At 43.4% G+C, this 60,948-nt stretch overlaps 1 long non-coding RNA gene across 1 annotated transcript; it reads left to right on the top strand.

The window, feature by feature from the left end:
* Positions 1-1,575: 1,575 nt before the first annotated feature.
* On the top strand, positions 1,576-14,740 carry LOC136148705 (uncharacterized). The gene is made up of 3 exons (XR_010659552.1): positions 1,576-1,686; positions 13,452-13,504; positions 14,163-14,740. It is a non-coding gene; the product is annotated as an uncharacterized lncRNA (long non-coding RNA).
* Positions 14,741-60,948: the final 46,208 nt, after the last annotated feature.

The following is a 60,948-nucleotide window of genomic DNA, read 5'->3' as shown; positions in this document are numbered from 1 at the left end:
TCTAACAACAGTGAACAGGAGATTTTCTCTTTATTTAAAAGTGTATCTCTGTGTTAATGACTACTTGGAGAACCACCCTGGGAGATGTGGGCCCAGAGTGCTGATCTTCACAAGAGCTCAAAATACTGTCATTTAGAACTTTGGTCATATAATTTTTCACTTGTGGGGGTACATGGCTTGCATGGGTGTTATTGTGGTGAAAGTGAAGTGAAAGTGTTAGTTGCTCAGTCGTGTCCTACTCTTTGCAATCCCATGGATTATAACCTGCCAGGCTCCTCTGTCATGGGATTCTCCAGGCAAGAATACTGGAGTGGATTGCCATTCCCATTTCCAAGGGATCTTCCCGACCCAGGGATTGAACCTGGGTTTCCCTCATTTCGGGCAGAATCTTTACCATCTGAGCTGCTAGGCCTGTATGTAAACTGAGAGTGAAGTATGGCATTCTTGTAGTTATTAATCAGGGACAATGCTAAATAGATCTTTTTGCAGAAAAAAAAATATTGTCTTTTAGATCAGTTCAGTTCAGTTCAGTCGCTCATTCGTGTCCGACTCTTTGTGACCCCATGGACTGCAGCACGGCCAGGCTTCTCTGTCCATCACCAACTCCCGGAACTTACTCAAACTCACGTCCATCAAGTTGGTGATGCCATCCAACCATCTCATCTGCCATCTTCTCCCACCTTCAATCTTTTCCAGCATCAGGGTCTTTTCCAATGAGTTGGTTCTTCACATCAGGTGGCCAAAGTATTGGAGTTTCAGCTTCAGCATCAGTCCTTCCAGTGAATATTCAGGACTCATTTCCTTTAGGATTGACTGGTTAGATCTCCTTGCAGTCCAAGGGACTCTCAAGAGTCTTTTCCAACACCACAGTTCAAAAGCATCAATTCTTTGGCGATCAGCTTTCTTTATAGTCCAACTCTCACATCCATACATGACTACTGGAAAAACCATAACTTTGACTAGACGGACCTTTGTTGGCAAAGTAATGAATCTGATTTTTAATGTGCTATCTAGGTTGGTTGTAGCTTTTCTTCTAAGGAACAAGTGTCTTTTAATTTCATGATTGCAGTCACCATCTGCAGTATTCTGGAACCCCCCAAAATAAATGCTGTCTCTGTTTCCATTGTTTCCCCATCTATTTGCCATGAAGTGATGGGACTGGATGCCATGATCTTGGTTTTCTGAATGTTGAGATTTAAGCCAGCTTTTTCACTCTCCTCTTTCACTTTCATCAAGAGGCTTTTTAGTTCTTCTTCACTTTCTCCCATAAGGGTGGTGTCATCTGTATATCTGAGGTTATTGATATTTCTCCCAGCAATCTTGATTCCAGCTTGTGCTTCATCCAGTCCGGCATTTCACATGATGTCTTTTAGATAATTGTATCTTTTGACATATTGCAAGGAGTTCTGAAATTTGAATTTGAATTCCACTTCTTGGGGGTGGGGTGAATGGTCTTTGAGAACTTAGTCTTAGGAATGGCTTCCATTTCTGAAACTATGTAAAAAAGATTTTTAACAAACTAAATCACTTTTTATGGTCTTTTATTGTATATTTATAGCTATTTCTATTCATTCGACAGTTTTTGGAGCCTCTACCATGTGCTTGGCATTCTTCTAGACTATGGGATACATCAGTAAACCAGAGGAGCAGATACCCTAGTGGTCATGGTGTCGGACAATAAACAAGGTATATAAATTGTTGCATATTGCTTTCAAACACTGGTATATCACTTAAGTGCCAAGTATTATCTTAAGAGTGTATAAGAATAACTCATTAGTTAAGTGGTATGTGTGTGTATGTGTGCTCAGTCATGTCTAACTCTTTGTGACTTCATGGACTATAGCCCACCAGGCTCCTCTATCCATGGGATTCTCCAGGCAAGAATACTGGAGTGAGTAGCCATTCCCTTTTCCAGGGGATCTTCCTGAGCCAGGAATTGAACCTGCATCTCTTGTGTCTCCTGCATTGGCAGGCACAACCAATGCACCTTTACTAACTGTCCCACCTGTTAAGTGGTACAGTAGAAGATAAAATGCTGTGGAAAGAGATGAAGGGAAATGGGATTTGAAATGTGGACAGGAGTGAGGGAAGTTTTCAGTTTTAAAGAGTCTGAGACAGTCTCATTGAGGAGATAATATCTGGACAAGACCTGAAGGGCTGAGGGCTGAGGGAAAAAGACAGTGGATGCCTGAGTGGAGGTGACTTCAGGCTGAAAGGGCAATCGGTTACAGAGACCCTGAGGCAAGAACATTCCTGCTTGTTTTGGAAAAAGCAAGGAAGGAAAGAGAGCTTTGGCTGAGAAAGTGAGAGAGAGCATTAGGATCTAAGTGACGACTGTGGCTTTAGTCTAGAGTGAGATGGGGGGCCCTCAACAGTGCCAAGGGGTGGCCTGGCCTAACCCATATCCATATGGAATCACAGTATCTGTTTCTGGGATTGGTAAGGGAAGGAACGGAAACTCAACATTCAAAAAACTAAGATCACGGCATCCGGTCCCATCACTTCATGGCAAATAGAAGGGGAAAAAATGGAAATAGTGGCAGATTTTCTTTTCTTGGGTTCCAAAATCACTTCAGATGGTGACTGTTATGAAATTAAAAGATGCTTGCTCCTGGGAAGAAAAGCTATGACAAACTTAGCATATTAAAAAGCAGAGCCATCACTTTTCCAACAAAGGTCTCTATAGTCTAGGCTATGGTTTTTCTAGCAGTCATGTATAGATGTGAGAGTTGGACCATAAACAAGGCTGAGCACCGAAGACTTGATGCTTTCAAACTGTGGTGCTAGAGAAGACTCTTGAGAGTCCCTTAGACTGCAGGGAGATCAAACCAGTCCATCATTAAGGAAATCAGTCCTGAATATTCATTGGAAGGACTAATGCTGATGCTGAAGCTGCTATTTTGACTACCTGTTGTAAAGAGCTGACTCATTGAAAAAGATCTTGATGCTGGGAAAGATTGAAGGCAGGAGGAGAAGGGGGTAGCAGAGGATGCGACGGTTGGATGGCATGACTGACTCAATGGACATGAGTTGGAGCAAACGCCACGAGATAGTGAAGGACAGGGAAGCCTGGCGTGTTGCACTTCATGGGGTCACAAAGAATTGGACATGACTTAGCAGCTGAACAACAACCACAACAAGGAAAGGAACAAAGATAAAAGCAAGGACCAGTTAGGTAAGGCTAATTTAAAGATCCAGACAGGGGCTTATGGTAGCCTCATGGACGAGAATTCCGATTGTGGAGGTGGTTAGAATAGGTCAGATTATGAATGTATTTTGATTATTCTTCAGCTATTATGGTTCCAAATCATTGAAGTCGTGCTGCTTCCAGGCTCTCTGTAAGTAGTTAAATTAATAACCTGTAAAACAAACTCTTTAAAGGCTCTGGCAGCACCCATTATTTAAAGGAACTCTGTAAGCCATTTTTCGGCAGTCTGGTTTAGGTTTTCATATGTCCGGTATGGCTTCAAGCAGGACTACCTGTGCTTGGAGATAGAATCTCCCACATAACAATGGCAGTTTAGGTGCAGGGCCAAATGAGCTGATGAAAACAATTGAAAATACCATGTGGAATACCTTTACTATCTTTCTATAAATGTGTCCATGGGTAACAAGAAAATCAAGAATCCTAAGGTCAAATACTGAGCACACATGTTAAGCTGAGGGGAGAAACCAGCTTTTGCCTTAGGGCTTTAACCAAAACCTAAGGTGCCTGAGTGGGTTTCCCAGGTAACTCATTGGTAAAGAATCTGCAGGAGATGCAGGAGACACAGGTTAGATTCCTGGGTCAGGAAGATCCCCTGGAAGAGGAAACCCTATCCAGTATCTTTGCCTCAGAAATCCCAAGGACAGAGGAGTCTGGAGGGCTGCAGTCCATGGGGTCGCAAAAGAGTCGGACATGACTGAGTGACTGAACTAAACACACACATAGTACATATATTATTGCTTTAATGTTTTTCATTAAAATGGTATACTTTTATGAAGTTAAGCTTAGCTTTGTACAAAACAATGATACCAGTAATATCACAGGACTGTGGTATTACTTTTTCTAAACTTACTAAGAGTAATACGTAATGATTGGAATTAAAAAATTCATGTTCTACTTAGTTATCTCTTTTATCCCCAATTTTACTACACTTTAGAAATAACTGACTTATTATATGCCATATTTGTCTAGTTAATGTTTTAAGTTTAAGCTTCTGTGAACAATATGGGTTTTGTTCATCTGATAGAGTATCTAGTTTTATGAATTGTGATCTAATTTTGTGATTTATGTTCATAAATAGCTGAACATAAAGTGAATGTTTGATAGGCACTATATATAAGTTAATTTATTTTTATTTTATTTATTGGAAAACTTTTACTGGGGTTAACTTATTTTTTTAATGATTTGTTCTAAAACAGTGAATACTCCTTCCTCACACCCATCCCATTGATGGAATCGCACTGATATGACATAAAATGTTCATACGGCAAAACAAAATAAGTTAGTTAATATATGGGAAATTTTTTTTAAGACTGGAATTTTTTTGGTTTACAAGTATCTTACCTGAGTAAAATACAGAGATAGCTACTGTCTTGAGGTGATATTAATAATTCTATTGCCAGAGATGATAAGTGACAACAAAAACTGGCCCTTAATTTCACACTTTGGATGCAGATTTCTTTTTGAATGATAAAATATACAAACTTTGGGTTTTGTGGACTCAAATAAAAATACGGAGAGAATTGTAAAATCTACATCTGGGGAAATTCTCAGAATAGAGACCTATTTGGGATGATTTATGTGTTGTCTGAAAGCAAAGGTGTGGTTTCTTGGTTGTTCATGGCTTTGTGGCTATTAAGTCTTTTTAAAGAGCTAAGTGTTAAGAGGTGGAAACTAGGAAGACGGGGTGAAGTCAGCAAAATAAAACTGAGGTCCATAGCCAAGGGGATGACATAATAGGCTCCATTAGATAGGTTAAGGTAAAAAATCCACAAGATTTTCTTTTCCTGCATTTTAAAAACAAACACTTTGGCCACCTGATATGAAGAGCTGACTCCTTGGAAAATACTCTGATGCTGGGAAAGACTGAGGGCAGGAGGAGAAGGAGATGGCAGGGGATGAGATGGTTGGATGGCATCATTGACTCAATGGACATGAGTTTGAGCAAATTGCAGGAGATAGTGAAGAACAGGGAAGCCTGGCATGCTGCAGTCCCAAAGAGCGACTGAACAACAAACAACAACAGAAAGAAAACAGAAATCTTTAGCACAAATCCTATCTACAGAGACTGGGCAGTTTTGAGGACAGGAGCTGACTGATGAACACTCACACTCATGGTGGGGCGCGGACTCGGAATAAGCCCTTTCCTGAGTACCTACAACCACAGACACATTGGCTGAGCTGTGTGTCATTCTTACCAATTAGATGTGACTGAGCTTCCATTACCTGTATTGTCCCATCATGAGATTTAGCCATCAGGTAGATTTTAATTATTGAACCAAGACGTGAGTAATTAGAAAGGAGGGAGCCTAAGAAGAAACACCAGTTCTTCTGCATTGACCTACAGGTCAGGAGCTGGGAGGTGCTTTTAATTTGTTGTTGTTGTTGTTTGACATCAAAAAAGAAATATTCTTGGAACTTCCCTGGTGGTCCAGTGGCTCAGACTCTGAGTTCCCAATGCACGGGGCCTGGGTTCAATCCTTGGTTGGAGAACTAAGGTCCCACATGCTGCAACTAAGACCCGGCGCAGCCAAATAAATAAATAAAAAGAAATATTCTTACATCTACAAGATAAACAGCAAGAAGATCAAGGAATGAAATACCTCTGATCAAGAGCCTGTAGTCAGTGTCCCTCATGCTTGAGCCCTAACCCCACCATTGGGGGCTCCAGTGACCCTGTCTCCTGTCCTCTGAGAGTATCTCATCTTTCCTGTTCTCAGGGTATGATTTAAACAGCCTGTTTCACATGTTACTCTAAATCACCTCGTCTTTTTGGAAATTGGATCCAAATGATCAATAATAAATGGTGACTTTGGCCTCACTTTTGACTGACTTCATTAGGCTTTAGATGGGAATCACAGGGACCCATAAATGTACATTTCAGTTGTCCTGGCGCCGAGCGATAATGGCTGGAGTTCATAAATAAAATAAGAGCAACGATTTTGTCTTGCGTGCACTCTGGGGAAACAGCAGACAGACGCCCACTCTGGTTGGGAGCTGGAGGACTCAGGGCAGGCAGGGCAGCCCTGGAGGCAGAGTTGCTGGACAGTCCTCGTCCTGCCCTGATGGAAAACTGCTGTTTGATGGTTGGTCTTGGCAACCATGTTGCATGCTTAACAGTCATCTTCAAGGGACCAAGGAATCTCTGCTCTATGTATTATAGTACAAGAGTCTCTGTGCAAACTGTTAAAATAAGTTATTTTACCTTCTTTGTTAGAAGACCGGAACCAAGGTCAAAGTAATTGACCTGAGAACACCGTGTGCGTGCATGCTCAGCCACTCAGTCGTGTCCAGCTCTTTTGTGACCCCATGGACTGTAGCCCACCAGGGTCCTCTGTCCATGGGATTTCCCAGGTAAGAATACTGGAGTGGGTTGCCATTTCCTTCTCCAGGACATCTTCCTGACCCCGGGATCAAACCTGAGTCTCTTGCATTAACAGGCGGATTCTTTACCACTGAGCCACCTGGGAAGCCCAACCTAAGAAAACAGCACACGGGAAATAGGATTTGAACCCATTTCTACAAACGCCCTGTCTAGCATTTCATTTTCTTCGAGGCAGCTCCTATGTCACGCTGAAGACTTGATTCGTTTGTTCCATTTAATGACGTCATTGTAAACTGAGTGCAGGTGCTGGAGACACAGGCCTGGGCAAGATGGAAAATCCCCAGCTTCCACAGAGCTTGGAGGCCCCGAGGGGAGGTGGACAGTCAGTTATGTGATGTGTGTTATCGTGAGACACAGTTCAGGTTCAGGGCATGATGCAGTGGAGGCACCTCACACTGCCTAGTCCAGGGGCTCACAGAGGGCCTCCTGGAAGAAGTGGCCCTGGAGAGAAGGCTGAGACCGACGGAGCAGTCACAGAGGTGGGTGAGGGGGATGAACGCACAGACTGAAGTCCCTACGGCTGGTGTGAGTGGTCCCCATTGGGCAATGGCTAAACTGAGGATTTCAGAAATAATCTTTCTTTTTTTTTTTTTTAATGTGGGACCATTTTCAAAGTCTCCATTGAATTTGTTACAATATTGCTTCTATTTTGTTTGAGTTTTTTGGTTGTGTGGCATTTGGGATCTTAGCTCCCCGACCAGGGATCGAACCTGCACCCCAGCACTGGAAGGTGAAGTTGTAAGTACTGGAACACCAGGGAAGCCCCTAGAGATAATCTTACAGGCGGCAGGAGAGAGAGGAAAACAGACTCTACAGAGTGAGGACCAAGAGCCACAGAGAGCCCAGAGTCCACAAGGTTTAGCTGAGAGCCCCTCCCCTTCTGTTACTACATAATGTTGTTCAGTCAACAAGTCTTGTCCGACTCTTGGCAACCCCATGGAATGCAGCACGCCAGGCTTCCCTGTCCCTCACCATCTCCTGGAGTTTGCCCAAGTTCATATCCATTGAATTGGTAATGCCATCCAACTATCTCATCCTCTGTTGCCCTCTTCTCCTCCTGCCTTCAGTCTTTCCCAGCATCAGGGTCTTTTCCAGTGAGCTGGCTCTTCACACCAGGTGACCAAAGTATTGGAGCTTCAGCTTCAGCATCAGTTCTTCCAGTGAGTATTCAGGGTTGATTTCCTTTAGGATTGACTGGTTTGATCTCCTTGGTACCCAAGGGACTCTCAAGAGTCTTCTCTAGCACCACAATTCGAAAGCATCTAGTCTTCAGTGCTCTGCCTTCTTTATGGTCCAGCCCTCACATCTGTGCATGACTACTGGAAAAACCATAGCTTTGACTATATGGACCTTTGTCAGCAAAGTGATGTCTTTGCTTTTTAATACACTGTCTAGGTTTGTCATAGCTTTCCTGCCAAGAAGCAATCGTCTTCTTAGATAATGTTAAGAACGCACATATGTTTATTTTCCTAAAAGTAGACTAAAGGAAGAGCAGCCAACTTTCTCCTTCAGTTTAGTCAGCTTATGTCCCTCGGATTGCGGCCTCACTCACGGGTGTGTGACGCCGGTGCTCAGTGCTACTGCAGACTCGGTGGCAAGTAAATGTATCCTGGTGTCTGCTTACCCACGAGCTCACGGACAGCATCTGACCGGGAGCCAGGACAGAGCGCACGGCAGCAGCCGGGCCTGTCTGCAGACAGCTATTAGGTGGACTGTTTAAAGTTTTGACAAATAACCAAGTTGATCTCAGGATTACCTCTGAGAGTAAGGGGGTTTGGGTTTTTTATTTCTTTTTTTAAGATTAAGAGCACATTTTATTTTTATGCCACCAAGTTACTTTTTGCTTAAAAATTGGGGCACATACCATATGCCAGACATTACACTAGGGACTCGAATTAAGGACCTTGCCCCTGGCCTCTGGGGATCTGCAGTCCAGGGGGTGGAGCTGAAGACGTTGGAACAGAGTGTCACCGTGGGTTGTGCTCCAGAAAAGGGGCTACAGTAACAGGGGTGACTTTGTGAACCTGTGGGGGTGACCCCTCACAGGGCAAATGAGACCTTGCCTTTCCCACACTGTTCTGTTGACACAGTTCTAAATAAGATGGTTGAAATCCAACACATTTCTGTTTCTTTTGAAAATTTTCCGAATCAGAAAAGGAGCAGGTAGCAAATTGACTCCAGAAATGAAACTGCTTTCATCACAAGGAGACATTTTCCAAGTGATTAAACACTTTTCCATCAGCACCGGTCAGAGAACATCAACCAGTGGACTAGGCTCTGGAAACCTTGATAAGAATGTCCGGTTTGCTTTCTTTGAAAAAAGAAAAAAAGAAAATCTATTCACAGTATTAAAAACGTTTATATAACTTTCTTCTTACATGCTATGCACAGATTTTCAGATCTCAACATGGAAAAGATTGTGGTTGTATTTGAAACATGAAGGTGAAGTCACTCAGTCGTGTCCGACTCTTTGCAACCCCATGTGCTGTAGTCTACCAGGCTTCTCCGTCCATGGGGTTTTCCAGGCAAGAGTACTGGAGTGGGTTGCCATTTCCTTCTCCAGGAGGGATTCCTGACCCAGGGATTGAACCCCGGTCTCCCGCTGTAGGCAGATGCTTTACCATCTGAACCACCAGGGAAGTCATTTGAAACATGTGAGGGCATAATAAACCTCACCACTCACATTGATTTCATCAATTTATTCATGCAACACGTGTTGAGTGATTGTGCCGAACCAGAGACACAGAGTCCTACAATTGCAGAACTGATAGGTCCTGCTTTTCTAGGAGCTTACAGCCTAGAAAATCCTAATGGAATGGTTAATTGTTACAGAAAGTGTTTCTTTTCCTTGGCTGTTCTTCTCACTACTACCTTTAATTAAAAATTTAAGATTCTATTTTATAACTATTTTCAAATATTCCCTTTTCCTTTTAGAGTTGTGTGAAAGCACTCTTTTGGGGGGTACCTGTCATTTTCTTTATGCCATACATATTGTCTGACATTATGAACATGTCAACAGATCAAGAGATTCACTGCCTTGATTCACCCTAGTTGATGCCTTCTGTTCAAAAGGAAAGGAACAGAGGAAAGAAGGAAAGAAGATGCTAATGAGCACAGCTATCCATGAAGCTCCTTATGAATACTATATGATAAAAAAAAAATTGAAGCAGAAAATTGAAGGAGCAGAAATTTGGGAGCACAGGAAGGGGGACAAGTAATAGGTAGAATTATACACCAAATCAGAGTTATTTTCAATCAGTTGAGAAAACAGGAGGTTAATAATCCATCATTTCAGTCTAAGGGAAATCCTCAATTACCTACACCAAGGACTGAGAAAGTCTTAAATCAGATATGTTAGCAAGAGGAAGTAACTTAATACAATTCCTGAATTCAACATTACATAAAATTTCAGCCACCAATTGCTCTTGTGAAATCTACCAAATGACTTGAACTATGTCTCTGGCCTAGAAAGGAACCAATTTAATAAATTATTGCAAAGGAATGATGTTTGAAATCATGAGTCATTGGAAGCTTAATAACAAAAGCAAGTCAGTCAAGCTGAAGTCTGTTGAATCTGAGGTTTTAACTTTTATTTTGCTGCTTTAATTTTGAAATTTCAGCATTAGAAATCATAATTTTTCATTTCCTTTCTCTGTTCTTCAGTCTCAAGAGACAGTTTATTGAATTCATTGTATTATATATGAACATTTTAAAGTGCAGATTGTTTTACTTTATAGGTTTTTAAAAATGTTGATTGCACTGAAAAAGTGCTGTGAATAAGAATTTGCACCTGCATACAAGCAGGCATTTATTTAGTTAGTTAATTTATTTAGTTTACTTTACAATATCGTATTGTTTTGGCCATACATTGACTTGAATCTGCTATGAGTGTACATGTATCCTCCATCCTGAACCCCCCTCCCTCCTCCCTCCCCATCCCATCCCTCTGGGTCATCCCAGTGCACCAGCCCCGAGCACCCTGTCTCATGCATCGAACCTGGACTGGTGATCTGTTTCACACATGACAACATACACGTTCAATGCCACTCTCCCACATCACCCCACCCTCGCCCTCTCCCACAGAGTCCAAAAGACTGTTCAATACATCTGTGTCTCTTTTGCTGTCTCGCATACAGGGTTATTGTTACCTTCTTTCTAAATTCCATATATATGCATTAGTATACTGTATTGGTGTTTTTCTTTCTGACTTACTCTTTCTTACTTCACTCCGTATAATAGGCTCCAGTTTCATCCATTTCATCAGAACTGATTCAAATGTATTCTTTTTAATGGCTGAGTAATATTCCATTGTGTATATGTACCACAGCATTCTTATCCATTCATCTGCTGATGGGCATCTAGGTTGCTTCCATGTCCTGGCTATTATAAACAGTGCTGTGATGAATATTGGGGTATATGTGTCTCTTTCGATTCTGGTTTCCTCAGTGTGTATGCCCAGCAGTGGGATTGCTGAGTCATATGGCAGTTCTATTTCCAGTTTTTTAAGGAATCTCCATACTGTTCTCCATAGTGGCTGTACTAGTTTTCATTCCCACCAACAGTGTAAGAGGGTTCCCTTTTCTCCACACCCTCTCCAGCATTTATTGACAAGCAGGCATTTAAAACAACTATCCATCATTTTAAATATGTTGGGCTTCCCTGATAGCTCAGTTGGTAATGAATCCACCTCCAATACAGGAGACTCCGGTTTGATTCCTGGGTTGGGAATAACCCCTGGAGAAGAGAAAAGCTACCCACTCCAGTATTCTGGCCTGGAGAATTCCATGGACTGTATAGTCCATGGGATCACAAAGAGTTGGACATGACTGAGTGACTTTCACTTTCTCATACTTTAGGATCAGCTAGTTAAAAGAGGAACTTTTACCACTTAAGTAAATGTGCATTTACTGATCCCCAGGAGTGTGAGCGCTGCCATTTAAGAGCAGCACAGCCTCATGCAGCTACTCACAACAGCTCCAGACTAGTCCTCAGTCTGCATTTAGACCTACCATCTGGCGTTCAGTTCAGAGCTCATTGGGTAGTAAAGTCCCTTCTCATTTCTATCAATTCAAAGAATAGCTGTTTCAAAGCATAAAGTACATAAAGCACAACTGCACTCATCTCACACGCTCGCAAAGCAATGCTCAAAATTCTCCAAGCCAGGTCTCAACAGTACTTGAACCGTGAACTTCCAGATGTTCAAGCTGATTTATAAAAGGCAGAGGAACCAGAGATCAAATTGCCAATATCTACTGGATCATTGAAAAAGCAAGAGTGTTCCAGGAAAACATCTACTTCTGCTTTATTGACTACACCAAAGCCTTTGACTGTGTAGATCACAACAAACTGGAGAATTCTTCAAGAGATGGGAATACCAGACCACCTTACCTGGCTCCTGAAAAATCTGTATGCAGGTCAAGAGGCAACAGTTAGAACTGGACGTGAAACAACTGACTAGTTCCATATCCAGAAAGGAGTAAGTCAAGGCTGTATACTGTCACCCTGCTTATTTAACTTATATGCAGAGTGCATCATGAGAAACGCTGGACTGGATGAAGCACAAGCTGGAAACAAGATTGCCGGGAGGAATATCAATATCCTCAGATATACAGATGACACCACCCTTATGGCAGAAAGTGAAGACGAACTAAAGAGCCTCTTGAAAATGAAAGAGGAGAGTGAAAATGTTAGCTTAAAACTCAGCATTCAGAAAACTAATATCATGGCGTCCAATATCATCACTTCATGGCAGATAGATCGGGAAACAATGGAAACAGTGGCAGACTTTATTTTTGGGGGCTCCTAAATCACTGCAGATGGTGAGTGCAGCCATGAAATTAAAACACACTTGCTCCTTGGAAGAAAAGCTATGACCAACTTAGACAGCATATTAAAAATCAGAGATATTAATTTGCCAACAAAGGTCCATCTAGTCAAAGCCATGGTTTTTCCAGTAGTCATGTATGGATGTGAATTGGACTATAAAGAAAGCAGAGTGCAGAAGAATTGATGCTTCTGAATTGTGGTGTTGGAGAAGACTCTTGAGAGTCCCTTGGACTGCAAGGAGATCCAACCAGTCCATCCTAAAGGAAATCAGTCCTGAATATTCATTGGAAGGACTGATGCTGAAGCTGCAGCTCCAGTACTTTGGCCACCTGATGCAAAGAACTGACTCATTGGAAAAGACCCTGATGCTGGGAAAGATTGAAGGAGGGAGGAGAAGGGGTCGACAGAAGATGAGATGATTGGATGGCATCACTGACGCCATGGGCATGAGTTTGAGTAGGCTCTGGGTGTTGGTGATGGATAGGGAAGCCTGGCGGGCTGCAGTCCATGGGGTTGCAAAGAGTCCGACACGACTGAGCGACTGAACTGAACTGACGAATAGCTGTTTCAAAGCATAAAGTACATGAGGACTTACCTGATGGTCCAGTGGTTAAGAATCGCAGTTAAGAATCTGCGAATCCACTACACAGGGCACAGGTTTGATCTCTGGCCAGGGACCTAAAATCCTGCATGCCCTGCATGGTACAGCCAAAAACTAAATAAAAAGCATGAAGTACAAGACAATGATAGATTGGAGGACTGAACGCTAGAGTTTTGCACAAGGGGTTTCAACAGAACACCCATCCTCATGCCCCAGGAGAGCCTTGGGCTGCTTCGCCGGAACCATAGGGTGTTCACCAAACTCCGCCCCCTTCTTCCTGGAAACACAACCTTAGTACATTTTCTGCTTGCGCCTCCTTGGGTCATGTGACTGAGTTCCGGCCAATAGAAGTTGCAGTACACCACTTGGAGGCGTGACTGCTAGTCCTCCTGGTGCCCAGTTCTCCAGACTCTGCCTTTTCCTTTGACCCACAGATGCACAGAATTCAGGGAATCTGGAGTCCAGGGATGGAAGAGACCCTCTGAGGGCAAATGCGGAAGACTTCCCCCCTTCCCCGCCCGCCCCCTCCACCTGCACCGTGACCCGAGCAAGAGCTTAGGCTCTGTTGCATTACACGCCTGAGGTTGGGGTCGTCATAGGAGTTAATCCGTGGTGAATAATACAGGTGTAAAGGGAGACGGTGGGCAGGAGAAAGAGAAACCAAATATCCCTGCTTTGCATTTGGGCACCGTTGCCACGTTACTCTGTGTGGACGGGAATATAGCAAAAATCAGAACCACACGACATAAAAAATTTACTAAGCCGTTATATGAAGGTTCAAATATTACTGAATACCTTGCAACCCTCCACTATTTATTACCAGCAAGTTCTGCAAATCTGCGTCACCTTTCCCCAGACGTGGAGCTGCTGCCTTGCCCTTGGGAACCAGTTGTTCACCTCTGCCCTCCGCATTTCCCCTATGATTGTATAGCTTCATTAGCCTTCATTCCTTTTCCAAGTTGTTAAAATTATTTTTTATTTTTCATAAGTTGTTGATAGCCACCTCTTTGAAATTAATGTTTGCATGGGGAGGAAGATAGACTCAATTATTTCAGCATGAATATAAAAGCCAGTTTTTTTTAATTGAATTTTGTTCTTGTTAAAAATTAATATTTTCTCTTGTGTTTTATTTTTTTTTCTACCAGATATTGCAGTGTGTTATAATGGTCTAGTCAAAACCAGAACAGTGATGATGCCGCAACAGAACAATGGCTTGAAATAGAAGACCCCAAAGCATGTCAGAAGCGTAACAGAAAACCCAAAAGTCTGTGTAAAAGCCGCTCTTCTGTGTACTGTTTTCACATATTTGGGGATATTTCTGAAACTTTGAGTCAGCATCTTCTGTTCCCTATATTTGTGTTTTTCTTTCCCCGTCTTTTCTATATTCTTTTTGAAAAATAATATAGTGTGACAGCAGAGCCTCTGGAACGGCTTCCAGTCTTTCCTGCTCCCTAGTTCTCTTCCCCTGCTAACCACCCCGTCCCCCGTCCCCTCCCACTCTGTACCAGGGCCGGTCACTGTGGCCTTAGAACACAGCAGGAGTGATGGCATGTCCTTGAGTTTTAGTCCGAGACATGGTTTCCATCTCAGGGGCTCACGCATTTTACCTTCTTGGCTCCCTCCCTCCCGGGAAGCGGGCCATTGCAGTCCCATGAGAGGACACTCAGGAGGGGCCCCTGGGACGAGGAATGAAGCCCGCAGCCAGCGAGAACCCACCGCTGCCGACAAACAGGTAAGCAGACTGGGGAGGGGGTCTTCCCACAGCTGAGACTTCAAGTGACGGCTGAGCCAGGACCCCGGGGTGCCACCCAGAGTCCTGAGTCTCAGAAACCGTGTGAGATGACGAACGTTTGTTGTTTCATACTACCCTGGTAAGTTTTGGGGCAATTTGTTCCAGGGGTCCCCAGCCTCCAGGATCTAATGCCTGATGATCTGAGGTAGAGCTGCTGCTGCTGCTAAGTCGCTTCAATCATGTCCGACTCTGATGTGATAATAATAGAAATAAAGTGCATAATAAATGTAATGCGCTTGAATCATCCCAAAATTATTCTCCCCACCTGAGACTGTCAAAAAACTGTCTTTCACAAAACTGAACCCTGGTGCTAAAAAGATTGGGCACTGCTGTTACACAATAGGTAAGAAAAAGACATAGCACATAAAATCAATAAAACCAGTACGGTAGATGATGAGTAAAAGATAGGATTTGGCAAGTTTTGACACTTCTGTTTCATCTTAATTGTCTTCCTTGAAATTAATTCCTTTGAGTAAACATGTGGTTACCAACAGGACATTAGAAAAATTAACATTTAGCTTTGGGAAGTAAAATGTAACTAAAGGATTATTTTCCATTTTATTAATCTCATTAAACAGTATTGCAGAGCATTTGTTTCTGTTAAAAAACATGATACCACTCTTTGGGAAAAAAGCTACTTCAAATTAGTCTTACAACTGTTGCTTCTTTTTAGCAACGTGTAGTAACATAATGATGGCTTAGTAGAAATTCCTAGGAGATGGTCTGACTTAAGCATATATTAACAAGTTCTTCTGCAGTCCTTGAAGAGAGTATATTTCCTGCGCACATTCTCCTTTATACGCCTAAGATTGTTTGCCATCTCTTTTATTATTCTGGTAAAGTTAAACTTGAACAGAGTAACCGAACGGTAACAATGTCTGAATCAGTGAAGCCCCAAATGAGTAAGCTTTGTTCTGTGTGATGGTGCTGGAAAGGTTAAAAGCCCAAGTTCTGAGTCGAGGCAATAGTTTTGAGCTGCCCAAGTCCCCGCCAGGATTCCAGCTCAGCATTCTCCACGCTTCACTGAGGCTGGAATCCGGATTTTGAAACTGAATTGTCTCAATCTGGCCACAGTGGTCATTTCACTTTCCCACTAATTTTCCTTAAACCAGACTCATGTGTGCTCAGTCGTGTCTGACTCTTTGCAGCTCCAGGGACTGTAGCTGGCCAGGTTCCTGTGTCCATGGGATTTCCAAGGCAAGAATACTGGAGTGGGAGAATACTGGAGTGCGTTTCCATTTCCTCCTCCAGGAGATCTTCTCGACCTAGGGATAGAACCTGAGCCTCGTGCATTGGCAGGAGGCTTCTTTACCGCCAAGTCACTAGGGAAGCCCCAGCTAGAATGACTAGGAACAGCTGAGTTTTCCATGTAGAAAAAGAATAAAAGTGAATCTCTTTCACAACATTAAAAAAACAAAAAAACTGAATCAAGGGCTTATGTATGAAAGGCAGAACTTTTAAGCATTTTAGAAGCAGACGTAGAGAGATTCTTCTCATGACCTTGGAAGAATTTCTTCATCGAAATACAAAAATAGCAAAGCACAAAGGAAAAGATCAGAAAAATCTGACTACACTGTGAACTTCTCTCTCTCCTTTTCTTTTAAGTATTATATAACGGATAATGACTTTTAAGGGGAGTAGTGTGATTTAATAAGCTTCATTATTTTTGCAATTTTGCTGCAGATTTAGTAATACAGAGTCAGAGATCTGGCTCCAAGATCACTTGTGTGTGTGTGTGTGTGTGATTCTTGGTTTTAATGGCTGTCACAGCCTTAATTTTTTATTCATATTTTTCTTACATCCTTAATTTTTTCAATTACAGTTTTCTTTTTGTACTGTAGTATCTTTGTAAGTTGCATCAAACCTAAGGGAAGAGGGAATAAATAAGTTGAGCAAACCATTAGATTCAGTTTATGCTGCCAACATTTAAGTATTTCTAACTCAAGCCTTCAAAAATTATAAAAATTTTATAGTAAACAATAGATAATTTATGGAGACTTTCTGGCAATAATGAATGCAAATGTAGGTAAGTCTACAACTAACTCAGATTTGGAACATCTAAACACCCTATAATCTCAGAAACAGAACACCAAGCCTATCAGCTAGATAGTACTTACTAGTCATCTAAAGATTCAGGTTGTGGAATCACCTCGTTAATTTTTATCAGGTTGGGTCTTGCATCGTATTTGCTAAATAGGGAGAATAACAGACTCAAACTCTACCTGTGCTTCCTAAAAGCTCTCTGAGAATACAAAGGAGCATGGGGGCCCTGCTTTTGTTCCTCCCAATTCAATCCCGTTATTCGATGCAGAAGTCACAAAGCTTTCATCAACAGTTACTGACTACTTTTATTGTCATTGCCATGTGGGAGTGCTGAAAGACTGTTTGAAATTCATTCAAGTAACAGAGGAGAGTGCATAGTGCAGCCTTCTGTATTAAAGAAGAAGAAAAAAGTATTCATTGCAATCAAAGGTGCAAACAGTAGAGAATCAACACAAATAAAACCAGCATCAGCCAGAAAGCCTGTAGGAAACCATGGAAGGAAGATCAAAATCGGGTTCTTTGGAGGTGAATGGCTTAAAGAAAATACAGTGTTATTTGCAACAGAATTTTTGTAAAAGAAAGAGAAGTCAGAATAGTCTATTAGCCAGACACTTCTTCACCGAGTTCCAGACAGTGGTTCCGTTTATAAGGACTCCAGCAGAACTGTATGCAACACTGAGGAGGAGAGTTCACAAAAATGCTTGTGACCGTCATGTTCCGGCCAACTCTAATCATTCACAATTGAGTAATCCCTACAACCTCATCTATTGAAAAACCATGAATGTCTCACATTTTTTTCTCATAAAAATGTGCATAACATGGATTATAGCTGAAGGTATATTAGAAAAATTCCAAAGATTACTTAATAATTTTTTATCATAGTTAATTAAATTCATTTTAGCAGTTGAGAAAACTCCAATCCTAGGTGAAAAGCCTGCATCTTTCTGGACTTCTTCAGAGACCTAGGTGGCACTAGTGGTAAAGAACCCACCTGCTAATGCTGGAGATATAAGAGACACAGGTTCAATCCCTGGGTTGGGATGATCCCCTGGAGGAGGGCATGGCAACCCATTCCAGTATTCTTACCTGGAGAATTCTATGGACAGAGGAGTCTGGTAGGCTACAGTCCATAGGGTCACAAAAAGTTGGACATAGCTGAAGCGACTTCACATGCATACACGGAGAAACTTGAGTATTTTACGTGAATATCACTCTATTACAAAAGTATAATAGAGATTTACTTCGATGACACTGAAAAAGTGAAATGTGTAATTAAGAATATATTCAAGGTTGATGATGACATCTGCCAGATAATGTAAGGATTGCCTAAATGTAATGCACTATTTATAGATTGTAGCAATTGATCATATTAGCATAAATGTCAAAGTAGGACTCTGAACACCTGAAAGTCATGTTGCTTTGGGAGAGAAAATAGTGAGCTGTGTTCCAGTGGTTATCAGAATGGTGGTTTGCAAATTCCAGGCTGTCTCTCCATCAACACACGGTAGGGTTGTGTTTCCTGTGCACTTGGAATTAGGTGTGGCAGCTCATTTCTCTGCTACAGAAAGCAAAAGCTCCCCAGGGCGGCATCTCCGCCCCCACATCCGGTTTCCCTCCAGCTTGCTGATTGACAGTGTTTAAGACGGCAGTCCCCTCACCCCGCCCACCCCCCATCCCACCCAGGGGTCATCAGAGACAGAGTCCTGCTTTCAAACGGCACTAGAAATGGAACTTGAACAAGAAATAAGTAAAATGTGTGCTTTAAGCCACTGAGATTTTCTGTGTCACAACCCACTTATCCGTCACAACACCGTATACAAAGGTACAGAAGAATCACATCGCCGAGAGTGAAATAAAGACAGGTTGGCAGCCTCAGTTCTGTTCCGTTCTTTCCCAAGAACACTCATAATTGCCTGGAGAAAGAAGCCCCCCAGCTTGTGTGCATTATTTGAGAATTCCGGAGCTGCGGCTGGCGGAGCCTGGGGTGGACGGTATATGTTACCTCGGGTCGCTGGAGGAAGAGCAGCCACATCAGGTGTGCACTCCTCTGCATTTATTCACATTCAGTGAAAGGGGAAAATACCGGGTGGTTCTTTTTAAAAGTTATTTGTTCCCATTCCATTTGAGCTCTGATATTTTTCTTCCTGACCAGGCATGAGCCAGGGCAGCAATTTGGGAGCCCTTTTATTTCTTTATTTTTAAAATTCAAATTATATCATAGATACTGTTGACTTTATTTAAGGTTTTATTATTATTTTAAAACGGAAGGAATCTTGTTGATATGTTCAAAGCAATGTCCCTGGTACCTAGAATTATTCACAGAATAAGTAGACCCCCCCAAAAAATATATATATTTTTTTAAATTAAAGAATAGTTGATTTACAGTGCAGTGCCAATCTCTTCGGTACAACGTGGTGACTCAGTTATACACATATATTCATTCTTTTTCTGTGTTCTTTTCCATTATGGTTTATCACAGGATATTGAGTATAGTTCCCTGGGCTGTACAGTAGGACCTTGTTGTTTACCCATTCTCAGTGTGATAGTTTGTATCTACCAACACCAAACTCCCAGTCCATCCATCCCTCTCTGTTTCCACCCACCCCTTAGCAACCACAGGTTTGTTCTCTATGTCTGTCAATCTGTTTCTGTTTTGTTGATAGGCTCATTTATGTCATATCTTAGATTCCACGTACAAGTAATATCATATGGTATTTCTTTCTGACTTACTTCACTTAGTATGATACTCTTGTAGCATCCGTGTTGCTGAAAGTGGCATTATTTCATTCTTTTTATGACTGAGTAATATTCCATTGAATGGATAAAGAAGATGTACCACGTCTCTAAGCCATTCCTCTGTCAATGGATGTTTAAGTTGTTTCCATGTTTTGACTATTGTGAATAGTGGTGCTGTGAATATAGGTGTGCATGTATTTTTGAGTTATGGCGTATTTCTGGATATATTATCAAGAGTGGGATTGCTAGATCATATGGTAGTTCTATCTTTAGTTTTCTGAGGAACCTCCGTGCTGTTCTCCATAGTGGCTGCAACAATTTATATTCCCACCAACAGTGTACAAGGATTCCCTTTTCTCCACACCCTCTCCAGCATATATCATTTGTGGGTTTTTTGATGATGTTTGTTCTGACTGGTGTTAGGTGATACCTTACTGTAGTTTTGATTTGCATTTCTCCAATAATTAGTGATGTTGAGCATCTTTATGTGTGCTTACTTGTCTCTGTATGTCTTCTTTGGAGAAATGAGTAAACTAAAAATAGTTTTTGAAAGAATCTATGTTTCTGTTAGAAGTTTTCATTATCTGCAAGATTCAGTGTTAGTTAACAGTCTGGTGTGGCTTCCCTAAAACTCAAGTACCATTTTAAACTTCAGTAATAGAAGGGTCTAGGACAAATGGAAAATATAGTTCGTTCTATTCTTCTTAGCCTTCTGATTTATGATATTTGATTAATTTCCTACATCACACACCAAGGTGGGTATTGATAAATTCTACTCGAGAGCTTCCTTAACTTTTTTCTGACACCATGGTGACCCTAGAACATAATAATATTTGTAGAGTAAGTGTGGGTAAAAAAGCTTTCTTGGACCATTCTTAGGGCTGAAGCACTAAAATGCAGGAACTAACATACGTTTCTTTGAAGATCCTTCACTTCTAACAGAAGTTGTTTAAATGCTGATAATGAAAAGAGTGGGCTTCCCAGATGACACTAGTGGTAAAGACCTGCCTGCCAATGCAGGAGATGCAAGAGATGCGGGAAGATTCCCTGGAGGAGGGCATGACAGCCCACCCCAGTATTCTTGCCTGGAGGATCCGATGGACAGAGGAGCCTGATGGGCTATAGTCCATGGGGTTGCAAAGAATTTGGATGCAACTGAAGCAACTTAGCATGCACCATGCAGTGAAAGAATACTTACATAACAAGGGAAAGGGACTTTCTTTCATTCTAAAAACCACCGCAGTACACAGGAGAGAACATGAAAACAAACATGGTGCTTTCTCTCTAACACCTCGGCCAGGACACCCAGAGAACATGATGTATTTTGACTGGCTTGAAACACAGCTCTGCTGGGTCAGGAGAACCCCTGGGAAGAAGAGGGGCTTGAAGACTTGGGATAATGGTTATTCTAGCCACAGCTAACTCGGGACTAACTCTAGTCACAACTAACTCGGGACGTGTAAGGCATTTCGCACACATTGAACGTATGAAGTCCATTTAACAACCATCTGGGATGGGTGTTATTTCTTCTACTTTTTCATTAAGGAAACTGAGGCTTGGAGATGTGTAATGTTATATCCAGGTCCATGCAAGTGGGGAGTGGCAGAACCAGGTGTGAATCTAGGACTGAGCCCCAAATCTCATGTTCTTTTTTCTGGAAACAGGGAGACAGAAAGGACTTATGTGTCCATAACCATCTGCAGACATTAAAGGATTCTTGGTGGCCAAGAGGGTAGCTGTTTCTGATATTCCAGGAGGCCAGTTTAGTACTTGGGAGTGGAATCGTGAGGAAGACAGACTTAATTTCAGAATTTATTGTTGTTGTTGTTTAATTGCTAAGTCGTGTCCGAGTCCTTGCAACCCCGTGGACTGTAGCCTGCCAGGCTCCTCTGTCCCTGGGATTTCCAAGGCAAGAATACTGGATTGGATTGCCATTTCCTCCTCCAGGGGATCTTCCTGACCCAGGTATGGAACCCACGTTTCCTGCATTGGCAGGTGGATTCTTTACCTCTAAGCCACCTGGGAAACCCCTTATTTCAGATTAAGAAATGATTCTCTGCGAAGATCGGGTTTCCCACCCAGTTGGTATTTAGTAAGTGACTACTTCTTAGTTTTAGAGGAGGCTCCTGCTTGGGCAACCTTTGCTTTTCCTCCACTTTCAAGAGTGTGATGTTATAGTGTAAACAGCACAAGAAGATTCTGTTAGAGATGTTGTTTCTCTTACATGCTTTTTCTTAGGAGGGATTTGTATTTTGGGCTAAGTACATGTAGATGAACCCTGGAGGAGGACATGGCAACCCACTCCAGTAATCTTGCCTTGAGAATCCCCACGGACAGAGGAGCCTGCTGGGCTACAGTCCGTGGGGTCACTAAGAGTCGGACACGACTGAGCGACCAAATACAGCAGACATGGATCAAGAGCCAGTTTCCATGGGAGAAGCTTCAGTGGCTCTCCTGAGAGTTTACAAGGGCCTTTCTTAGAAAACTGCCCTATTATTCTGAAGCTTCTAGGACCTGGTCAGAAATACATTCATTCTGAAAAGTCAAAATACAGTCTCAAACCTCCACCACCAACACGGTTGGAATAGAAGATCCATTACTTTTCCCCTCCTTCCCCAACAAGCAAATGGACATCAGTCAACAAGAAATCTTAGAATCCATAGATTGTACTACTTTGGGAGTGTTTTAAGTAATTTTTAATATGGTCTATTGAGGGGTGTGTATGTGTAAGATGTATTTATTTTCAGATTTCCTCCTGTATTTTACTGCTTTTTTAACATGTTTTTTAATTACTGTGCAAAGCTACTATACAGTCCATGGGGACTCAGAAATTCCTTTGATATGACAGATTTGTGAAAGCTAAGTCTAACTGAACTAATTTTTTTTTTTAGCCACACACCTCGGGATATGTAAGATCTTAGTTCCCCGACTAAGAGTTGAACCTGAGTCCCCTGCATTGGAAGCATGAAGTCTTAACCACTGGACTGCCAGGGAAGTCCCATTACTGCTTTTATTAGGGGGATTAATGCCTACTGCCTTTTCCCACCACTTCCTTCCCAAATACACTTCCAGTTCCTGCTTTATAATAGCAACTACTCTTATAAATCATAGATTCCCTGGGAAGAATATTTTCATCCTTGAGAGAGCACAGGAGGATTAACATAAAGCCTCTGCCCCTGAGCAGAATGGAGAGATTGCAGAGCGAGGCAGCATTCAGGCTGCCTTTGCCCCCCTCTCTACTCTTCACTTCCTTTAGGTCAGGCCAGTTGGGACCCCAGGAACCCTCCCATCCCCTGAGAATCCTGGGATGATTTTTGTCTGTTTTGTTTTTAAGAAATAGTTATGTTTGTTTTTTTATTTGGCTGCACCGGGTCTTAGCTGTGGCATGTGGAATATGGTTCCCTGACCAGGACCTGAACCCAGGTCCCCTGCATTGGAAGCTCAGAATCTTAGCCTCTGGACCACCAGGGAAATCTCCTGGGATGATTCTGGAACTGTAGCTGTTCTCCTCTTGATTTTTCATTCCCCAAACCAGAGATAACTGAGACAAGACTGAGTCAGCACAAGGAAGGAAATTCTAGATGAGGATGTGAACTTTCAGTCTCTTGCAAACCCTTTTCCTTGGTTAAAGATACCAGTCATTATCAGGAAGGAAGGAGGATTGAAGGTAAAAAGAAAGTTTGGTGGATCTGGATTCCAAGTAATTCTGTCATTAATAGCATTAATTATTTGGTAAACAAAGGTGAACATATACATATCAATAAAATTTGCTGAAAGATGTCTACCTAGATGAAATATCTGTGTAATTTACCTCCTGCCCTATCCTTCCTATTTTTATTTTTGTATTTATTTTATTTTTATTTATTTGGCTGCACCGGCTCTTAGTTGATGGTGTGGGAACTCTCAGTTGTGGCTTGTGGTTCAGTTCCCTGACTGGGCATTGAACCTGGACCTCTTGCATTGGGAACACGAAGCCTTAGCTACTGGACAGCCAGGGAAATCCCATTCCTACTATTTTGAAAAAAACCTATTATGTGCCTAATAGATGATCAGTCAATTCCTTTTGAAAAAAAAAATGATACCATATGATTGGGTTAGGGTGGTTTTAGTCTTTGAAATCTGTATCTTGAGAGGTGAAACCATCTTAAAACTGAAGTCCATTCTGTTCAGTAGATCCATCGGTGAGGACCTAAGAGTCAACACATACCTAATTTTGCTTCATAACAACAGGGCCAATGATAGTTTCTTCTTTGATGAGCCCAGAAGATTACATAGTGTTTAAAAGAATATTATGAGGGTTCAGACTGCTAGGCCCCAGCTCCATAGCTTACCTGCTTTGTCACTTGAATAAGTTTCTTACCTAGATTCCCACGCCTGTAAGTTAGAGGTGACTCCTATGGCTATTGAGAGGATAAATGCGATAAATCTTTTAAGGTACTCAGCATAGGGCCTGACACTCAGTAAGCAGTGAATGAACATTAATCATCATTATTATCATTATTAATCTATAAATAGGTAGAATAAAAGGACATATGTACACAGGGAAGTGTAACACTAATAAATAAGAAGGTCATTTGATTTTCATATCTGTGCACTTAAATTTTCTTGAGCTTTTATTACTGTGTATTGTTTTTTTCTGTTTTTGCACAGATATTAATACTTATAGGAAAATAAACTACTAAATACTACCCTTCTGTAGAAATATAGGGGACATGGTTAAATGCTTTAAGTGTCACCAAAGATAAGCCTATTCAGTTATTCTCTCTGTCAAAGTGCTTGTATGTCTTAAACACACACAGTCTCTTTAGTAAGCACGGTCACTATATTATTTGGAGCCAGGCCCTCTGTTACTCTGAAGTGTGGACATATAAGCCATTGTCGTTGGTCAGTGGATTGACGGGTGCTTCTCTGAAGCATGGGCAGAGCTCAGAATCTTATCCTAGAAGGTAAAGAAAAATCTCATGTCAATAGAGTTGGAAACCTCTTGGTATCAAGTTGATAGTTCAGTACCTTAACATGAACTATCTTCCAGAAAGTTACTCAAGTTCAAGGCAGTCCCTGATGAATTAGTTCAGTTACGGTTATATGAGGGCTTCCTAGGTGGTGCTAGTGGTAAAGAATCTGTCTGCCAATGCAGGAGGCGAAGAGATACAGGTTTGATCCCTGGGTAGGGAAGATCCCCTGGAGGAGGGCATGGCAACCCACTCCAGTATTCTTGCCTGGAGAATTCCCTGGACAGAAGAGCTTTGGTCTACAGTCCATGGGGTCCCAAAGAGTCGAACATGATTGAAGTGACTTAGCACATCATTATATGGGCCAGAGTGAGTTTGCATACATTCTCACAGAGTCCAGTGTCATTTGTTACTAGTTTTCAGACTCTTTTGGTTAGCTTTCCACCAGAATGTTTTTTTTAAAAAACAACATTGAAATTTAACTTCTGTTCACCTTTCTTACTACTTGTTTTTGTCTAGCATGATTTTTATGCCTTTAGGTGCCTATGAATTATTTATGCACCCATATGCTTTTCTTCCTACATCTCCCTGCTGTGTTTTAAGTGAAAAGTTATGAAAGAATATTAAATAAGATGGGAGCAAAACCAAGAGAAATGCAATATAGTCCTGTGTGTGTACTGATAACGGTAGCTGGCAAGTGTTACTGGATTCAACCAGGAAAAAAAAAAACAAATATGAGATATTCTGTAGCTGCCTTCACTGGCTGTTCATTTTATATCACCCTAAGGCAAGATTATTTCCTAGAAGACACCATTCTGTAATAGAATCTGTTCTCAACTCGAATCTCCCTAGCCCCCCTGATCCACATGCCAGGTGATTTTACTAAATCATAATACATTTTGTTAGCAGTATGGGGGGAGGGGATTAATGAATGCGGATCATCTGTAACATCAGTGGGTAAATGATCAAGTGTCATTTCTTCAGATCAGATGCATTTGCAAATCAAACCCTGGTAGCTTGCAAAAAGGCAGACATTGCTAGACTCATATTTTACATTCATTTTAAGTCATAAATCTTTAGAGTGCCTCTGAAGTCCAGAGATACAATTATATATCTCCTTCCATGCTGTTGACAGAGAGGGGAAGAATTTTTCTACCACGCTTGCACTGTTCTGTCCAAACATCTCCATCAATTCATATCCACCACAGGTTTTTCTCAAAGACCCATCTCTCTTCATCTTCTCCAGAAGGCATAAAATGCATGCATTTTTTTCTGTGATGGAGAGACAGTTTTAGTCTGAAATCCCCAACTTTGCATTTTCGTCTTCAAAATCTCTCTGTGGGGAGTAAGCTTCTTTTTTGGCTTTCAAGTCAGGAAAAAAAAATGGCGTTTCATGTCTAACTTGATCTTCTGTGTCTTTCTATCACCTAACACCTGTTTCTTTTTTCTGTCCTTATAGTCAGCCATACGATTTTTGTGTTAAAAATTATATCGCATCCATCACAGAGTTAGAGATCAGAAAAAGAGCCGATCAAGGCTGTTGGGGAAGAAACCATCTGCTGACTTTCAACTGGATTCAAAGAAGGTGCAAAGTAATACATTTTAGTCAGTTATAGCATTAAGAAAACAAGACCAGGGGCATGAAGTCAGCCACAACAAACAATGAGTGATTTTTCTTTGCTCTAATACCTAAACCTGCTACAGTATGTCTACCAAAATAACTTATTTCTTTTTCTTTAGCAATGAAAGAAAACATGCTTGTGTATAGTTGTTGTTGTTCAGTCACCAAGTCGAGTCCAACTCCTTGTGACCCCATGGCCTGCAGCACGCCAGGCCTCCCTGTCCCTCACCATCTCCCAGAGTTTGCTCAGACTCGTGTGCGCTGAGTCTCTGATGCCGTACAACCATCTCATCTGCGAATGTAGAGTGCTCCCTGAAGCAGCTGTGCCGCAGTGTGGTTGGGGGGTGTTTGCGGTCTGGAAGTCAAGCACAGCCTTGCTATGTCATCTCTAACCAGTTAACCAGTCTCTGTTCTTGTGGTGTCCTGGGCGCTGATTTCCCCTTTGTAAGACACACACTGCCTTTTATCTGCTACAGTAAATGTAGAAAAAAAATCATGGAGGCCTCTCATCAGAGTGTTTTCTTGTGTGTGGGTGTGTGCTCTGTCACTGAGTCGTGTCTGACTCTTTGCGACCCCATGGACTGTAGCCCGCCAGGCTCCTCTGTCCATGGAATTCTCCAGGCAAGAGTACTGGCATGGGTTGCCATTTCCTCCTCCAGGGGATCCTCCCCACCCAGGGATCAAAACCACTTCTCCTGTGTCCCTGGCACTGTCAGCTGTATTCTTTACCGTTGTGCCACCCGGGAAACCCTGTTTACTTGTATGATTAATTTTACTTTTAAGGAGCACAAGTTCATTTACTTTCAGGTATCAGCTATGTTATGGCTTCATTTCTCAGTCACCATATATCTTCTACTTTAGCTACTGACATCATTCTCTGTTAATGTTTGTCACCCATATAAAAAAATTGGGTCCTGAATAGCCAGTGCAGGCCTTCCTGTTTTTCTTTCATATCACGCCTGTGTTAAGCAGTTAATTTTAACTCCCTTCTTTGCTAGGTTGTTCATGTTGGAAGGAATACTTTCTAAACTTTTCTCCAGTGATGATGAAACGGGTCAGAGTTGATAAATCTTGCCATGTACAGATTTTCAAAACTCCTATCGATCCACTGTTGCTTTCATGTTAAAGAGAGAATTGAAACCTCAGGGCTAAAACAAGATGACTTCAGCTCCAGGGCTGAGGAAGCCAGCTGGCCCCTCAGGGTAGTTGATTTCAGATGGGTTTCAGAGCGTTGCCTCGGTGGATGGTCAGTTGCACATTTACACCTGGGCATCCCCGCCATGGGGGTGGCTGGCTCGGGGCTGAGAGATGTGCGGTTCCTCAGGTCAGCCTGGCTGGAAGATAACTTAGTTATCCTTGCAGAAGTGCTCCCAGCATCCCCACAGGTCCCTGCCTCTGCCCACTGGTCAGACTGAAGGCATCTTCTTGTCCCTCCAAAGCCAGATGAGAGAGGAGAACTCAGAGCGACCCATATGTGAATCTCATAGCTATGTTGTGACTTGTTTTACTCCTCTGATATGCAGAGTACATCATGAGGAATGCTGGGCTGGATGAACCACAAGCTGGCATCAAGATTGCTGGGAGAAATATCAATAACCTCAGATATGCAAATGACACCACCCTTGTGGCAGAAAGTGAAGAACTAAAGAGTTTCTTGATGACAGTGAAAGAGGAGAGTGAAAAAAGTTGGCTTAAAGCTCAACATTCAGAAAACTAAGATCATGGCATCCGGTCCCATCACTTCATGGCAAATAGATGGGGAAACAATGGCTGACTTTATTTTTGGGGGCTCCAAAATCACTGCAGATGGTGATTGCAGCCATGAAATTAAAAGACACTTACTCCTTGGAAGGAAAGTTATGACCAACCTAGATAGCTCATTAAAAAGCAGACACATTACTTTGTCAGCAAAGGTCTGTCTAGTCAAGGCTATGGTTTTTCTAGTAGTCATGTATGGATGTGAGAGTTGGACTTTAAAGAAGGCTGAGTGCAGAAGAATTGATGCTTTTGAACTGTGGTATTGGAAAAGACTCTTGAGAGTCCCTTGGACTGCAAGGAGATCCAACCAGTCCATCCTAAAGGAGATCAGTCATGGGTGTTCTGGAAGGACTGATGTTGAAGCTGAAACTCCAATACTTTGGCTACCTGATGCGAAGAACTGACTCACTTGAAAAGACCCTGATACTCGGAGGGATTGGAGGCAGGAGGAGAAGGGGACGACAGAGGATTAGATGGCTGGATGGCATCATCGACTCACTGGACATGGGTTTGGATGGACTCCAGGAGTTGGTGATGGACAGCGAGGCCTGGCATGCTGTGGTTCATGGGATCGGAAAGAGTCGGACACAACTGAGCGACTGAACTGAACTGATGCAATGACTTGCTCTGAGCACCGACACAGGGGATCCCAGCTTTGACAGCAGAGGCTCTGTGGTTTCATGAACCTCCACTCCTGTCAGTAGAGATCAAAATGTTTGTGTGAATTTTCTGCACTTGTCCAGTGTATGTGTTGGTTGCTTAGTCATGTCTGAGTCTTTTCAGCCCCATGAACTGTAGCTCACCAGGCTCCTCTATCCATGGGATTTTCCAGACAAGAACCCTGGAGTGGTTGCTATTCCTTTCACCAGGGGATCTTCCCGACCCAGGGATCAAACTCAGGTCTCCTGTATTGCAGGCAGATTCTTCACCATCTGGACCACCAAGTAAACTGAGTCACATTACATGACTGGGTCCTTATAAACCCAGTCACATGAGGACCAGTGTTGCTTTTAGAAAAAAGCACAGGAGTGTGAAAAGGTGGCTGTTCCGGGGCTTTCCTGGCACAAGCTGCCTGCCCAGGACTGAGGCCGGGATGAGATGGGCGGGAAGGTGGCTCTGCCTGCTTCCAGGGCTGTCTGCCAGGACGTCCAGCCTCTCTGCTGCACCTTTTCATGCACTGTGAGGTTGGACTGGCAGCAGGCTTGGCATATAAGCAATGCTTAGTGCAGGCATTTTAGGAGGTGTGAGGGGTGTGGTGGCTACAGAGATAAATCCTCTTCCTCAGCAGAGGATTTGTGCATGTGAAACATGGTGCTTGCTTCTCTTTTCAGGGTTTTTATGAAATTGCTCATGGGCTGACTGCATGAGTTTACTTTGTTTTGGTTTTGTTTTTACAATTTTTGACCTTCAGAGCTCAAAGAGCTGGTCTCCTGTGTGCATCATTCAAGATCATTCCCATTGTGTGTGTGTTTTAAAAAGTTTGATATCACATGTATACCTGCAGCTTTCAGAAGGCCTCATATAAAAGTCTCGTTTTATATTTGTGTTAAAGTCTCTTTGGAGAAGGAAATGGCAACCCACCCCAGTACTCTTGGCTGGAAAATCCCATGGATAGAGGAGCCTGGTAGGTTACAGTCCATGGGGTCACAAAGAGTCGGACACAACTGAGCGACTTCACTTTCTTTCACTTTAAAGTCACTTAATGCTAATAGTAAATGCAAAACAGGTGCGGAAAAGAGCCCACAGCAATTCTAGCAGGGAAAACACAGCTGTCGCGGTTATAATGACCTAACAATTAAGGGTTAGGCGAAAATCACGCTAAACTCGGGAGACTCTTCTAAATCTTCATCACGTACAGGTGCCACAACTAAGCCTGCGTGCTCTGCCCTGTCTTACTCAGAACTGGAAACGCCCTGTGGACTCCTGTTTTCTCACCTCCTGGCCTGCTTCTTTGACCGAAGGACACGACTCTGGCACTCCTGTGAGTTCTGACTTGCCTGCTATTACGAGGCTTCTTTCTGTTACGTGCCCTGCTGTTTGTTGCTCTGTTGCTCAGTCGTGTCTGACTCTTTGCAACCCCATGGACTGCAGCATGCCAGGCTTCCCTGTCCCTCACTGTCTCCTGGAGCTTGCTCAAACTCATATCCATTGAGTCAGTGATGCCATCCGACCATCTCATCCTCTGTCACCCCCTTCTCCTCCTGCCCTCTATCTTTCCCAGCATCAAGGGTCTTGTCCAATGAGTTGGCTCTTAGCATCAAGTGGCCAAAATATTGGAGCTTCAGCATCAGTCCTTCCAATGAATATTTAGGGTTGATTTCCTTTATGATTGACTGATGTGATTGCCTTGCCATCCAAGGAGATCAAAGCTTAAGCTGTACTCTCAGCTTAAGCCACAAGTGAAGTTACAGGTTTTTGTCAGCTGTGCTCAAGTCACATTTGTCTTTATTTCATAAAGTTATATTAATGGTATCTAGCATAATCCTTTTATGATCAGCCCTGAAATCCTTTTTTTGGGGGAGAAGTTAACAGAATTGGTGGAAAATCTTTTCCAAGACTCTAAAGTGCCAATCAGTTGTTTGTTTTTTTTAACCAATATCCATTTACAGGAGGTTCAACCTGACGTGTGATTTCTTCTTGCCAAAGCTAACATTACCGTTCACTTTAATTCTCTCCTCCCCGCCTTTAAAAAAATTTGTATTGGATAAGGTTTTGGCTCCACGTGTACTGTTCCTGCTTTCACGTCAAGGCTGTAATTGAGTCTTTGTTTGTCCTGACTTGCAGTTCCTTCCTGGCACTGGATAAGAGCTAAGATGTTACTTCTGTAGGTCCTTCCCACAATAAAAGTGAAGGTAACAGCAAAATGATTACTAGCTTTAGTAATGGGAATTATAATACACACAATAAAACAAATTCACCTTAATATTAAAAATGGGATGCAGAAGTTTATCAACCACTTGTCAAGCTAACCCACTTAGGAATTCCAAAATAATTTTTAATCTTTGCATTAATGTTTCTTTCCATTTTCCTTCTCGAGAAACACATCAAATTTTGAACAGTGTGCTATTTCTTGGGTTTATATATACTTTCATTTTTCAAAAGCAAGTAATAGACTATGTTAAAGCATTGCTTCATTTCTTCCAGTCTGGTTTTTTAAGGTCAGAGTGACCATTCAATCCAGCATGTTCTAGAACTAGAGGCTTGGAAAAACAGTCTTCTCTCTGGTTACTCTCACACAACCTTGAGTCATTTTCTTCACTCTAAAGAGATACTTTCAGCTTTGGAAAAAAGTAAACCTGACCTTGTCATCTTAAGTGAGGCACAAGATTAGGTGTGAATATTTAACAACACTTTGCAATCTAAAAAATAATAAATATCTTATTTCGGGGGTGGATCTTGCATCTTGGTAACTCTGCAATTAGGCAACTATCATAAACTAAAATCTGAGATTTTGAGATTATAAAATGGGTCAGGAAATGGGAATAAAAGCCAGCTTCCATCCTATCTGTTCTGTTTCATTTACTACATGAAAAGGGGGCCAACCTTGGTCTTCTAGAACAGTGGTCCTCAGCCTTTTTTGATATCAGGGACCAGTGTCCAGTTTTTTAATGCATGAAGGCAAGTGGGGGTGTGATTTGGGGATGATTTAAGCACATTACATTTATCGTGCACTTTATTTCTACGCTATTATATCAGCTCCACCTCAGATCATCAGACATTAGATCCGCAGGTTCGGGACCCCTGCTCTAGAGGACATGATCTCTCCGTCAGCTCTGCTGGGCTGAGTCCTCTTCCCTGGCAGCACTGGGCTGCTGTTGAAGGCCGTTCGCAGGTGATTGTCCTGGCTGTCGGAGTCGGTTTACCCGTCAGCCTCTCCGCTTCAGTCGTGCGGTCCTTGAACACACTGCTTATTTCTGCTGCTTGGCTGAGCCCCATCCTTCCTTTCCCCCCACAATGCTGTCTGTGTCTCTGCCTTCCACTGTTCGGCCCTCCACCTCTGGAGGGCAGTCCTGATCATCCTCTCTTTTATAATATTTATTTGTCACTTAGGTGGCTGCTCCAGGTCTTAGTTTCAGCACGTGGGATCTTCAGTCTTAGTTGTGGCACTCCGGATCTTTTTTGTTGCGAGGTGCAAACTGTTAGTTTGGGCGTGTGGGATCTAGTTCCCTGACCAGGGGTTGAACCCAGACCCCCTGCTTTGGAACCTCGGAGTCTTAGCCACTGGACCAACTGGGAAGTCCTCCTGCCGCGTCTTCTCTTGGTGCTGTAGTTCACCTCCTTTGCTCCCTCCTCTGAACTCCAAAACTTGTGCCTGTGCCGTTTCATCTTTTTCTCTTGTTCGTGTGTGACTTACATCGTGTACATGCTCAGTCGTTCAGTCATGTCTGACTCTGCAACCCCATGGACCGTAGTCCGCCAGGCTCCTCTGTCCATGGGATTCTATTGGCAAGAATACTGGAGTGGACTGCTGTTTCTTCCTCCAGGGGATCTTACCCCCCAGGGATCAAACCCACATCTCCTGCATTGGCAGGCGGATTCTTTACAGCTGAGCCACCTGGGAAGCCCTGACATAACATTGCATGTTCCTTACAAACTGTGTTTTACATCCACCACCATAGCACAGTAGTTTTGTATGCCTTATGTAACTGAATTGATGCATAATTGGCAGTGGACTCCTTTTGTTCTCCACCCACTGTTCACAGCCCAGTTCTGGTGATTTGAATTTCAGGCTGAGTGCAGTGGGTCCTCTGTCCTAAATGATGGTATTTGGAAGTGGGGCCTTTGGAGGTAAATAGGCCATGAGAGTGGAGCCTGAATTAATGGGCTTAGTGCTCTTATAGGAGAGAGACAGGATGTCTGTCTCTACCAAGCAAGAACACAGTAAGAAGTGGCTGCCCAAGATCCAGGAAGAGGCCCCTCAGCGGGAACCTGACCACGCTGGCCCGCTGATCTTAGACTTGCAGCCTCCAGAACTGCAAGAAGCAAATGTTTGTCTTTGAAGATACTCAGTGTATGGTACTTTTGTTGTTATTCAGTCGTTCAGTCATGTCTGACTCTTTGAGACCCTGTGGACTGCAGCACACCAGGCTTCCCTGCCCTTCACTGTCTCCCAGAGTTTGCTCAAACTCATTTTCATTGAATTGTTGGTGCTATCCAACCATATTATCCTCTGCTGCCCCTTCCCTTTTTGCCTTCAATCTTTCCCAGCATCAGGGTCTTTTCCAACAAGTTAGCTCTTCACATCAGGTGGCCAAAGTATTGGAGCTTCAACTTCAGCATCAGTCCTTCCAATGAGTATTCAGGGTTGATTTCCTTATTTTTGACTGGTTTGATTCCTTACTGTCAAAGGGACTCTCAAAAGTCTTCTCCAGTACCACAATTCAAAAACATCAATTATTTGGCTCTCAACCTTCTTTATGGTACAACTCTGGAAAAAGCATATCCTTGACTAGATGGACCTTTGTTGGCAAAGTAATGTCTCTGCTTTTTAATATGCTGTCTAGATTGGTCATAGCTTTTCTTCCAAGGAGCAAGCATCTTTTAATTTCATGGCTGTAGTCACCATCTGCAGTGATTTTGGAGCCCAAGAAAACAAAGTCTGTCACTGTTTCCATTGTTTCCCCATCTATTTTCCATGAAGCAATGGGACTGGAAGCTATGATCTTAATTTTTTGAATGTTGATTTTCTTTTTTGTGTTTGTTTTTGTTGTAGCAGGCGATGAATGGGTCAGAGTCCAGTCAGGAGAAAAGAACCCAAAGGATACAGTTAAATACAAAGGATTTAACACATAGTACTGGTCACGGAGGTGTCAGAGAAGCTAACAGGGCAAGGAGCAAATGGTAAAGCCAGAGAGTAACAAGAGGAAGAAGTAGCCAGCAGCTCCAGGGCTGGAGGGACAAAGAGAGGAGGTGGCTTGGCAAGAACAGGAGCCACCAACGTGGGGCTGCCTGGGGGAAGCTGGGACCCTGGAGGAGTCACAGCCACTGCCAGAAATACTGGCCAGAGCAAGGAAGAAAGGGAGGCAGACTCTGGCCTCTCCCCGTCTCCCATACTGCCCACTCCCAGCTCCTGCCAGTGACGCTGACTGGCCAAATTGACCAGAGCCAACTGGCAAAGAAGGCTGGGTGGTGTGTATTTTGCAGAAATCCACCCTCTGTGCTGCAAACAGAGCAAGGGGAGCAGAGGAAAGAGACCAAAGAGCAAACAGGCAGATGGCGACCACACTGATGGGCCGGAGTGAGCGAACTCACAGCTGTTCTCCTCGTGAAACTAAAATAGTTCAAAATGGCTCACAACTTACTTATTCCATTTTTAAAATTAGATTTTATTACTACTTATTTTATTTATTTATTTACTTTTGGTCACACTTTGTAGCATGTGGGATCTTATTTTCTCCACCAGGGAGCAAACCCATGTTTCCCAGCAGTGAGTCTTAACCACTGGACAACTAGGGAATTCCCTCCACAATTTTTACTATGATTAGTCTTTTATTATTTCCTGGGTCTGGAAGATCCCCTGGAGAAGGAAATGGCAGCCCACTCCAGGATTCTTGTCTGGGAAATCCCATGGACAGAGGAGACTGGTGGGCTACAGTCCCTGGGGTCTCAGAGTTGGACACAACTGAGCCACCACCATTTGTGAATGATCCCCATTGAATAATTTAGACCTCTTAAATAACTCAAATTCCTTTTATTGTTAGTTATAAAATAAATACTAAGTCTGCTTTTTATCTTTGGCCCATTTCAAAAGGACTACAAGCAATCCTGGCATCTAACTGTCATCTTTCTCTAAAGAAAGAATTTCTAAGAGATAGCTCCTCACCTAACCTAGTCCTCTAAATTCTATTTGCTTCCCTACTTAAACCCATTTAATGAATTTTCCATCTGTTAGTATATCGAAAACTAATCTTACCCTTTTATTATTAGCTGTTTTTCATGGAAGAAATAAAAATCCAACTCAAACTAGCTTAAGCCAAGTAGGAAATGCATTGGCTTAATCTAACTAGGAAATCTACATCTTGTATTAGAGGCACTCAGATCCAGGAGCTTAAATGATATCACTTACATTCTGTTTCCCTCACTGTGTCTCACCTTCTCCTGGCGACCCACTGGGAAGGCCTCGTCAATGGTGGATTCTGATTGGCTAGACTTAGGTCAGGAAAGTGCCACTTGGACTGGGCTGCAGGTGAGTTTCCCCACCCACATCACACTGCAGCTTGAGAAGGAGGTTGTTTCTGGAGAAAGGGATAGAAAGTGAAAGTCACTCAGTCATGTTTGACTCTTTACAACCCCACGGACTATACAGTCCATGAAATTCTCAAGGCCAGAATACTGGAGTGGGTAGCCTATCCCTTCTCCAGTGGATCTTCCTGGCCCAGAAATTGAATACTGGGGTCTCCTGCATTGCAGGTGGATTCTTTACCAACTGAACTATCAGGGACTCCAAGAAGAAAAGGGATACTGAGAAAATAAAGACACATATTCAGTACACTCTTCCTTTTCCCCACACATTTCTTAAAACAGGTTTTTTGGCCATGCCTCAAGGCGTTGCTTCCCTAATAGCTCAGTTGGTAAAGAATCCCCCTGCAATGCAGGGGACCACAGTTCGATTCTTCGGTCAGGAAGATCTGTTGGAGAAGGGATCAGCTACCCACTCCAGTATTCTTGGGCTTCCCTTGTGGCTTAGCTGGTAAAGAATCCACCCGAAATGCAAGAGACCTGGGTTCGATCCCTGGATTGGGAAGATCCCCTGGAGAAGGGAAAGCCTACCCACTCCACTATTCTGGCCTGAAGTATTCCATGGACTGTATAGTCCATGGGGGTCACAAAGATTTGGACACGGCTGAGTGACTTCCACTTTCACGGTCAAAGCATTGCAGGATTTAAGTTCCCCAACCAAGGGTTGAACCCTTGCCCCTTGTTAGTGAAAGAATGGAGTCCTAACTGCTGGACTGTCAGGTTAAAATATTTTTTACTTTGCTATTATAATTTTGTCAGACAAGTTACAAACCACCTGCTCCCTCTCTGTTGCCTCCAGATTCAATCTATCATCCTCTGTTTTCACCTTAGCTCTGTCAAGTTGTCAAAACAGGAAGTGTTACTGTAAAAGGCCATTCTTTAAAACATATTTTATTGGCGCATAGTTGATTTACAAAATGTGTTAGTTTCTGCTGTACAGCAGAGTGAATCAGTTGTACATGTACAGGCGTGTGTGCTCAGTCACTTCAGTCGTGTCCAACTCTATGACCCCCTGGGTTGTAGCCCGCCAGGCTCCTCTGTCCAGGGGATTCTCCAGGCAAGAATGCTGGAATGGGTTGCCATGCCCTCCTCCAGGGAATCTTCCCTACCCAGGAATTGAACCCACAGCTCTTGCATCTCCTGCACTGGCAGTCAGGTTCTTTACCACTAGAGGCACCTGGAAAGCACATACTTATACATCGGTTCAGTTTGGTTCAGTCACTCAGTCGTGTCTAACTCTGTGACCCCATGAACTATAGCACACCAGGCTTCCCTGTCCATCACCAACTCCTAGAGCTTGCTCAAACTCATGTCCATCGAGTCAGTGATGCCATCCAACCATCTCATCCTCTGCCATCCCCTTATCCTCCTGCCTTTAGTCTTTCCCAGCATCAGGGTCTTTCACAATGAATCAGTTCTTTGCATCGGAGGGCCAAAGTATTGGATCTTCAGCATCAGTCCTTCCAATGAATATTCAGGACTGACTTCCTTTAGGATGGACTGGTTGGATCTCCTTGCTGTCCAAGGGACTCTCAAGGGTCTCCTCAACACCACAGTTCAAAAGCATCAATTCTTCAGTGCTCAGCTTTCTTTATAGTTCAACTCTCACATCCATATATGACCACTGGAAAGGCCATACCTTTAACTAGATGGACCTTTATTGGCAAAGTAATGTCTCTAATTTTTAATATACTGTCTGGGTTGGTCATAGCTTTTTTTCCAAGGAGCAAGTATCTTAATTTCATGGCTGCAGTCACCATCTGCAGTGATTTTAGAACCCCGAAAAATAAAGTCTGTCACTGTTTCCATTGTTTCCCCATCTATTTGCCATGAAGTGATGGGACCAGATGCCACGATCTTAGTTTTCTGAATGTTGAGTTTTAAGCCAATTTTTTCACTCTCCTCTTTTATTTTCATCAAGAGGCTCTTTAGTTCCTCTTCAGTTTCTGTCATAAGGGTGGTGTCATCTGCATATCTGAGCTTACTGATATTTCTCCCTGCAATCTTGATCCCAGCTTGTGCTTCATCCAGCCCGACATTTCTCATGATATACTTTGTATATAAGTTAAATAAGCAGGGTGACAATATACAGCCTTGACCTACTCCTTTCCCGATTTGGAACCAGTCTGTTGTTCCATGCCCAGTTCTCACTGTTGCCTCCTGACCTGCATACAGGTTTCTCAGGAGGCAGGTGAGGTGGTCTGGTATTCCCACCTCTTGAAGAGTTTTCCACAGTTTTTTGTGGCCCACAAAGTTAGAGGCTTTGGCATAGTCAATAAAGCAGAAGTAGATGTTTTTCTTGAATTCTCTTGCTTTTTTGATAATCCAGAGAATGTTGGCAATTTGATCTCTGGTTCCTCTGCCTTTTCTAAATCCAGCTTGAACATTGGAAGTTCACAGTTCACATACTGTTGAAGCCTGGCTTGGAGAATTTTGAGCATTACTTTACTAGCATGAGGAATGAGTGCAATTGTGCGGTAGTTTGAACATTCTTTGGCATTGTCTTCTTTGGGTTGGAATGAAAACTGACCTTTTCTGGTCCTGGGGCCACTGCTGAGTTACTTTACTAGCATGAGGAATGAGTGCAATTGTGCGGTAGTTTGAACATTCTTTGGCATTGTCTTCTTTGGGTTGGAATGAAAACTGACCTTTTCTGGTCCTGGGGCCACTGCTGAGTTTTCCTAATTTGCTGACCTATTGAGTGCAGCACTTTCACAGCATCATCATTTAGGATTTGAAACAGCTCAACTGGAATTCCATCACCTCCACTAGCTTTGTTCATAGTGAAGTTTCCTGAGGCCCACTAGACTTCACATTCCAGGGTGTCTGGTTCTAAGTTGGTGATCACACCATCATGGTTATCTGGGTCATGAAGATCTTTTTTGTATAGTTCTTCTGTGTATTCTTGCCACCTCTTCTTAATATCTTCTGCTTCTGTTAGTCCATATCATTTCTGTCCTTTATTGAGCCCATCTTTGCATGAAATGTTCCCTTGCTATCTCTAATTTTCTTGAAGAGATCTCTAGTCCTTCTCATTGTATTGTTTTCCTCTATTTCTTTGCACTGATCACTGAGGAAGGCTTTCTTATCTCTCCTTGCTATTCTTTGGAATTCTGCATTCAAATCTTTCCTTTTCTCCTTTGCCTTTATCTTCTCTTCTTTACACAGCTATTTGTAAGGCCTCCTCAGACAACCATTTTGCCTTTTTGCATTTCTTTTTCTTGAGGATGGTCTTGATCACTGCCTCTTGTACAGTGTCACGAACCTCTGTCCATAGTTCTTCAGGCACTCTGTCTATCAGATCTAATCCCTTGAATATATTTGTCACTTCCATTGTATAGTTGTAAGGGATTTGATTTAGGTAATACTTGAATGGTCTAGTGGTTTTCCCTCCACTCTTTTTCATATTCTGTTCCCATATAGGTTGTTACAGTGAACTGAATCGAGTTCCCTGTGCTACACAGTAGATCCTAAAAGATTCTACATAAGGTAGAATATAGAGGATATATGGAAGCACAGGATATAGAGGAGTATACCCTGAATTACTGCGGAGTTTTCATGTCACTGTGAATGCATAGATTGCTGTACAGAAATTCAGTTTCATTTCTCTGGGTATTCCTCCTTTTCATAAATCACAGGGATATGTAAGCCTCCCAGCCCTTTCAGATACTTGAACCTATGGGCTTCCTGGGTGGCTTAGCAGTAAAGAATCTGACTATAATACAGGAGAGGAGAGTTCTATCCCTGGGTTGGAAAGATCCCCTGGAGTAGGAAATGGCAACCCACTCCAATATTCTTGTTTGGGAAATCCCATGGACAGAGGAACCTGGTGGGCTGCAGTCCATGGGGTTGCAAAAAGCCGGACACAACTGAGCAGGCACATAATGCTGGAAGCCTCAAGAGTCAGTTGGGCAGCTGAGCCTTCCACCACCTGTGGCAAATATCCCTTCTGGTGTCTGACATTCTGGGCCTCTCAGCCGCCTCGATGGCCTCTGTCTTAGCACACCCGGTGACCGCCCATTCCTCTTTCTCTTGGTGCAGAGAGCATGGTACAGAGGAGGCCCTGTTACTTTTTCCCTTGATCCCTTGACCCTTTAGCCTTTTCAGTAGGGGAACATCAGATGACATGGCATATGGAATGTTTATCAGAACATAGTCACAGTGATAACTGGAAAATTAGCATTAACCTTAATTAAGCACTGTTCACTATGGGGCTGCTTTACTGAATCTCAGCCGCTCTTGAATAAGTATTATTATTGTGCCTGTTGACAGGACTTCTCTGGTAGCTCAGACAGTAAAGAATCTGCCTGCAATGTGGGAGACCCGGATTCGATCTGTAGATAGGGAAGATCCCCTGGAGCAAGGAAATGGCAACCCACTCCAGTATTCTCACCTGGAGAGTTCTGTGGACACAAAGAGTCCCACAGGACTGAGTGACTAACACTTCCACTTTCTTTCATTGTGCCTGTTGATAGGTGGTTGAGGCAGGTCTTAGAGGGGGATGAACTTGCCCCAGTGACACGGTTAGTTACCAGGGGCTGGTGGGGGGGGGGCGGGGGGGGGGGAGCCGGATGCTCACCTAGGTGATATCTCTGACCTTTTAACCACCACCAAGACTCAGGTTCTAAGTAGTGTGGAGCTTTGTCTGTACATTTGACTTCAGTGACTGCAGACCCAGGGTTTCACAGGTGCGTGTCCATGTGCCAGCATCTTTCCTCTGCTCTGCAGACCTTCCCTGCGTTTCTGCACTCTGCTTCATGCGCCCAGGTGTCAGGAGTCCCCTCGTGTCAGCACTGCATCTCTGGGTCCTGCCTTCACTGGAGGCTGGGAGCGCAGTGCACTAATCCTTGGTTTCACTCCGCCCAGCCCACACCCTTCATAAACAGACCTTTTATTCAACTCGCCTGCCTTTTCCTGTTTTGTGTGTGCCGTTTGTTTCCAGCTGGGACCCTAACTGATCCAGTCTCCATGGGTGTTCCTCAACTCTGACCTGGTTCTGCCTTCAAGTCACACCCCTGTCTCCCTAGAAACCTGCCCTCCCTTCCCCAGGACAGGTTCACCTCTGCCTCCTTCCTGAGTCCTGTACTCAGGGTGACCTCGTCAGGGTGGGGCCTCAGGAGCAGGGTTGGGACCACCTCCAGGTCTGGCTCAGTCCTTCCACCTGGCGGGGCTCTGGTCCCCAGGCTCTTTGGAACCGACTGCATCTCTCCAGAACATACACTAATAGTTTTCTCAGAGACAGCATGGCCTAACCCCATCTAAATAAAAAACATTTCTCTTATGAGCAGGACTGTGGCGCCAACCTGCAGAAACAGGGGGTCTTCACTGCTCAGTTGCATTCAACTCTTTGTGACCCCATGGACTGTAGCCCACCAGGCTCCTCTGTCCATGGGATTCTCCAGGCAAGAATACTGGGAGTGGGTTGCCATTTTCTTTTCCAGGGGATCTTCCCAACCCCGGGATCAAACCCAAGTCTCTTTCATCTCCTGCATTGGCAGGTGAATTCTTTACCATTGTGTCGGGATGTTCATTATTGTGCCTTAAAATCTTTGGATTCACATTCTTTTCCGCTCTGCTCAGGGCCCTGGCAGCAGGAACAGAAGCCTGTAATAGCTTAGTGGTTCCCCTGGAGAATGTCACCAACCGTGATGAAATGACTTTGTTTCAGAATTTGGGGGATGGGCATTTAGAGAGACCATGTGTCATGGTTCATGAGTGAACTGAGATGAGCAACCTCACTTCTGTGCACTTGTCTTTCTGCTTTACCTTTTCTCTCATGTTCTGAATATAGGAGTAAATGTGGGGTCCTAGGGATAACCTTCAGAGATGGACTGAATTTCATTTTGCTTTTTTATTTTTTTAGGTTTCACATTTAGGTCTAGGATCTATTTTTTTGAGTTTATCTTTGTATATGATTGTTGATTGCTGTTGTTGCTGTTTTTCTGCATAGGCTACTCAACTATTCCGGCACCGTTTGTTGTTCTACACCTCGAGGCATGTGGGAGCTTAGCTCCCAGACTAGGGATCCAGCCAGTACCCGCTACAGTGGAAGGTGAAGTCTTAACCATTGGACCACAAGGATGTTCCCCTTGTTCCATTTTTGAAGGGTCACAAAGTCTTCCTGCAGGAAGTTATGGATTTTTTTCTAGTGTGGAGGGAAGAGTTCATTCAAAGGCACTGAGGCAGGAGAAGGCGTGAGAAATCTGGGGAACTGAACAGAGGACGGCACATTTCCCAGAGCTCATCCTCTTCAAACATCCTCAGGTCCTAAGGACGAGAGGCCAGGTATGGCATCAGCAAGACCACATGGGTTGTGCATAGCAGTCATCAGTTCTGGGTGGTTAGTTGCTTATGTAGGGTGATCTAGTTCCCCCCACCCCCGTGTGTGTGTGTGTGTGTGTGTGTGTGTGTGTGTGTGTGTTAGTTGCTCAGTCATGTCTGACTCTTTGTGACCCTAGGGACTGTAGCCCTCCAGGCTCCTCTGTCCATGGGATTCTCCAGGCAAGAATACTGGCATGGGTAGCCAGTCCCTTCTTCAGGGGATCTTCCCGATCCTGGGATTGAACCTGGATCCCCCACATTGCAGTCAGATTCTTTACCATCTGAGCTACCAGGGAAACCTCTAACCCCCTGTAACCCATCCCATTTTAGCACTAAAAGGAAACCCTTTCCTCCCAGACAAACCAGGACATGTGACACCCTGGCCTGGGATAGCAGTGGACTATTTTGGGCATCACCCTGCATTAGCATGCATGCACATGCATGTAACGACTTCTGTGCATGAATTAGTGTTCTTGGGTCCTTGCTGTACAAGGTGATACTTTAATAATTCTCTTGCTCTTTGAGTTTTGAGCAGGATTTCTAACTCAAACTGTCATCCAAGATGACCTCTCCTCGCCTTGACAGGGGAACGTACTTTTTCATCACTGTGGGCTCTGAGGCATCTTGAACTTTCCTTTCCTGCTGGCAGACTTGAGTTTCCCCCAAGGATCTTTGAAGAACTCTCTTTTGACTTTTCCTGCTTGGAGAAATTTCCTTTTGAGCCTCAGAAGATGACTGGCTGTTTTAAAAGAAGCAGGGCTATGACTGGGATGTTTGAAGACTGTTTCAGAAATTGTGGGTTCATTTCAGTTTTCATTTGAGCCCTCGAATCACTTATTTAGTAGAGACCAATTTGCAAGACTAGCAGGTATCCCAGCCGACTTTGGGGGCAGGCTAAGGGCACTTCCTGTCTGCCGCTCTCTGAGCCAAACAGCTGTACCCTGAGTCTGTTCTCCAGGCAGTTGCGGTGCCCTGCAGCCCTGCAGGGACAGCTCTTGGCGCCAGGGTCACACCTGGAGGCCTCGAGTGTCACTGGATGAGCCCAGCAAGGTGAGACATTCTACAGAAACATCTGTCATCACTCCTTCCTAGACACACCGGGACTCACAGACGTCTGCAAATGGTTTGCTGGAATACAGCCTCTATGTTGAGTTCAAGGTCCAAAATCTGTCTGTTTAATTGAAAGATATATTCGTGTTTGGAAAGATTTTTCATTGCTATGGGCCCAACATTCATGCATAACTTTACAAAGGCAAGTTATTGTTTAGTCACTAAGTTCTGTCTGACTCTTTGCGACCCCATGGACTGTAGCTTGCCAGACTTCTCTGTCCCTGGGATTCTTCAGGCAAGAGTACTGGAGTGGATTACCGTTTCTTTCTCCAAGGGATCTTCCCGAGCCAGGGTTTGAACCAGTGTCTCCTGCACTGCAGGCAGATTCTTTACCATTTGAGCTCCCAGGGAAGCCCCCATGAAGACAAGTAATGATCTCCAAACCTGCAGAACTGTCGTCATGGCCACAATTATTGTGATTTTCCTTTTGCTAGAAAGCCAGCTTTGGGAACACAGGAGGATAAACCTCTGGGTTCATGTCCCCCGAAGTTACTGGTTAACGTGTCCCCAGAGTCATGTGTTCTGTGTCAGCCTTTGCCAGATCCAGACCAGTGAGAAAAACGGGAAGGTTCCCTGGGCTCTGGCCTATTTAACACATGATGTTAGCCTGCGTTTTAATTTGTATTGTGTCTTCTAGCTTTGGTGTCAGAATTGGCTGCCAACTCTTTCATATTCTCCTACACCCTAGAGTGATTTATGTGGCATAGAAATGATCTGTTCTTTTCTTGGCCTATTCTTTTCTTGCCTTAAAATTATTCTAGTCGTGGTATACTTTAGGAGTGCTTTTTTAATCTTAAATTTTTCTTATGGGTTTTGATATTTTAAGATTTTCAACCTAGTTTTGAGTCTGGTTTTTTTTTTTCCCTTGGAAATCATCTGTGATCTAGATTTTTAGATTTCTTGGGGCAAAATTATACTTTATCTTCTTATAATAAGAAAAATCATGTGTATATGCAAGGCATGCTGCATTCTAATTTCTAATGCTGTTTATTTTGTGTCTGTTATTTTATTCTCCAAAGTTTGATTATTAACTTTATATTGAGAGAGAGAGAAAAATGAGAATGATAGCATCGTCGTTGCTGTTCAGAAGCTCAGTCATGTCCTGCTCTTTGCAACCCCATGGACTGCAGCACAAAGGATAGAGAGAATGAAGCAATATAAACTCGTGCACCTTTATTTCTGTCTCTTGGGTCTACTTGGTCTATTCTTGGACTTCCCTGGTGGCTCAGACAGTAAAGCGTCTGCCTACAATGCAGGAGACCCACTTCAATCCCTGGGTTGGGAAGATCTCCTGGAGAAGGAAATGGCAACTCACTCCGGTATTCTTGCCTGGAAAATCCCATGGACAGAGAAGCCTGGTAGCTACAGTCCATGGGGTCACAAAGAGTCAGACATGACTGAATGACTTCACTTTTGGTCTGTTTCTTAGAGAAGTGTATCACAATGTCACATTTCTTATTTATTTGTTATCAGCATTTGCTTTACAAGTTTCAGAGTCATGTTTATAAGTGCAGGAAACTTTGCTAATGTTATAGATTCCTTATGGTTTGTATCTTTTATAAATATATAAAATATGTTTCTTTTTAAAGCCAATACATACTTTTTTCTTTACGTTTTATCATTTCTAATATTAATCTTGCAGTGCCTATTTTCTTTTGTCTGTTACAAATCTGTCTGTTATACCTTTTTATTGCCTTTTCTTCCTGCCCCTGTTTGTGCGCTTTTGTTTGCTTTAATATCTGCTAGACCTGAGGCAGCCTGCATCTCTCTCGTTGGCTCATAGTGGATTCAGTGAACTCCACAGGATAGAGATCAGCGAAAAGGTTCTCCTACTCTTTGTTTCCTATCCAATGCAATGTTCACACAGTATCCAGGTATTTATCGTATGTACTAACTTCAGCCAGCTGCTTGAAGGTGAAAGTGATTTTTTTTTTTAATATTTATTTGTCTGGGCTGGGTCCTCATTGCAGCATGCAGGGTCTTTTAGTTGCAGCATGCAACCTCTTAGTTCCAGCATGTGGGATTTAGTCCCTTGACCAGGAATTGAACCCTGGCCTGCTGCATTGGGAGCACAAAGTCCCAGACCCTCAACCATCAGGAGAGTCCTTAGGGTAGAAATGTTTAATCAATCCACATAGTTCTGGATTCGAGGGTTCCTTCTTACTTGCAATGGCAGAGCAGAGGGACAGACAGTGAGGGGGCTTATTCTCAGCTGATGTAAACAGGCAGCCTGCTTTGTTTCTGTAGGAGCGCCCCTGACTTTTTTTCATTTAATCTTCAGTGTTCTGAAATTCCTCCAAGAGTAGTTTTCAGTGGCATGAAGTTCAGAGTCTTTCTTTCTAAAGACTTCGACTCTGGGAATTTTTCTAATGTTTTCATTTGGTTTCCAAACTCACTAATTTACTGCTCGGCTCTGTCTGTTCTGCTATTCAGTCCATTGATTGAGTTTTTATTTTGTCAATTACATGTAAACATTTGCACAGATGTAGTGCCTTCTTAAATCTCTCCCAGTATAATAATTATTTATTATTATATACACTTATATGGTAGATAGTCTGTAGGTTTACAACCTTACCTCTATTCTTATCGTTTAGTTGCTAAGTAATGTCAGACTCTTTTGCAACCCCACGGACTGTATGTAGCCTACCAGGCTCCTCTGTCCATGGGATTCTCCAGGCAAGACCACCGGAAGTAGTTGCCATTCCCTTCTCCAGGGATCTTCCCTACCCAAGGATGGAACCTTCCTCTCTTTCATCTCGTGCATTGGCAGGCAGGTTCTTTACCAGCTGAGCCACCAGGGAAGCCCTCACTCTATTCTAGGTATTGTAATTTATAAAAACTTGCACCTAGACGAGGCTATGAACTAAGTTTGTTCTGGCCAAGTTCGTTGGTACTACCTGTTTTACTTTCTTGAAGGCATCACTGAGTACTTTCACTAGACTTGGACCACCCCCTCCATCCTTCTCTCTATATGACAGAAAGATACCTTTAATATTCAGTTGGATGGCCGAGGATGCACAGCCATTTGCAATCCCCGAGGAATACAGCTGAGTCTGAAGTTGTCTTCCAGTTGCTCTATTAGCTCATTTTTGCTGGGTTTTTTTTCATTAGGTCCCCTCTGCTTACTGAGTTTGGTTCTCCTCTCACAGTGTTGGTTTTCTTCAAGTGATTATAATTCTTATTTATTAACTAAGGATCTCTGTTGACTACCTGTAGAGGTGACCTTTTTGGTCTTCCCTAGTGGCTCAGATGGTAAAGAACCCGCCTACAATGCAGGAGACTGGAGTTCGATCCCTGGGTTGGGAAGATCCCTTGGAGAAAGGAACAACAATCCAGTCCAGTATTCTTGCCTGGAGAATCCTGGCAGGCTACAGTTCATGGGATTGCGAAGAGTCAGACACAACTAAGCGACTAACACTTTCAGTTTTCAGAGGTGACCTTGTCCTGTCAATAATGTTTGTGAGAGAGAGGCAGCCGTGTGTCCTTGGTGTGGGACACTCATCTTTCCTGCGGGTAACCAGTGGGACCCAGTCCTGCTTTGCTGGCCCAACCCCAAACCTGTGCTGTGACTGGTACAGGCCACAGCTGCCTGCCAATTGGCTCCAACGGGGTGGGAGAGGGGCAGAGGGGCATGGGAGGATGATGAGCCCTGCCTGGGCGTTCCAAGACCCTTGCCCAGTCAGTCACCCAGGGCTCCCCACCGCCGCCACTTTTCCGTGGTGAGACCATCATTTCCCCGAACTCCTGCTGCCCTGGCGCACTTCTTCTCTTGCACGTGATGTGTAGTTTTCTCTTGTGATTGTTGCTCTGAGTAGTCATCCAGTCTGCTTTCTGTATCAGAAACGTCTCAGAAACTTTTTTCTGTATACTCTTTTTTATATTTGGGGGCTACTCTGGATGTACTCTTTTTATTTTTTAATTAAAAATTACTTATTTGTTTATTTATTTTATTTTTGGGCTGTGCTGGGTCCTTGTTGAGGGCTTCCCAGGTGGCACTAGTGGTAAAGAACCCGCCTGCCAATGCAGGAGACATAAGAGATGCAGGTTCGATCCCTGGGTTGGGAACATCCCCTGGAGGAGGGCATGGCAACCCTCTCCAGTATTCTTGCCTGGAAAATCCCATGGACTGAGGAGCCTGACAGGCTACAATCCATAGGGTTGCAAAGAGTCGGACTGAAGTGACTTAGCACGCACACAGGCATGGGTCCTTGTTGCTGTGAGTTGTGGCCAGCAGGGGCTATTCTTTCTCGCCATGGGTGGACTTATTCCGGTGGCTTCTCTTGTTGCAGAGCACGGCTGTAGGTGCTTGGGCTCAGTAGATTTGGCACATGGGCTTACTTGCTCCAAGGCATGTGGGATCTTCCTGGACCAGGGATCGAACCCCTGTGCCCTGCGTTGGCAGGGGAATTCTTAACCATGGGTTACCAAGGAAGTCCCTGGATTCATTAATTTTAAGTCATGGGTTCTCAAACTTTAGCCTGCGTCTGAGTGCCCTGGAGGTGAAGCTGCCGGCACTGAGAGCCGCACCTTGAGGACCACTGCTTTAAAATACGTCTTTCATCTAATGAGCCTGTCGAAAACAGCCCTGCACTTGTGACTAGTTTACTGTTATTGATCTAATCTCAGAAATTTGGTTCATTTTAAACATTTTATTTTCTGAAACCCAAGATTTTGACAATTGGATCTTCACAGCTAAAGGGAAGACCACTTTGAATGCTGGTTTTAAGTAATCTCCTCCATGCCTTCTCTCCGTTTAAAGATATTCCAGATCTTGCTGTTACTCCCAAGTGATCTTAGCCCTCTTGTTGCCTTCCAGAACTTTTCACGTAGTTCAAATTTGGAGTGAAGAAAAAGAGCCCTGCTCGGTGTGTGTGTGTGTGTGTGTGTGTGTGTGTGTGTGTGTGTTCGAGCCTAGTTTGATATCTTTGCACGTATAGTTGTTGTTGTTCAGTTGCTAAGTCATGTCTGACTCTCTGTGACCCCATGGACTGCAGCACGCCAGGCTTCCCTGTCCTTCATCTCCCACAGTTTGCCCAAGTTTGTGTCCTTTGAATCGATGATGCTGTCCACCTATCTCATCCTATCCACATGTAGTTACGTAGTATTTATGGACAAAGAAGAATTTGGATATCTGAACACTGTTTCAGAAATCTACATTTCTACAAGAGGAAAAGGCCCCAATGTGCTGTGTCTCAGGTACTTTCTATAGCACCATCTGAGATGGGCTCAGATATTAATCATCTGGTGAAGCCAATTCACTAGCGATTTCCCCGAAGTAGCCACTTGTACCTGAGAAATCCAAACAGAAGGGGAAGGATAAATATATACTCCTTCCGTTTGTCTCATATTCTGTCATATTCTGTTTCTCCTTCCAAATTTATTTTTAGGCCCAGGCATATGATTACATGCTGGTTTTCTTTTTTTAAATGTGTTTTAAAAAATATTTATTTACTTATTATTTATTTTTGGCTGTGCTGGGTTTTTGTTGCCACTCTGGCTTTTCTCTAGTTGTGGCGAGAGGGGCCGCTCTCTAGTTGGGGGGGGCGAGGCTTTCTCATTGAGGGGGCTTCTCCCATTGCAGAGCACAGACTCTGGGCCATTGAGGCTTCAGTAGTTGTGATGCCTGGGCTTACCTGCTTCCCAGCATGTGGGATCTTCCTGGGCCTGGGATTGAACTCTGGTCTTCTGCCTTGGCAAGTGGATTCTTTACCACTGAGCCACTGTGGAAGCCCACTAGTTTTCAAGATCAAATTTTCATATCCACTTTAGACTGTTTATCAAGTGTGACTGTAGCTTGCACAGGTATGTTTAGTGGGCTGAGTTGTATGCATGTACGTGGATCATTAGGACCCAGAGTGTCATGTGCAGAGTCGCTATGTATCATATAATATGTTTATTTTATGGTTTATTTTAGCCTTGAGGCTTCTTCTGCCTTATGAACAAGACAGCCTTCCTTCCTCTGGGTCTCCTTAACGTAAATATTTGAATGTGCTTTGAGATTACGTTATTCCTACTACCTGTCATTGAGAGCTGAACTCAGACACTGCCTATTTTCAGCTCTAACTAATTTAAATTGGCAAGTGATTATGGCCGCTTTGAATCTGAAATGCACACTTCAAGTGCAGAAATCACACTCTAGTGGATCAGCTTTTACGTGTAAATATAAACAGCCTTAGAGTAAAGGAAATCTACATTAACCAGTCTTGTGTGAGCTGTAATCAGAACACATTCCGTGTATATTTTCAGCTACAACATTCCCAGTGTAAGCGAACAACTAAAAATAATGCCCATGTGCTTGGAGGTAAGTTATGACTGTCATGGGAACCATAATTCTGAACTTGATATTTGCGGTTATAAATCTCAGCTCTGTTTCTGCCTGAGCCTTTACTTAGACAGGAAGAAAAACATTTTGGAGGCTTCTTTGCATGTTGTGATGATAGCAGTTGGCCATATTCTGAGCTAGTACTCTGCTGCAGGCCACCTAGTAGGTATCACTCCCCTTCTTCAAGGGTATTGTTTGAGTGCTGTGATACACGGATTGAATTGTCCTTGATGCATAGGGATTTTCTAGGTGAGAGAAGTGAAGAAAGAGGAAGAATAGCATCTTGGAAGTTTTGTGCACTATCAATATGTGTGCGTGTGTGCTTAGCCATGTCTGACGCTCTGAAACCCCATGGACTGCCAGGCTTCTCTGTCCCTACGATTCTCCAGGCAAGAATACTGGAGTGGGTTGCCATTTCCTCCTCCAGGGATCTCCCTGACCCAGGGATCAGACCTGCATCTCCTGCATCGTCAGGTGGATTCTTTACTGCTAAGCCACCAGGGAAGCCCGTACAAATGGTGTTTATCTTGAGAACAGGTATGAGCATAAACCTTGGTGGCTTTTCCTTCTGTCTTGTTTGGAGAATTTAATAGCGTCTAGTTATAGCCCTGAGAAGGGTTCATTCTGTCAGAAGACCAACATCCTGACCTGTGACGTCGAGGTGATGACCTTCACTTTTCCGGGTTTTTGTGAGACCTGGTGAGATAATATGAGTAATACCACATGTAGGTACTTCCTAAGGGATTGTTAGTGTTGTTGAAGAAGCTGAATCAAAGCAAGAGAGTAATGGTTAGCAAAGGAGATATAAACCAAGTTTGGGTAGTGTATTATAATAAACAATGATTTAAAGAGTGATCTCTAGGCAGAAATTGCATTAGAAATATATATATCTGTAACTGAGATGGGAGAGAGAATGAATATTTATTTGCGCAATCACTCTGTGTTTTGCACTGTTGAAATATATTAGCTATCCACTGCTGCAAAACAGAATACAACAAAGTACAGTGCCTTAAAACAATCCACACTTCTTTTTTTTTTCTTAATTATTTGTTTGAACATGCCTTGTCTCAGTTGCAGGACATCTGATGCTTGTTGCAGTATGCAGGATCCTACGTTCAGGTACGTGGGCTTAGGTGCTTCTAGGCATGTGGGATCTTAGTTCCCAGACCAGGATCGAAACTGTGTCACCTACGTTAGAAGTTGGATTCTTAGCCACTGAACCACCAGGGAGGCCCCAGTCCTGTTACACTCCTTTGTGTGGGGATCTGGGCACAGCTTAGGCGGCACCTCTGCTTCAGGGTCTCTGACAAGCTGCTGTCAATGTGTTGGCCAGGGCTGTGGTCTCATCCAAATTCTCCACCCGGGAAGGATTTGCTCCCAAGCTCATGGGGTTGTTGGCAGAATTCAAGTCCTTGTGGGTTGTTGGACCCGCGATCTGGGTTCCACTTGGTTGTTGGTTGGAACAGCCCTCAACTCCTTGCCACTCAGGCCTCTCCAGTGTGGAAGTTTGCATCACTAATGGAAGCTAACAAGTCAGTAGAGAAGGTCTGCCAGAAAGAGTGGGAGCTCGGTTTTGGGTTTTTTTTTTTAACTAATTAGTTTTAGATTTTTGGCTATGCTAGGTCTTTGTCTCAGCGCACCAACTCTTCTTTGGGGGAAGTATGGGCTTCTCTCATTATGGAGCATGGGCTCTAGGGTGCATGGACTCTGATGTTGCAGCATGCAGGGTGTAGTTCCCCCGAGGCATTTGAAATCTTAGGTCCCCAACCAGGGTTCAAACCTGTGTCCCCTGCATTGGGAGGTGATTCTTAAGCCCTGGACCACCAGGGTAATCCCAGGGACTCGGTTTTATTAACCTGATCTTTGCATGATGTCCATCATCTTTGCTGCATTTTATTAGTTACAAGCAACTTGCAGAGCCCACCTGTACTCAAAGGGGAGAGATTATGCAGAATGTGAATACAGGAAGTGGGAATCATGGAGCCCTCCTTAGAGTCTCTCTACCATAGCAGCTTACATGAATATCATAGAAACTGAAATCACAGCAAAATAAATGTAGCACTGACCATGTTCCACCCATTCTCCAAGAACTTAAATGTTGGTTCATTATTCTTCCCAAGAATCTTATGAGGGAGATGTTATAATTATACCTGTTTTGATAACGATCACTGAATCACAGAGAGCTTAAGTGACTGGTCTGAGATTGCACAGACAGTAAGTGATAGAGCTGGGTTTGGACCTTGACATTCTCACTCCAGAGCCCTTTTTCCTAACCAGAACTCTACCCTTTAGGTACTCTAGAACTCTGTGCCATAAAAGTTACAAAGTCATTTAATGACATAGATGTCAGATTTTAGTCATTCCTTATTTTCTGTATTTGAAGAAGTTGTCTGACTAGAGTACCTTTACATGAAATGAAAGTGTCCTGAGCAGGTGGGATGATGTATGTGCTGCTACATACATAGTATGTACTTGGTCTGTGTTCCCCTTGATTTGGCAGGGACATGAGCAGAGCAGAGTCAGCAGTCGGGAGCATCTGCAGGGGGGTCTTTGAATGACTCAAGATCTACGTGTTTATGTATTACTAGCTTCTTGAGGACTGAAAGCACCTGGAAGTGTTTTCCTAGGAGCAAAACAACATCTCTAAACTCTGGGTATGATATTAGTCTGCTTGCTTTCAGAGTGGCACCCAAGTAGTATCTGATGAAGTCGTTGGCTTTGGGGGAGTGGTTTCAGAGACAGAGTTGAGCACACTTGTTTAGAGGGAGGTGGTTTTGGCCTCAGTCCATTAATGACCATTGGTAAATAAGGCAGTTTGCATTACACTTGGACATTAAACTCTGATGTCATCTTCCATGGCATAGTGGGTACCTTTTGGGATGCTATTATAAACTGAATTGAGTCTGGCTAAAATTCATATGTTGAAGTCCAGCCACCATATTTGGAGATAGGACCTTTAAGGAAATAATTGAAGTTAACTGAGATCAAGACCATCCCCATGGAAAAGAAATGCAAAAAAAGCAAAATGGCTGTCTGAGCAGGTCTTACAAATAGCTGTGAAAAGAAGAGAAGCGAAAAGCAAAGGAGAAAAGGAAAGATATACCCATTTGAATGCAGAGTTCCAAAGAATAGCAAGGAGAGATAAGAAAGCCTTCCTCAGCAATCAATGCAAAGAAATAGAAGAAAACAACAGAATGGGAAACACTAGAGATCTCTTCAAGAAAATTAGAGATACCAAGGGAACATTTCATGCAAAGATGGGCTCAATAAAGGAGGAAATGGTATGGACCTAACAGCAGCAGAAGATATTAAGAAGAGGTGGCAGGAATACTCAGAAGAACTGTACAAAAAAGATCTTCACGACCCAGATAATCACAATGGTGTGATCATTCACCTAGAGCCAGACATCCTACAATGTGAAGTCAAGTGGGCCTTAGCAAGTATCACTATGAACAAAGCTAGTGGAGGTGATGGAATTCCAGTTGAGCTATTTCAAATCCTGAATGATGATGCCGTGAAAGTGCTACATTCATTATGCCAGCAAATTTGGAAAACTCAACAGTGGCCACGGGACTGGAAAAGGTCAGTTTTCACTCCAATCCCAAAGAAAGGCAATGCCAAAGAATGCTCAAACTAGTGCACAATTGCACTCATCTCACATGCTAGTAAAGTAATGCTCAAAATTCTCCAAGTCAGGCTTCAGCAGTATGTGAACCATGAACTTCCAGATGGTCAAGCTGGTTTTAGAAAAGGCAGAGGAACCAGAGATCAAATTGCCAACATCTGTTGGATCATTGAAAAAGCAAGAGAGTTCCAGAAAAACATCTATTTCTGCTTTATTGACTATGCCAAAGCCTTTGACTGTGTGGATCACTATAAACTGTGGAAAATTCTAAAAGAGATGGGAATACCAGACCACCTGACCTGCCGCTTGAGAAACCTGTATGCAGGTCAGGAAGCAACAGTTCGACGTGGACCTGGAACAACAGACTGGTTCCAAATAGGAAAAGGAGTAGGTCAAGGCAGTATATTGTCACCCTGCTAATTTAACTTATATGCAGAGTACATCATGAGAAACTCTGGGCTGAAAGAAGCACAAACTGGAATCAAGATTGCTGGGAGAAATATCAATAAACTCAGATATGCAGATGACATCACCTTTATGGCAGAAAGTGAAGAGGAACTAAAAAGCCTCTTGATGAAAGTGAAAGAGGAGAGTGAAAAAGTTGGCTTAAAGCTCAACATTCAGAAAACTAAGACCATGGTATCTGGTCCCATCACTTCATAGGAAATAGATGGGGAAACAGTGGAAACAGTGGCTGACTTTATTTTGGGGGGCTCCAAAATCATTGCAGATGGTGACTGCAATCATGAAATTAAAAGACGCTTACTCCTTGGAAGGAAAGTTATGACCAACCTAGATAGCTCATTAAAAAGCAGACACATTACTTTGCCAATGAAGGTCCGTCTAGTCAAGGCTATGGTTTTTTCAGTGGTCATGTATGGATGTGAGAGTTGGACTGTGAAGAAAGCTGAGCGCCAAAGAATTGATGCTTTTGAAATGTGGTGTTGGAGAAGACTCTTGAGAGTCCCTTGGACAGCAAGGAGATCCAACCAGTCCATCCTAAAGGAGATCGGTCCTGGGTGTTCATTGGAAGGACTGATGCTGAAGCTGAAACTCCAATACTTTGGTCACCTGATGCGAAGAGTTGACTCATTGGAAAAGACTCTGATGCTGGGAGGGATTGGGGGCAGGAGGAGAAGGGGATGGCAGAGAATGAGATGGCTGGATGGCATCACTGACTCAATGGACATGAGTTTGAGTAAACTCCAGGAGTTGGTGATGGACAGGGAGGTCTGGCATGCTGCGATTCATGGGGTCACAAAGAGTAGGACATGACTGAGCGACTGAACTGAACTGAGGTCATAAGGGCAGGGCTCTAATCCACTAGGACTGATATCTTTACAGAAGAGGCAGCAGAGGTTTCTCTCCAGGGCACACAGAGGAAAGGCCAAATGATGAGCCAGACGGTGACTCTCCGCAAGCTGGGAAGAGAGGTCTCACCTGAGCTGCCCTGCTAACACCTTGATCTTGGATTTCTAGCTTCCAAAGCTGTGAGAAAATGAATTTCTGTTGTTTAAGCCACCCAGTCTGTGATGGCAGACCTAACAGATGAACACGTGTTTCTGTCCATCCAGGTAAATGCCTTCACCTACAGCCCTACCTCACTGCCTGTCTCCTTCTAGTGTGTGAGCTCCAGCAGATGTGGCTGAGTTGCTAGCAAATGAGTCATACAACCTTGGCCCCCGAGCACAGCCACGTACCCCAGCCACTCATTGTCAATCCACGCTCGCCCCACAGATGCTGCCTTGTGGGAGTTCAAAACAGGAGCTCAGAACCTTGAGTAGTTTTGCTATGTCGTAACAGAGTATTTGAAGTCTGGGCTCTGGTGACCTTGTGCATGCTGCCTCAGAAAAAAAGTAGGCATTCTGGGAGAAAGAAAATAATAAAGCAGATGTGGGAACAGGCAGAGAGAAGAAGCGAGAATCCGAGAGCCTGCTCTTGGAGAGAAAAGCAGCTGCCTTAGACTTCCTAGTTCTGACTTTGTCTTTTGAAGGGCCTTCCTTGAAGGGTCTTCTGCTAGGTTACCATGAAATACCTCCAATTCTTTACAAAAATTCCTCACACTTTAGCTGTCTCTAGGCAGCTTCTGTTTCTTGCAACCTAAGGATTTCTTAATAGACATATGGTAACATGCATAATTAGGACCTGAAGCATGAATTAAGTAGAAAACTGCTAATAAACAGAAGGTTAATGCATGAATTTGCTAATCCTTTTTCCCTTGCTGTGGGAATAATGAGAATTTCATTCTTAACCCATGACAGGGATAGGTCTCTGTTCGGTATTTTTATTTCTTGTTGATTGTTTTTCTGAGGAAGGGCCTGTCTGTGATCTATTGATATAACAAAAGACAGGGAAAATGCATTTCATTCATTCATTTAAAAATTGTTGGATGTATACTTTAGAGAAGTGCTGAATTTAATCTTGGGCAAACAAATCTGACAAGTTGGACCATAAAAAAAGGCCGAGTCCCAAAGAATTGATGCTTTTGAACTGTGGTGTTGGAAAAGACTCTTGAGAGTCCCTTGAACTGCAAGGAGATCTAACCAGTCCATCCTAAAGGAAATCAGTCCTGAATATTCATTGGAAGGACTGATGCTGAAGCTGAAGCTCCAACACCTTGGTCACCTGATGCAAAGAGGTGACTCACTGGAAAAGACCCTGATGCTGGGAAAGATTGACAGCAGGAGGAGAAGGGGGCAATAGAGGGTGAGATGCCTGGATGCCATCACCGACTCAATGGATATGAATCTGAGCAAACTCTGGGAGATAGTAGAAGACAGAGGAACCTGTGCTACTGTCCATGGGGTCGCAAGGAGTTGGACATGACTTAGTGACTGAACAACAGCAATAACAAATTTGAATTAAACTTTATTTCTGCCCAAAGTATTTTGTGTTAACTGGTGGAGATGGACACAAGGCAGCCAGGTACAGCCACATGAATTGTTCACTGTGTACGTCGGGGGATGCCTTTGAGATGTCTGAGCAATGAGCTCTGAGTGCATAGTTCACAACACTCAGAACCTGATGTGGAGTTCAGAACAGCTCAGCATGAGGCTACGTGGTGACCGCCACAGAATGCCATGAACTAGTCATACGGGGCATAAGTGATTCTACCCAGCAGGGAGGAAGAAAAGGAGGTCAGTAAAGGCTGCCCTGAACGTGAGACAGTTGACATCCGGATGCCAAATTTCCAAGCAGCAGAGGACGCGAGCGTTCCTAGTACGGGCGTGTCAGGGATAAAGGCACAGGGCATTCCCCCAAATTGTGTCACAGGACGGTGGCGTCAGGACCTCTGAAGGTCTGCTCGTCCAGGAAAGCAGTAGGAATGCTGGCAGAAACTGTCAAGAAACAACATTCTCAGGACTCAGAATTAACCAAAGGCATCTAACTACCCAAAGAGAGTTTATTCAGGAGAAAAACAGAACCTTGAAACCCAGGAAGCCTCATGGTTTGCCCTCAGCCCACCCCTTCCCCAGGTCTGCTGTAGCTCTGAAAGCCATGGGCTCGCAGCCACGGGAGCCAGGGGCCCAGCAGCCTCACCTCTGCTGGAGCGGGCCGGGCAGCTCCGAAACCCTGTCCCCGGAGACCGCTGGTTCCTCGATATACCCGGCACCTTCTAGCTCCATCTCCAGCTGTTCTCTGTTGGACCTGACTCAGCAGTCTCACTGGATTTCTCAGGTGGCTCAGTGGTAAAGAATCCACCTGCCAATGCAGGAGACTCAGGTTCGATCCCTGGGTCAGGAAGACCCCCTGGAGGAGGAAATGCCAACCCACTCCAGTATTCTTGCCTGGAGAATCCCATGGACAGAAGAGCCTAGCGGGCTACAGTCCATGGGGTTGCAAAGAGTCAGACACGACTGAACCGACTAAGCATGCATGCAAGGTGAGACTCGGTCAGAAGGGACAACATCCTGGCCTCCGCTCCAATCCTAGAGACAAGGCAGTTTTATCGCCTGAAGATTCCACCCAATTCTTAGCATCCATGGAGGGAGAGTGCTGAAGTCTTCAAGAATGTGGCAAAGAGGTTAAGAAACTTAACAGGAGGAAAGAAAAATAAAGGCATTGAAAGTGCGATAGTTGTGATGCAAATGAACCGTATGTAAATGTAGGCACTCACCCAGAGTTCTTTAGAGCTCTTGGGTAAATGTGCATTTAAGCAACAATAGTCCATTTTCCAGGAAACATCTTTAGAGCACATTTTCGATGTGGACCTTTTGAATAAAGCAATCAAAAATGTTTGTTCGGATACTGAAGCTTGAAAAACTAGCAATTGAGAGGGAGCAGCTTGACCAAACATGAGGAAAGTAAAGAGAATTCAACTGTTTGCTTTCACTGCCTGAGTATCTGGAACATTTTCAGAGCACTGTCAGCAGAGCTATTCTTTGTTGTTGTTTTTTAAAAAATAATTAATTAAAAAAAATTTTTTTAATGTAGACCACTCTTTAAAAGTCTTTTACAATATTGCTTCTGATTCATGTTTTGGTTTTTGGGCCACGAGGCATGTGGGATCTTAGCTACTAGACCAGGGGCTGAACCTGTACCTTGTGCATTGGAAGACAAAGTATTAACCACTGGACTGTCAGGGAAGTCCCTGGAGAGCTATTCTCGACGTATAACTCAAGTTCCCAATATGTGCCTCTATCTCTTGGGGTACAGGCGAGAAACCTGAAAGTCCAGGTAGTCTTTGGAGCAAGGTCATCAGAAGGGAGTAGAAGGGGGTGATTGCCTGGTGGACAGACAGCCAGCCCTGCCTTTCTGCAGTCAGTGTTGACTCCTGGCTGTTACTTGCCTTTCTGAGAAATAGGATAAAACTGATGAACTTTAGGGATTGAAAAAGCACTCCTCAAAGACAAAGCCTAGGCACACCTCAAAACTCAGAGCCAGGGAAGGTACCAAAAACGGTAAGGCAACATGCACAATATAGTGAAGCCCTGGGCAGGAAGGGTGGAGACAGAATCAGATAAACCACATCCAGTGAGAGGACAGGAAAGCAGAAGAGAAGCATGATGATCTTAAATATGAATAAAGATGCATAAATATGCAGTTTGTATTTCTGCACGTGAGCATCCAATCTGACAGCTATTTATTGAGCAGTGACTCAGTAAGGGTGTATCCTGTGTGAAGGAAGCAAAGCTACCAACGTCCATCATATTTGAGTTTACGATTCTGAGCCACTGAACTTGTCCCCTGAGATCTGCATACAGTCTTCAACCATAAGGACTCACGTTTGAGTATCAGAAGGTTATTAAATTCAAAATATTTGCAGTTCTTTTCCTGAAAAAAGTGAAACAACATAATTTACACTTGGGTCTAAGATTTTACTCTTCTTAAAAGATAAGTTGACCTATTCCAGCTTTATATATGTAATGTCTTGACAGCAGGATATGAGACCCCAAGACTGGAGACCCAGACCATTTATCACTCACAGCAGGTCAGCAGCCAGAGGGGCATTACGCACTGACTCCTACATCCCAGACCCCACTTGGTGATGTAATGAGGGCCAGTGGTACCTATGGGATGAATGAGAGCACATCCTAGTGGTAGATCCCAAATGAGGGGACTCTGAGCCAAATAGGGTGCCTGGGACGTCTATCCAAGGAGAAATGAGATTTCTCATTACCCCGGACTGTTAGCAAAGCCTCTTGGTGGAAGATCTGGGCTTTGTCTGCTACCCCAGGGCTGTTTCTAGTGCTACCAGGACTGTTACCAAGTTTATGATAATTTGTTTACCGCAGGCCAAACAGACTAAGACATCACTCATTTTCAAGGTCTCATATAAATTCATTTGAACAAGCAAACCAATTTACAAGAATGGACACATTCAAGTTGAATTCTTGGGAAAGTGTACTCTGAGATGGAGTTTGGTGGGCAGGGTATCAATTCAGGATGCGAATAAGCAAACCAATTTATAAGAATGGACACATTCAAGTTGAATTCTTGGGAAAGTGTACTCTGAGATGGAGTTTGGTGGGCAGGGTATCAATTCAGGATGCTTTTAGTGGCAGCGTATAGAAAGGGTGAGGGGGAAGTAGGACAGGGAGGAGCTGTGAAGACCTGGGACTTCAGGGGGCTCTGGAACTAGCAGAGCCCTGAGGCTTGTCAGTCCCCGCCCAGACCATCACCAGCCGTAGGCTCCCTTGGTTGGGGGTGACCTCAGGTAAGGCTCTATTTCCGTCGACGCATTCCCTAGGTCACAGCACCCCCAGTGCTTAAGATGCTTCGCTGAGGGGATGTGGGGTGCCCCACAGGGCCGGCATGTGCCTCCTGCCCCCCAGCGTCAGTCCCTCCTAGACTTGCTCTGGAAACGATTCTGTGCCAAGCTCCTTTTAAAGATCAGCTTCTTCCCCTTTTCTTCTGGCTGTGCTTCAGTCTAGTTTTAGTTCCTAAGCCTCCTGTCACCCTGTCTCCTTGCATGCTCAAAACACAGGCACTGTCTTTAATCTTGCTTCACTTCTTTTCTTCTCTCGTCTCACCTGTTTTGGACTCTGTTGACAGAGTTGTCTCATGGACGTTGTCTTTTGACGTTTTGCTCCAGTCTTTTGCCTTTGTTTTTTTCTAGCTTGTGCCTGATGAGTACTGTAGCAGCTGGAAATATTTATTTGGCTTTTTAACATCTTTGGCTTTGTGCTTTCCACTGAGAGTTTTCTATCATCTTTTCATAAGTTCCCCTGTTTCCTGACACAGTGAGAGGACACAGTCTCACTCCCCTAGGTAATTTTTCTTACGTTTTAAATTTCTTTCAGTTCTGACAGACATGTTCTTGTTTTTCATTGCTGAAATTCCCATCTCAGAAAGTTTAAAGAACAAACAAAAAAGAAGTCCCTATTCAGTTAGGTGAGGCAAATATACATAAAACAGTTATAAGATAATAAAGTGCTTTAAAGGATTTAGAAATAAATGTCAGAAAAACACAGACACACACACAAAAAGAGCCCTGACGTTTGAAGGTCCTTGCTGCATAGATATGACTTTACTATCTGCTATGTTTGGCCACAGAAAGTTGTCAATCCTGTTTGAGAAAATAAAAAGAAAATTACTATTTAGGTTTTAGTCTTTTTTGGTAAGGTTGTGACTTCATGCTCGGTAAATGGGTCTCTTTCCTTCCAGCTTTTCTGAGCTGTCATTGACAGCACTGTGTGACTTTAAGGGGTACAGCATCATGGTTTGACTTCATACATCCTGTGATGGCTCCCACAATAAGTATAGTGAACATTCATCTCAGCCAAACAGTGTTCAAAATGGAAAGAAATGTTTTTTCCTTGTGATGAAAACTCTTAAGATTTACTCTTTTGATAACTTTCATATATGACACACAGCAGTGTTTATTATATTTGTCGTGTTGCATGTTATATTCCTAGTACTTATTTATCTACTTATTTGTCTTATAACTGGAAGTTTGTACCTTTTGACTACCTTCATCCAATCCCCTCCTTCACCCTCTACCTTCTGGTAACCACAGGTCTGATCTCTTTTTCTGCCAGGTTTTTTTTGTTTTTTGTTTTTTTACTCATAATCATCTTTATTTATTTATTTTTCATTTTTTTTTTTAGTTGGAGGCTAATTACTTTACAATATTGTAGTGGTTTTTGCCATACGGTGACATGAATCAGCCATGGATTTACATGTGTTCCCCATCCTGATCCCCTGTTTGTTTGTTTTTGAAGTATAACCATCTGACAACACATTGTTAGTTCCTGGTACTCAGCATGGTGAGCTGGTACTTCTGTGCATTCCAAACTGATCACCATGTCAAGTCCAGTTATGATATGTCACCGAACAAAGGTATTACGTAGTTATTGACTGTATTCCCCACACTGTATGATTCATCCCCATGACTCACTTCTTTTGCAACTGGAAGCTTGCACCTCTTAATCTCTCTCCCCTTCTTCCCTCCCCCATCTCCCTCCCTGCTGGCAACCACCTGTTTGTTCTCTATTTCTCCGACTGTTTCTCTCTAGTTACATTTGTTCATTGTTTTGGCTCTTAAGATTCCACATACAACTGACATCATATAGTATTTGTCTTTGTCTGACTTTCTCCACTCTGTGTAATACCTTCTAGGTCCATCTGTGTTGCCGTAAGTGGCAAGATTTCACTCTTTATGACTAGTATTCACACGTGTCTGTGTTTTAAGCCCCCTGATTTGTGGTACTCTATTACCTCAGCCCCAGTCAATGCACAGAACCATGGGGATAAGCCCTGAGCCCACTTACCTCACACTTTATTTTTTCATTCTTGTTGTTGTTTAGTTGCTAAGTTGCGTCTGACTTTTGTGGCCCCATGGACTGTAGCCCGCCAGGCTCCTGTGTCCATGGGATTTCCCAGGCAAGAATACTGCAGTGGGTAGCTATTTCCTTCTCCAGGGGATCTTCCAGACCCAGAGATCAAACCCGAGTCTGCTGCACGGCAGGC

The sequence above is a fragment of the Muntiacus reevesi genome, chromosome 17, assembly GCF_963930625.1.
Source record: "Muntiacus reevesi chromosome 17, mMunRee1.1, whole genome shotgun sequence".
Classification (NCBI taxonomy): Eukaryota; Metazoa; Chordata; class Mammalia; order Artiodactyla; family Cervidae; genus Muntiacus; species Muntiacus reevesi.
Note: the sequence above shows the minus strand (reverse complement) of the source record. Positions and strands in the feature narration are given on the sequence as shown.